This window comes from Dufourea novaeangliae, unplaced genomic scaffold (genome assembly GCF_001272555.1).
Source record: "Dufourea novaeangliae isolate 0120121106 unplaced genomic scaffold, ASM127255v1 scaffold170, whole genome shotgun sequence".
NCBI classification, from domain to species: domain Eukaryota; kingdom Metazoa; phylum Arthropoda; class Insecta; order Hymenoptera; family Halictidae; genus Dufourea; species Dufourea novaeangliae.
This window is the reverse complement of record NW_015374081.1, coordinates 1031078-1102346: the sequence shown is the minus strand read 5'-3', so window position 1 is coordinate 1102346 and position 71269 is coordinate 1031078. Positions and strand designations below refer to the sequence as shown.

Genomic DNA, 71269 nt, shown 5'->3' with positions numbered 1-71269 from the left:
AATAAAATTAAAAACAAACAGACAGAACCAAATATCACGTTCCCCGTTCAGCGTGAACAATTTTAGGTCAGAGGCGATGAATTTTTCGTACAAATCATCGGGCAAACGAGATGCACGTTTATACAGAGTTCGATAAGACCGGCGTGTATTTGCTTTCCTCGACGGCAACCGCCTCGTCATCGTGGCAACCGACGATCTCGGGCTCTCGGGGGATCGGGACGACGGATCGGTCCGAAGGATCGAGGGCGTTTTGATCGTTCCGTACGGTGTTCCCTCTGCTCGTTTTTATTTCTCCCCCCCCCTTTCTCCCCCATCTTCCCCAACGTTCGATCGGCTCCCTGCCATCGCGCGTTCCTGCGTGTCGTACGTGCGTACGAATTCGATTTCACGCGATTTCTTTCGATCGGGTGCCACGTATAAACTATTCCAGACCGATCCCCGCCCCTTTCCTCGAAGTTCGCTTTTTTTTTGCCTCTCCTCGACCGCCTCCTACGTCGCCGTTCACAAAAAACGAAGACAATTAACGCTTCCGAGCTGCGCGAGTTTCGGCCCGACGACGACGCACGATGGTAACCATCGATTTCGAACGTTTCGTTTCGAACGCCGTGGCGGCGACAACGTTCGTCTCGACTCAGTACGACGAAGGGAATTCCACGACGTGGATTTCTCGAGGAAACGAACACACAGCCGGACCCTGGAGATCTTCGAGGCACGGTTCAGTTTCAATTCGTCGCGCCTAATTCGAAACTTAAATTGTAGTGCCCGAACAGAGCGGAGGAAGGGTTGTTCGACTAACGGCGAAGGGAAACGAGGGAGAAAGTTTCGAACGGATTGCGCGATTCAGGACAAAAAAATGTGAAGAAGCGACGGAGACGGGGAGGAAAGTTTCTCGGGAATGGCTTGGAACTACGCACGACACCTTGAATAACACGAATGGTCGATGAGTGAGAAGGAAAAGCAAGAATTTAAAGAATGAAGATCGCAGGTGAAGATTCTAATAGCGAAATATTCGTTAGTCGAGACAGTTCTGTGTAACTTTGCTTTAATTATTCTCACTTCTAAGTTTACTATGCTAAAAAGGAACTACAGGGAACTGTACAGTAAGAACTGTTTTTTTTATTTTATCTCTGTTTATAGTTAGATTTTACCTACTTGACATTAGAAACTATTTTTATATTTTTTTTACACTCACACATTCTTAGTCACAGTAATAACAGTAAAAAATGAAGTATTCGTTCATGGACGATTCTAATGAAGAAACATCCTTTGGTACTGGTTCTAGATTACAAAGTGTAGGATACTGGTTCCAAAACTATGTATGTAACATAACAGACACAAAAGGAATTCTATTCTTATGGCGAGTGTTACATTTATTCGAAACCTTAAATGTTAATACCAGCGGATCAGTATTTCACGACGACTCAAAGAAAAGAAATAATATACATGTTTACTAAATTCATTTTGAAGTCGTTATCACGTGTCTGACTCGATGTTGCAAGGCAAGGGGTTAAAACATACTACACCATATCGAATCATCAGTAATTCTTAATTCTTAAGTTCATTGTACACGATGGATCAATAAAGGTGTTTAACTAAAAATTGCTTCCTCAATTACAGTAAACAACTTTTCTTCAAACGCCCTTCTTTCACTCCCATAACTTCAAACCTCTGCAAAGTGCTAACTGTTAACGATCTACTTTCCACCACGTCCTTCCGTACTCCTTCATTACTCCCGTATCATACAACATCAAAAAAACTCCACAACAATATCAGATATAAAAAAAGTCGAACTTCTCAATCGCAATCTGAGAACCCAGAGGCAAAATCGTTCAAGACGACGCCCGACGGTGGTAGAATAAGAAAGAAAAGGACGTCGGCAGCCGCGAGGGTATGACCGCGCGAGCGAAGTAGAAGCGGAATGTCGGACAGCGGGCAGAATTCCAAAGCCAGGTGCAAGTAGAATCAACCGCAGCGCGGGCAGCCCAAAAAAGAAGGCCGTAATAAAGTCCCCCGGGCGCGCGCTCGCGTCTTGATCGCGTTGTCCCCGATATCGTAACGGAGCAGATTAGAGTATCGATAAAAAACGACGCTTGGCACCGGCCGAGCATACGAATGAAGCCGTGTATACTTGAAACGAAACCGTGGTGAGGGGAATGACTGAGGAAAAACACGGTCGGGCGCGGACAGAAAATCGTTCGCCGGTCCTCTCTGGGCATTATTTTCGCCGCGGCCGAGGCGGTCGCGCCCAATTTTTCCCTCCCCCGGTGTTATTTCCAGGTGAAATTTTCCACCGTGGCGAAAAAACGGGGTGTATCGCGGCGGAACGAGATTTTCAAAGGGCCTGGGGGATAGCTGTGCACACGAGGAAGCGAGCAAAAGCGACGGTTGCCGCGCAAAGCCGGCTAAAAACGGTGAAGGAAACCGGGAGGAAGAGCCCGGTGAACGCGGATTCAATCTCGAAAGAACGGATATCCTGGTTCCACGGGCGGAATTTAAAAGCTTTGAAGCCCGGGCCAGAAGAGTGAAAGGGGGTGGGGGGTGTGCACGTAGATAGGAAGCGGGGGCGAAAGAGGGAGGCGCGGTGCAGCAGCCGCGAAACTTGCGGAAGAATCTCCTAGCCCGCGAGGTGAATACAATTTTCGGTTTGTGGGACGGATATTCGAATTTCAACCCGGGGAATTTGAAAAGTTCTCTCGGTCCTTGAAGAAAGGGGAACAAAGAAGGGACAAAGGGGAGAAGAACGTCAAGGGGATAAAGACCCTTGTGGTGTAAAGAAACAGGGAGAAGGAAAACGGTGAACCCCCCCGAACAGGAAGAAAAGGAGGAATACCCCCGAGTAGAGACGGTTCCGCGGGGCGCAAAGAAGGAAGAAACCCGCGCGTCAGGAAGGAAGGAAGGAAGGGATCCTGGAAGGCGGATTCACCGCGGGATCGCAGGTAGTAGCTGGGTACGGTAGGACGATTTCTACGTGGCCCATCCCTCCGTTCGTTTTCTTCTCTTTCCTCCAGCGCCCGCGTGTACACCACCCGCCTCATCCCTCTCACCACCTCCTCCTCCTCCTCCTCCACCACCCTTCGGTTGGGTTTCGTGCCGCGGCGAACGAAAGCCGAGGCAAAGCCGGAGCCGAACGAAACGAAACACGGTTCTCTCTTATTCGCTCCACCTCCTTCCTGGGCCTCTCTTGCATATACACATGCTCTCCTCTCCTGGCTGCCGCTCTTTCTCGCGGCCTCTCTCCCTCGCGAGAGACTACTCACGCCGGTCCTCCACCCCTTCCCTTACCGACTCCTCTTTCGTTCTCCTCACTCCCTCCTTTTTCCCTCACCGACACCCTCTCTTTTCAACCCTCGAATCAGCGGCAAGGCAAAGGTGACTCCGTCTTCTTCTAATTCTATCTCGTCGATCGACCGTCCCTCTCTGTCCATCAGACGCATTCGAACACGCTCGCTCCTCCACTCGGTTTGTCTCGCTCCCGCCCATCGTCACCACCGTCGTCGTTCTCCTTCGCACGCCCGTCAACCACCCCTCTCGCTCCCTCCTCCTCTAGCTTGTCCTCTCTCTCTCGCTCGAACAACCTATCAACTCGGTGGGTAGACGCGAGGTCCGGACGACGATTCTCTCTCTCTCATCCCATCGACCGACCGTTCTTACACCGATATAGTCCGCGGCCTGGCGCGGCTGTGTTCGTGGACGGGAACACGGGTCGGTCTATAACGGGTGGTCGATACAGAATCGCATCGACTCGCCAATCAAGTGGTTATCGATGAATATAGAAAAACCTGTCTACGGTGTCTTCTGTGATTTCCCGAAGTCTTTGTCGATTAAGATTCGTGGGACACTTTGGGGATGTATGGAAGAGGATCGGTGAAAATAGAAGATCGATGGGTTCCTTGCCGTTAACGGAATCCTTGGGACAATCGTTCACGTGGCCCAATAATGCGTTCAGGCGAATTTTTATTTCGAACATTCTTTAATTTTTATTTCGATCATCCTTTACTTTTTGTTTGGAACCACCTATAATTTTTATTTCGAACAACCTGTTAATCCCAGGGAATCGCGAATTACGTAGCTTGGTAGTCCTGTTTGTAGGATGCGATTTTCTTCCCCCTCTACAAGGTTTCCGCGGATCCGTTTGACCTGCACGTGGAACACGCGAATACGGTACATACGACGGTTAGAGGACGATAAGCGGCTTTTCGGTGTAATATCTTCAGACGGACAGCCCGGTCGGGTTCGTCATCGCTCGAGACACGAATTACGCGGTCGGGCGTATTTCTATTTCGGATTTAAAACACCGACCCCGGCTCGCCCGCACGCCACCGTTCACACGAGCGCCTGGTTTGATAGCGCGAGCCCGTGTAATGTCGAGCAGTGCGGAACCACTGATAACAGGTGTTTAGCTGGTAGCCTTCGGCGGAAACGCGAACCCGCGATCCATGGAATGTTAGATTTCGCATAAATCACGTATCATAATAATGGGCGAGTGGCAAGGGGGGACAGAACGTGCGCCACGGGACGGCTATAAATTTTTAACGTATTTTCTAATTTACGCGGCTGGATTGTTCGTTACCCGTGATCGCCAATAAATTGGAGTGATATGCTTGAAAATAGGTAATAAGAATTTGTGCCCGCGTTAGTTTTACCCACGAAGTCACTGTAGTAAATGTATGACAAATGATAATATGAAAATCTATGTCCCTGGTGTCTAGAATTTTATGCAACATTCGTTGTTTGGACAGACAGTAGCTGTCTGTATATCTAGTTTTTTGGGAAATTAGTGGCATTATGTTGCGATGATTTAAGGTACGTGGAATGTATGGTGCTAATGTTCGGCATAGAATTACGAACAAGTAAAGGAGTTCACGAAGGTGGAATGTATACTTATTGGAAAGAGTTATCGCTTTAACTGATCAGGTGGATATCTTATTACTTATTACCAGACTTGGGTATTTAATTGGACAGAAGCGATTGGGGAATTTTATTCGAGTAATACATAGTGAAATACAGCAGTGTTTAAGATCGTTATCCTGACCTTTCACCAGTTAATCAGATGAAATAATTGTTTGCCAGTGGTCTACTCATTCAACAAGAAACTTCATTCTGACAATAAATTTACCCATTTCTACTTATTATTTATTACACAATATTTCTGCACACATCCTCAGGTACGAAAGCATCGAAATAAACAAGTATCTCTTTTAATAGCCAATTGAATAAAGACAAGAAATTCTAAACAATATTCATGGTGCTCTTCTGCCCCAGTTAACGATTAAGAAACAAAGCAGTTAACCACGGAATATGTAATATATTTTCCCTTATCGCCTTTACACCAGTATCTTTTCCTTATATTTTCTATTAACCTAGCATAATAAAGAGGAAATTATTATTATAATTTATTCTTTCTTCCCCCAGGCATGGCTCGATAAACTAAAATACGCAATATGATGACATCGAAAGAAACAAAGTCTAAGTATTTGCAGTCAGGAATGAGGCTTCGATGCCGCAGCTTCACCTGCGATTACAATCACATTATCGTGTAAATGAATCACGGAGCCACGTTTCTTTTCTCAGCGGCGGCGAACTCGCGGTTCGTCGCTCGCGATGATTGTCTCGAATTCTAGAACGGCGAGGGATGAAGTCAGCAATCGCGGGAAACAACCGAGAACGTGAAATCTAGGTGGCACGCGTGGGCACGTCGCCGATGAGTTTTCCTGGCTAATAAGTTCTTGGGAGAGAGAAAAGGATCCTCGACGGTTCCAGAAGTTGTTGGTAAGATCAGAAGCGAAGGACTCGAGTCATCACGCTCCTCGGAATGTCGTTACCAAGATACGCACGCGTCTGACTCACGATAAAAGGAAAAGGATCCGATTGGTGTTGTGCAAGCGGTTAATTGTTTCTCGATGCGGCGACTGCAGAAGAAGAGATTCTGCTCGTTGCGCGTTGATCGAAACGCTCCTAATCTACTAGCTGTGATTCCGAACTCTTTGTGTTTGCTGTTGTAAGCAAAATAATATGAATATTTAAACATTTTTTTTTTTGTAAACGTGTGTTATATTAGGTCAGTGCAAAAGTTTTTATTGTGATCGCCACGGTTTCGTGGAAACAAGCAAGAATTATGTTAATATATTATGTATCGATGTTAATGTAACACAGGAAATTGTTGTTTAAACGAAAATTGACGCGATTGTGTGTGTTTTATTATTTCTGTAAAAAAATCCCTAGAAGAATATTCGTAATGATATCGAAGTGCATAAAATCATTAGCCTAAAGAACAATTAACAATAAGAGCGGAGGCGAAAGGGAGTTTCAATCAATTCGAATCACTGAAGTGATCCTACTGCAGGAAGATCGGTCGGCCAGATTACATCTTCCAACTTCGACTTCAGCTTCGTTCGCGGCGGGAGAGGTCCCTGCGTGACTGGCACGTGCGTGAAGAATGGCGACAACGCGCCAGGGCTCTTCCAGAGATTTTTGCCGGGGCTTCGTGTAAAATGTACGACTTCGCAAATATCGCGAACGAATTATCGACGTTCGACGCGGCTCGTGAATCGGTTGGGTGAACTCGGAACGTTTGATACGTCAGTCTGTGAAATCGTCGATATGAAACTACTGCGATTTTTTTGTTTCCGTTCACTACGATACTAACAGACGGCAATTACTTATTGCGAACACACATCTTAGGGAATAATTCGGAGAAATTGGATTGGAAGAGAAATTTGTTTACTTCGTTAATGGTTTCATCAGGTTTAAAGTAAAATGGAAACCTGATTATATTTTTCTAAGGGTTGTGTTGTAGGACGTGTAACTTTAGGATACAAGTAGATAAAAGTTTTATTCTCTCGTATGAATTCTGTGGTATTATAAGATTGTTTGAAAATTGTAATAATACTGTGGTATAAATATTTATGGAATAGATTAAAAAGAATTAATCATATGTATCTAAAGAACATGTATATTCAGACGAAAGATGTTTGAGTTATTATTGATTAAAATAAAAAAATGTGCAGAATTGTGTGAGCAATATCACAAAATTTCTAATTTTCCGAACCAAAGAGATGATAAAAGCTGTTAGAAACTTTCTGCAACACCTGTATACGATTGATCACTATTTTCCATTTGTTCATTACGTATTCCGTAAACGAACAAAGATATTTAATTCTATTTCATTCCACTGCATTCGCTGTTAACGAAAACAATTTTACCATCGAATACGTGAATTAATTAAGATTAAACGAACCATGCAATACAATCTAAAGAGTATGAATTGAATACAGACATTCTGTATTCAATTATTATACATATTGCAAATACTGCTGCCTACTAATTTATATGATCAGTTTTTGTACCTATAAATAATGAATAGAAAACACATTATTACTAAAGAACTTACTTTCATTTAACCGAATATCTTTCTCCAGGGGTAACACTTCAATATCCATTTTCGATAGCAGAAAAACATTCGACATTCTCACAGATTAAACTTATGACCAGACTACGGATGCACTTATGGCATATAGGGCTCTGTGAAATACAATAAAAGACGAAACTTTCATCGAATCCAATCAGTTTTCCGTTTAACTTTGAACTCGATAAAATCCTTAATAGGACAAATAAATTTCTACATTTGCCCCAGTCTTTATAAATTACTTTAGACAATGTCATTTGGCATAAAAATCCGCAGTCTACTTACGACTATAGAAAGGTTTACAAACAAAACCGTCGCGATACTATTTTTTAACTATACACTCTAATCTCGTGGCAATACCCGTCCACCCAGTAGATGACTTTTTCAAAAATACGCTTTCTACTCCATTTTCGTCGAGTTATCGCGTACACGTTATCACGCGATGCGCCTCTCAGTCTGCTCCTGAATTATCGTCCATCGTACGGCGGGAAAATATGAAATTTCGTGCAACCGTAGCAATTTTTCCGTCCAACCCCCCTTGACCTCCTCCGACCCCCCTCCACCCTTTCGCTGCCCCGCCCCTCGATTCCGATTTGCGAACAAAACGCACTCAACAGCCGGCGGCGCGATTGAAAAAGCGCGGCGAGTGAATACAGTTAAAGCAACGATAATAGTCCCGTGATATAGAAAATTTTTCATCTGTGACCGCGATGTACATCGAAACGACATTACAACATTTTCCAACGGTCGACCATCTCTTTCACTGTCTGTTCCTCTCTCTGCTCTGGCGTTTTTTGCACCCCTTTAAAAATGTTTCAGCGTCCGGCGATAAACTGTCAATTTGAACGGGTCTACGAATTCCACCCTCGGAAATGTTTTTCGGACCGTCCATTAAAGCATCTAAAACGACTTTGAACGGGGAAACTGCCACGCTGTTCCGCGGGAAAATTACATTTCGACCGTGCACGGACGAGCGAAATTTCATTCGGACACTCGTCCGAAGGAAACGTAACGCCTCCGGTCATCCTGTCCCGTGGAACTTCGAGCTTCCGTTCGACGTCTTAAAAGGCCGCCCAACACTTCGATCTCCGTATTTCATTGCAATATTTAACTTCATTTCCCCTGATTCCCTGTTTCATCCTCGACATCGTGAAACGATCGTTCGATCCTTCAAACTTCGATTCTTCGTTGCAAATAGAAGACCGTAACAATTTCCCCGCCGTACAATTCGCAACAATTCCTTTCCTCTACTGCATTTCAGCGTGAAATTCGGAGGCAAAAATCGCACCCGGAAATTCTCTAAACCGCAAGAAACATATCACGCAATCCGGTGTTTCCCGTCGTCCCTTTTCGTTCCCATCGCCGACAGAACATTTCATTTCCTCTAGCCGTTTTCATAGTGGAATCATCTCGATTCCTTTCGTCGATCCCTGGATCGAGATCAATGAGGCACTTGAGCACGGTCGATTGAAGAAAAAAATGTTCCGTTTTTCGCGATCACCCGGTACATGGCGGTGGCACATACAGCCCCGCGGTAGACGAAGCTTTGGGTCGCCGCTAGCTGCGGGCGTCCGGACCTCGCGTCTACCCTCTCATTTACCATTTGGTACCTATAGATAGGTACCTATATATACGCGCGTCAGGTACCTAATGTACGTGCACGCAGACAGAGGCGCGAGCCGGGCGACGAAGACGAGCGTACGGGGCCACTAACATGAAACACGTAGGGGTACACGCGAGCTCTCTCTCTCTCTCTTTCTCTTTCTCTCGCATAGGCGCGTACTTACGGGGACCAGGGGCGCGCAGAGAGGACGAACGACGACACACACGGAAAATAAGAGAGCGTAAGAGTGAGAGAAAGAGAGGGCCTATCGAAAATGGTAGGAGGATCGAGAAGGACAGATAGGTGGTGAACGGGCCGAGAGTGCAGGACTTGGTGCTCCGTTCTTTCGCGTCCCCATCGCATCGGCCCCCGTGTGTGTCCCTTTTTCTCTGTCTTTTTTTCTCTCTTTGGTCCTTCGCGCCGGGTGCCTAGGTGGCTCGGTGTACACTTATTTCTCTACGTATAACTGGCTTCAGAGCCAGAGAAGAAAACCTCCCCTTCCCCTGTGTATATAGATGTATGTCTCTCTCTCTCTCTCTCTCTCTCTCTCTCTCTCTCTCTCTCCGTGGCATCCGTATTTACGAGTACACACCGTGCCGAACGTGGAACAGAGCGAAAGAGGTAAAGGACATGGAGGGAGGGAGAACTTTCTCGCGTAGCTTCCATCGTCTTCGTTTTACCAGCTACGTGTATGCGTAATACACGTGAGCCGATATTGCTAGAGAGGTGTAACCTAGTGGTTTTGCACATATGCACACGGCGGACAGACTGGCTTCGCGTGTCTCTTCGACAGAAAAGGCCGAGGCGGAAAGAGAAAAGGCGGAGGTGGCGGCATTGACGCCGGGGATCGAGGCCGTGGGGCGGAGGCGGGAACGCAGCGGAGGGCATCCTCGGGAACGACGGAAGCTACCGGAGGAGTAGTCCTGCCCGAAGGGGCATTTGGGAGGGACACAGAGGCGGTGATGAAGAGGGTGAACGAGTGGGAAAGGGAGGCTTCGGAGGGCGCATCGTCCTATCCCTTTCTCTAGGCGAAATTGATCAACGTCCTCGGGAAACCGATTAACCGTGGGGGCAGACGTCCGCCATGAATTTTATAAATATATTTTCTTTTGAGCCGGGGCGCGCCCGGCCGGTCGCGCTACCGACTTTTTCGACGATTTTCTGCTGATGAGATTGCATCGCGGCCGCGGTTTTCGCTGGGCATCCAGGGAGGGATACGTACGGGGATTTGACCGCACTGGGAGAGAGATAGTTACGCGGGGCTGTTTGTGTGTATCTTGCGCCGGGGTTTTCTCTACCGCCGTCGATGTATATGCAGATGAAATATAGGCAGAAATTTTCGGGGTTGATGGAACTCGCCCAGGGAAATAGAGGAGTTCGAATGTAGACGCCACAGCCGCCGTCCGGGATCTAATAATTTTAGAACTCTTCGGTGATGGAACAATTGTGCGCGTATGATTACTACCTAGTCTGCTGGTATTCGCGTGGATTTGCCGTTTTATAGACGAATTTGCGGGAACTGAAATTGAAGGGAATTTCGTCTCGGTTTTTTTTTCGGTGGGTACGGTGAGTTAAGAACGAAATATCAATTGTATTAAATGCTGTTACAATTCGTATTTCGTGGGTAGTGTACGACACTTCTAAAACGAAGCACTAAAAGTTCTAGCTTTTAATGCTTGATAATGACTACATTACACTATTTAATAATAAGAATAACTACTAACAGACTTCCATACAAAATGTACTGCAAGAACATCCAACACATACCCACCCACGTACAAAAAGCAGTTATACTTAACACAATAGTAAGACAATTTCTGCAATAGTCATACTAGTACAAACTTGGCATATCCCGTCCGTACTAGCTCATACCAGAGCGAAATCCTCTGCTGAAACATTACATAATTGAACAGATACAGACATTACATCTGTTACATCAGAACTTCTGTACACATTTGGTACACGCAAATACGTGAAAATATTTTTGTTACTCTTATCTTACTAAACCTATTTATTTATAAAGCACATCTTCCTTTCATTTCAGTCTTGTAAAATACAATAACAGCCTAAATAAACTAATCTAATGTAAAATCTGACACTAATACATTAACTCGTGTAAAACGTGTTAAAACTACGATTTTTCCATATCACAAAACCAATATCAAAAATACTCGCGCCATAAAATTATTAACACGTAGTTTCTCCCCATGCTTATGATAGCGAGCATCAAAATTACGACACCGGTACCGAACAAAGTAACATCGGGATCATCGGGCACCCACGCGCTTCTCCAGCGTTCCGTCTATTTTAATTAATCTCCCGGCTACCTTCGGTGATTCCCGTTCGAATCTACGATCTCGCGCGTTACCCGATACGGCCCGCCGTGGCGGCCGATTTATGTTATTAGAAAATTATGTAACCGGCACGCGCGGTTTAATCGAATACGCGCCTTTCTCGGCCAACAGGGGTGGATAACTCAGCTCCCGCGCGGACCAACTGTCGTGGCCCTTTTATCTGAATAATTGAAAACAAAAAGAGACGAAGAGTCGCGAAAACCGTGGGTGACCGGCCTTCACCCGTAATTACACAGGTCCCGCGCACACCGCCGTAGCCGAGGAAGATGTTACCGGTGAGGTATCGTTAGACGTGACAATGAATCATTATCGACGCGGTAATTAATCATAATACGTGGCCTGCAATTAATGTCCCCTACGCTCGTAACTTGTAATTACGATACCAGATTCGAAAATCCCCAGCTTTTCTTTCGTCCATTAGCCAAGAGTGTCTTTTCCATAGGCCACAAGACGACGGACGAATGAATGAAAAATAAAAAAAAAAGGGAATCGACGAAACAGTCTGTCGTCGCGGATGCGCACGGTTTTAGGGATGTGACGAAATAATAATCACCCGAAATTCGTTCGCTGAAAAATAATAATCGGCATCCACGCGGCCTGACAGCGATGGCCGACCAACAATTTTCTAAAGAATAACGAAAGGGGGGAGGGGGACAGAGAGAAGAAAGAGTACCCCCACCCAAGTCGTTTGAGTTTAAAAGAGCGCCACAGACCGTGCCACCGACCGCAAAACTGTTTCGCGAAAATCACGTTGCGTGCATTTCCATTCCGTTCCGTCCTCAAAGACACGCTTTAATTATCTCGGCATGAACACCGTGAGAAAATCGTTCCGTGGTAACAGAGAAAGAAGATCGTGGCCTTTCTTTCTTTTTTTCCTTCCGTGCCTTTCTCTCTATTTTTCTATTTCTCTATTCTTCTATTCCTCTATTCCTCTATTCCTCTATTCCTCTATTCCTCTATTTCTCTATTTCTTTCTTTCTCTCTGAGTCGTTTAGACAACGTACAGGGACAGAGATCGAAACGCTAAGGTGCTTTAATCGTTCTGCGCCGCTGAATTTTTTTTTTTTTGGATTAGATTCTAATTTCCTGAGTACTCACGTGCTTATAAACGTCGGAATTAATTACCGCCGTTGGGAAAGGTGGAAGGAACTGTATGAAGCAATCAAGCGTTCTTTATACCGTTCACGATGAAAGTAAAAAAGAACAATTAACCGATTTCTTTACAGTAAGAACGACTTTAGGGAAAGGTATTGAAGTTTTGGAAAGATTTGAATACTATAAACATGGTATAAGGATCTAGACATCTTAAAATATCATTTAGGGTCATCGATGATTGCTGCTGATGCGATTTTACAAAAATAATAGGAAGACTTTTTATACGAAGTTATTGGTTAATCGATAATAATAACTCAAGAGATGATAAATATATTTAGTGTTAAGAGAACACGTTAACTGGCGGCCCACAACCCATAAAAATTTCACACCAGCAAAGCTGTTTTTTTTTTAGTGAAATGAGAACTGATAAGACAAGATTTCTCACAAAGTCAATTTTTCAACACGTTGACTACTACCGGAGTAACCAATTACGTCAGAAGTAATTAAAATATAATACATCAGGTAAACGATAATACCTTTAAATTTTTAAATAATATCAATACTCTAACATAAACCGATAAGAAATGTATAAAGTACGACAACACATTTAAATTCAACAATTTACCAAAATATTCCAAAAATTACGTAAGTAACATACAGTACATTATAAAAAGGTATAAATATTAAAAAATCTAACTTTCATATGTCAAATATTTATTAATATTATCATCATTTAAAATTCGACTTTAATAGTTACGAAATCTCTTAAATATTCATTCATTGCTCCGTTCACCACACATCTGTGAGCAAGACACAGAAAATTAGTCTGACAGTCAACGTGTTAACCCCCTTAAGTCTCATAAACCATAAACCCCAATTAAATACGTTTTATTAAACATCTCACAATAAAAATTAATGATTTCAGAATGCACAGTATGTTATCAACACACGCGTGACGTAGCAATCATAGTTTCAAAAAACCTTCTAAGTACATATTACGCCACCCATCCATACGAAACATGGGAAAACGAAAAAATTTTCCAACGTGTTTTTCCTGTTCTTGTTTTTGCTTATGTCTCGTGGCAAAGGGAAACGCGCGATCAACGCTCAAGGCCGTCGCGAAACTTCGCGATAACGAAGGGGAATAAATTTTCAGCGGAACTCGGTGCCACGCGCGAACTTACCCTCTCGAAGATTTATCGTCTTTTGCTTTCGTTCCTGGACAAAACGTATTCGCGAGCTTTCGAACTCCCGTTTCAGGGTAGAGTTCCGCGTGAAAAGAAAAACGAAAAGAAAGAAAAAGAGTCCGTCGTATCGCGTTCCTTCCGGAATCAACGATCGGTTTCGTGGCTGCACAACCGGCGAATTCTCCACCCCCCCCCCCCATTAACCTCCGGGGCTCGTTTTGTTTTCTATTAATTTCGTCGGATTCGTTTCGGGCGCATTCAATTATCGGGCGGACCGATAACGCGATTAAAATTTTCCCGCCCACTATGACACCGTTAAAGTACTAATTATAATACGTTATTTTATTTAACGGTTGTTTAATGCCGCGCGGCCAATAATCGCGATTCACCGGGCCGCCGCGTCCCGCCAGGAGAGAGAGAAGCTTCATAGAGCATATAATGAACCCTCTCCGGCTGGTCGGAGACGCGAAAACGGAACGAAAATTTACATAATATCGGTGTGTTTACCCCGTTTTCATCGCGAATAATCGAATCAATTTACCCTCGAACGGTGGAGGAATGGGGCGTGCGTATGAGAAAAAGAAAATTAATGTATCAATGATGGCCGCGGCGCGACGATTTTGTACCGGGACTCGTTACCACTTCTTCGAAGTCGTTCCTTCTCGCGGACTGGACGCATAAATTGAGCCCTAAGAGTCGACGAAATTGCGGGTGAATTTTCTTTCGTATATTCCCAGGATGATGGAAACAATTTACATTTTAAGTTCGTTTTTTTTCTCGAAAATTCTTAGTTGATTGCGAACCACGTAGGAGGTACGGATTTCTTGGAAGCGTTCAGAAATTAGCGGAACTTTAACCTTGCGAGAAACGAGCGGCGTGGATGGGACATACGATGGTCGGATAATGGAAAAAATTTCGTTTACGCCCACTGAAGATTGTGTATAGGCCCAGAAATTATTAATTACTAGTGATCAACATTACAGTCACACGAACAGTAAGAAATATTTATGAAATGTATGGAGCAGGTATCAGTAAGGTTTCAATGTATAGAATATGGTTTCAGAGATTTTGATCAGGAGATTTTAGTATAGGTGTTGTATTACGGTTAGCTAAAGGCAAAGGGGTGCGGATGATTTAAGGTGATAATTGTCGTAACTCGTTGCATCGTTACTAGAGCACTCGTGATGAACTTTAATGCGCTCTAATCGTATATTATTGAAATACTCCATAGTAACTAGTAACAAAACGAAAAAATTTTCCGTTCAAATTATATATGGTGTTAGGGTACTGGCGTTAGAAACATTAAGGGGTGATTCTACATGTTAAAGTAATAAGGAAATCAAGAGTAACGAAACTGTCTTAAAAGTTTCCTTTTCAAGTTATTAGAAGTTAAAGATTGGGGGATAAAACGCCTGAAATCAGGCAATCTGTGTACAAATAGGAACTTTTACCTCGTAGTCAGAAATATGATGCGTAACATCTGCATTTCAGAATCTTCTTGCAGCACTTCATCGAAAAGCACTCACGAATTGTTGCACATTAAACCCGATTATTTGTTTAAATCCATAAGGGAAAGTACAGAACACACGCACTGAATAAACGTTAAATAAACTAACGTAAACTAAACTAAAACTTACTATAGTAAATAAATTGAATTTATACTATAACAAAATGAAGGGCTATTTTTCGGTGACTAGATGTTTTCGCGTTAACGACTACCATCGAACTAAGGGAACGTTACTCGAATCCTACGCAAAAGACAGAAAGGTTATACAAACATGTAAAGAGCTAATGAAGATAATACTACATATCTGGTTTTCAGGGTCGTCGCCAACGGTCGTAAATGACCTACAGATTTCGGGATTGTATCAAAGGAAAGGTACAAATCACATGTTTGGTCACGAAGTAAGGACGTAAATATTTTATTTTTCAAGGAATGCCAGGTACGTCGACTGCCTAGTTTCAGGCGTTTCTGACCTCAACTATTGATTGTTAATAACTTGAAAACAATGTCTCAAACACGATTTCGTCGTTCTTGATTTTCATTTCGTTTTGACATGTAGAATTATTACCTTTGTGCAATGGTCAATAGACGAATGCATTAACATTCTTTGAATTAAAATTGAATTAAGGGAATGTATTTCCCTATCAGTGGATTCTAACCTGTGTAAGCTATTAGTGTCAAATTAATTCACAAATTTCTGTAACAAAACATATAATTAAGAAGAGGGTTAAACTTTCTTGACTCCATTAACTAGACACAAGAGATCGACAAATACATTATCTGGATAACAAGTTTCAGACAACCAATAAAAGATAAAAATACTTCCACTTTCCAAAACAATACTACTTAAATTCGTAGACACAATTAGCAAACAATGACTTTGGAAATAACATTTAATCTCATTAAGTATTTAAAGGTCAGTATGACGCTCTTAGATACCACCGTTTTTCACTACATATTACGCAAATAAAATTTTGCCCAACTCTGCCGAATACCCTGTATTCGAACATCGTCATCTAACTCTTTCGAGTGACCACTTTGCACGGTCTAATGAAACCCACTATGACGGTTGTAGCAGTTCGGTTAAAGTGACCCAGCATCCGGCGGATGAGGGTTAAGAAAAGCAAACTATGGGATCAGGAATGAATGGTATCGCGCACGGAAGTGTGAAAATGGGGGGTGTGTGAACCATGGTGACGTTAGATTCGAGCTGCGGCTAATCTGTTGGACGACAGGAAAATTTTCCCCGATGATTAAGCGGTTGTCAGACATATGCCGTCTCCATTGGCTCCCTTGATAGGGTGGCCACGTGGTGCGGCCCGCGTTTCCGTGAAACGCGGCCAACCCCTCGGACGCGACGCGCACCCGTCGTGCCCTGGCTAATTTGTCGGCGGTGTAACTTTAGCCGGCCTTTTAAAGCTTTTTTTTTGCTGCTTCTCCGTGTTCCTCCTCTTTTTCTTTCCGGGGCCACGTTTTTTGTGGAAGCGTCAGGCCGGAACGCGCGTAATTTCCGTGCAAAGTGGTCTCCATAATCACGGACAGAACAGAAGTCTCCGCCACGGTTTCCCATCGCTGTATACGAGGGCGAAATTTCTGTCGGGGGGGTCAACGCACCGACGATTTTAGTTTTATTTTTTTAAAATGCTTTCACCGCGAGAAAGTTTAGATTGCAGAGGTAATTGGAACGGAGATAAACTCATTGAAATTGAGCATTATTATTGATGCAGGGGTAATTGAAAAATGGTGCGGACGGTTCGACGCTGTGGTACTGCAGCTCTGCATAGAACATCTAGAACTGGCGTTACCAGAATATATATTTGAATTGTTTCATGTATAATTGTGTGTGAACATTTATGTAATTTGGTGAATGCGCAGTTCTGTTTGGAAATGGTAGAACATCTGTGGCGGTTTGCGAAAAACGTATTTCATGTACGTGTGTTATACATTCTGCGTCAATTTTATGATGTTCTACAAGCGTAAACAGTACCTACTGAGCTTTAATGTTTCTTAAGAAAGTGTATAATTAATACTTTATCTCGCAAAAAATTCTCTAACAATTTGCCAGATTTATTTCACGTATGAATTGTATCTTGATACTGAACGAAAGGAGTGTAATCTCTCTTTCCAAAACGTGTTTCCAGCTTTGCCCCAACTACCAAGAAACATAAACTGAGCTAATGAACCTCCCTGTATCTTCAAAATCTTAGTATCGGTTTCATAGTTGGTCCATAAAAAATCAATAATACTGAATCGACTGTAGAGAACGCACTAAAGTCCTTTACAGAAAGAATAAAATATTCATCGTCTATTTTCATATATTATCCTGTAAATGAGTGAATCTCCATAAACATCTACAATTCAATGATAACGATACACAAACTGTCCTTATAAATCTCTCTAATCATTTACCCGCTATATTTCAAATTCCAAAAGTTCCACAGATGTTAGGGTCCCAAAAAAAGGTGTTCGACGTTTCATCCAGGAATCCAGAAGACTTGGCCCGAACTCTTACGACATTCTTCTAGCGTCGAGAAGACAACCGAGGTCCGTGGACAAAAAAGAATTGCGGAGAGAGACGAAGAAACGGAGCAAGGAGGGGAGATGGTGGAGGACGAGGAGGAGGAAGAAGAAGAAGAAGAAGACGGGCGTGTGGCGTGCGTTCGTCGTACGGGACGTGTTATTAGCCGGCACCCTCTTTCACGTTGCCCCGTTCCTCCTCGAGCACCGCTCGTCTCATCTCCTTTTTTCTCTGATTTCCTATGCGGGGGCTAGAAGCGCGTTTAATTAACATAGCTGGCGTGGCTGCATCCCTCTTCTCCTGGGTGTCGAGCAGCCAGTCAGCTTTCACGGGCCATTGCACGCACGATACACGTATTACAAACTATATTTCTTTCTCGCCCCAACCCCTGCTCGCCTCTGTCCCTCTCGCTCGGCCCGGATGTGCGGTGTGGGTGTGATTTAAATGTTAACAGGAAATTTTCGAGATCGACGCCGGCCCACCGAAATATATGGCTACGGGCGCTTCTTGAACGATCGTTAACCTATTTCATTTATGATCGTGAAATTTTGACGTTTAGAACAGTGTTGGGACCTTGTTTCGAGTAGAACAGATCAGCTCGATCGTGTGCAACGAGTGATTCAGAGTTTACGTTGATGTAGAACACATTTTTGGGTAACCGTAATTTAATCGATCTTGAAGATTATTCTTTCATGTTAGACACACTTTTATTCGCATTTCATTTTATTACCTGTGGATACAGGTTCCAGAATCTTAGACTGCAATCTGACTTGCAACAAACGGTGTTGGAGATAAAGGGCTTTGAAGTGGGTTTTAAGGTAAAGCATTCATTTTTGGAAAGAAACGAATCATCAGCAGAAGAATAGTATAGAAATAAATGCTTAAATATTGGAGACAACAGCTGATTGGTATACGTAAAAAATGGCTATCTTTTAAGGAACGACGAGAAAGGAATAATTCCCTTTCTAATGTATAACTCAAAGTAATGTACAAACTATGAATTAATATACGATAACAGCTACTGTTTTATTATAATTTCTTGACATTTCTATAAACAAACTTGCAAATTATATTCTACAACTGGAAAGAATACACACTGCCTGTTATTTACTGTTCCATTACTTACAGACCATCCTGTGCAGTGTACCATAAAATTTACAGAAAAAGCGAAGTTTATTTGGAATTTATCGGGTTTATTTACCAATAAATGTATCTGTTAAATATTTGTGTAACTAATAAAAAAGATGTGATTTGTATGTGTCGACTTTCGACGCTTAAAATCACACCATGCACCGTGACTGAAAAAGATTTTAACATTTTTTGTTAGAATGTAATTTCATACATTCTTGGTTCTCCACCGTCAATTGTAGTAATCAATCAGTGTATTTTTTTTAACGTTGTAGAGTGCAAAGTAGAAAATGATTCTTTCTAAAGAAGATTCGGAATTTTAAAATCAAATTCCTGCAAATAGGGCATAGTTCTCGAAAAAAATGACTTAAGAAAATTTGTTAACCACGCATCTACTGTTGAACAAGACTCCGATGATGTGTCTGGTCATTACTCGCCATTTCTACTTATTCCAAGACCAAATGCATGCGTAACAGAACAATGTTCAAAATCTATTTTCCAGGCTACAAAACCTTGAGTAGAAATTTTTTTTGCAGTTTTTTCTTATATATTCACAAACAATCATTCTACGTTTAATTATAACTCGAGCCTCTCCTCACGATGTATATTGTTCAGTCGAATGTATTTAATAGTTATAGCAAATAGTTTTTTCATTCAGCGTATATGTACAGTACCGGACGAAAGTATTCATACACCGTTTAAAACGGAACAACTTTTTTAAAATTGGTCCAAATGACTTCAGTTTACTAAATGATGTGTAAAAAAGATTAAAAAGTTGTAGAAAACGACCTTTACTATTTTCTTCGCGATTCCGACCAATTGCAACTTTGAAATTTTTTTACACATCATTTAATAAATTAATGTCCCTAACTTCACAAAAAAACTCAAGTCATTTGGACCAATTTTAAAAAAATTGTTCCGTTTTAAAGGGTGTACGAATACTTTTGTTCTGTACTGTATATACGTACATACACGTTGAAGGTGACTGCGCAAGCGTGCTGCGCGCGGAGTAGCATGTGGTAGATATAATGCACGCCTACCCACGGAAATGCTCTTTTTGACGGATCGCCCGACTAATTTGGTCGTTGTCACCCGGTAGGCCTGAGAGATTAATGGCGACCACCTAGCCTACTCCATCGCGTGTTCCTTGGAAATTCTTTCGCGACTCGAGACAGACAAAACGGTGGCCCCTTAATTAAGAGTTCCGAATAGGAACAATAATGCAGTGCCAACGCTCGCTACCCTCGATTTATTCGCCCCGACTCGTGACTATTCGCTCGAGCAAAGGCAAATCTATTCGAATCTATTCTCTAGCAACTTTGACTTAACGCAGTCTTTGTAAATTTCGGACAATTTCAAACTGTCTCGAACGAGAAGATACTCTTGAAACAGCGAAGTAATTACTTGAAACTTTTAAGATTACGATTTGTAGATTTGTCGATCGTCAGTAATTGCGCCTAGTTAACTTGTGACCATACTGCAGACGATTATAGTAATTAATATTTTTCTAGACTAATTTTTTACAGAGAAAGTGTTTAATTTCTAAAAATACATAAAGTAATCTCAAAACTAGACTTGCGATCAGTGGGATAGATAGGTTATGTGTATTTGCAAAATAAACGGTGATCTGAAATTTAGTCTAGTAAAAAGTTTGAAACAGTTTATGAATGTTCTTATCTAATTTGAAATTAGATAGGAGCCTACAGTAAAGGAATTTCTCTTCGATTCCAATTTCTGTAAATTACTCTATACAAATTTATATTTTCATAAACATCCACAACTTGTTAACAATGCATTCAAAAAGTGGACAATTACTCGTAGTTCAAGATGGATACGTTTGGTTCAAAAACTCACCGATCAGAAGACACCTGAAACTTCACCTTCTTCGTCAAGAACGATCGTTTTTTGTCAGCATTTTCTTCTCCGCAAGTCACCAACAACTGCTTACACGACGAGGAGCGCAGTGTCTACGCGCCATTTACCGCTGCTCTATTGTCGGACACGTTGCGCCATCTTGCGGGCTACAAGAAAAATATCAAAAATTATTATCGGCATAGAACAGTTTTAAGCGGCAAATTTAACACGCATGAATCAATAACTTATATTTACATTATAACAGTATCACGTTGGCAGCATTATTAACACTAGAACTACCGAAGCAGCCAAAATGACTGATTAGTTCAGTCTTATAACAATAATTAAAATGTTACAATACATTTTCTCAAATCTTTTACATGTATTACAATATAAAAATGAAGATACTGGTTAATTTTTAAATTTGTATATTATCAAAAGTTTTTCACGTTTATCCACCGATCGGAGCAAATATACGTTTATCGTCGGTAGTTCTAGTGTTAAAGAAAGAAGAAAAGTTGTGTGAAAGTAAAGGATAATCCAAATGCGCTAACCTATAAGGGGTGAAAATCTGGTATTAAAACAGAAAACACTTATCTAGGATCCATGAACGGTAGTAATTGAAACTATACATTCAATGCGAATACTTTATTTTTAAATCAATAATACAACGTAGAGTAGTCGTCTCATGGGTAAAATGTCCTTACAAGGAAAAGTATTTGTGACGTAGTTAAAGTTTTGCAAACACGAGAGTGAAAGGAACAGCGTTAAAAAAGAAATAAACAATAATGTAGCGGTATTGCCAGTATAAAAACGACTAGAATGACGTAGTACAAACGAATGCAGTGTTCGCATGCAAACTGGCCAAGCATTAAATACACCGGCTCTTGGTATTCAATTCTACGATCGCACAAGAAACACATTAAATGCCATTTATAAATTCTTACGTATTTATCTGGAACGGTTTCGGTATCACATTCGACAAGTAGTTTAGGACGTAGTACCGATTCAATTGGAACGTATTCAGTCTTTGAGAACGTTTAATAATTCCTAAGAACACAACAAGCACCCATATTAATGTGTTCTCTTTTCTACAATTCGTTACTATCAAAATGTTTTCATTAAATTTTTCCTGGAATGCACGGTACAGCAGGAGCTATCTACTGTCGGCCAAAAAATAATGCACTACAAACATCGGAACGTAAATTGCTGTTTAGCTTGGCACAATGTGAACAAGGCTCCAGAAATTTCTCGAAGTTAATCTGCGGTTTATTTCAAGGAAGTCGGGAAGGATTTCATTTTAGACTGGTAGATGCCCGCGGCCAGTTTGTGCTCGTCTTGCAGAGTCGAGTCTTTCATCACGTGTTGATACGTATGAGTGATCCTCTCTTTGTCACGGATCGCTAAATCCTTCCACTCCTTTTCCAGATTGTTCATCAGTGCCTCCCTTTGATGTCGCGCGTCCTTGATCCCGGATCTGTCGTCTTCGTGCAACCACTTCTGCCATATTTCCTTCGCTTCCTCGCTACAAATATTGTAAACAGACAATGTGCGAGACATTTTTAGCGACTGACGTATAAAATCACGTTTAAACTATCCCAGGATAACGATGTATAAGAGACAGATGAATGACTTGAGAGAAGAAGGACAAAGGATATCACAGTTTGGTAAGTATGTCTTAACACTTAATAGTTAATTAAAACGACATTCTCGCTGCCCAATGTACCATTCCGATCGAGGTTCGTCATTAATCTAGATATTGAGTGTTTTTTTGAAAGAAAAAGTTTTGAAGAAGTACTTTATCACTGAAACTTTAGTAAACATCATAAGTACTGCCTAACGTAACTACGTTCGAGATCCAAGTGCGAGCTGAAGTCAAACTCAATTTTTACAAATACATCGAAAGGTGATCCAATTGCAGATTGCCACTCTACTTGCGAACTATCGACGAACGAATGTAGGGCGTACAGGATGACGAACGTTTTGGCACGCATTTACAAAATGCTCGATACGCGCGGTAGCGTGTATATACCGTGAGACGTGAATGACTCACGGTTTTCGGTTGCAACATCAGACGGAGTTCGACTAATTCGAGAAGCAGGAGGTGCCATTCGTCGTCCTAGACCCTTAGCATCGCTCACGGTCACGTGCCGGGATTGCAACAAATCAAATCTTCAGATGAATATTAAAAGGAACCAATAACATGTGCACTCGATGACTGACATCTATTTGTACGATTAACTCATACCGAATATTATATCATGATCTAAATATTTCTGTAGAGTAGATCTTGATGTTGATGCGATCGGACCTGACAGAATGTTCTCCAAGAGGAAGTAAGACTATTTTTAATTAGTGAGCATTGGTAAGTGTTAAGAAATGTATTTTCCAGTGCAAACGTAGTAAGTAGACTGTGGATATTTATGCAAGTACAGATTTTTCAATCGCATTCCAAATTAAAGATAAAAATATCATTAAACCATTTTAAACGTTTTTAATACGATTAGTCCCAGTGTTCTATAAACACATAAAATCCACCGTCTACTAGGGCATTATAAATATGCATGTTAAATTCCTTAAAAAAATCGGAATGTTCGGAGTAACGAAGTTCCCTTGTTAGTTCAAGTTAAGTTTACCTGTACATCGTCGAGTCCATGCAGACACTCTCGCGTGCAGTCAGTTCCGCTTCTCTCTTGCCGATGTTGAGCAACCCCATCTTTCTCACCTCTTCGTCCATCTGAAGATTCTCGATGTTGTACACCTGTTTCTCTCGAATCAATTCCAGCCTGTTCCTCATGTCCCTCAGTCGCAGGGCCTCGTCCCAGCTCTGCTTGTTGCACGCGTGTTGCTCCCTCTTCGCGAGGTCCTCGATGTTGTTCTTCAGCTCGTTGTGGGTCAAGTAGAGAAACATCTGCTTCGAGAGATTCTTGTCGCCGGGAACCATTCGTAGCCAGGGCATGGTCTTTTCGACTTCGAATTGCCGATTGTCCTTCCTGTTCACGCCGATCCTTGCTTCATCCTCTTGCACGGTATATCTGTCCCACTTGTCTTTCTCATGGCGGGCCGAGGATTCCGCGAATGTCTCCGCGTGAGGAGTATCAGCCTCATCGCCGGATATCTCCGGATGATCGATTTCTATGTCCTGCTGATGGTTGTTTTCCTGAGAGTCTATCCGATCATGCATCGAACACGAACCCAACTTTACAGTCACTTCGTCCAGACAGCTACTGGGGTTCGAGTCCTCTTTTGTATTTTCTTTATTATTTGCATGAACAACATTTTCATGTCGCCCAGTGGGAGCACTAAAGGTCGGAGAAGTCCTATGCTCTCTATATGAATCATATTCCTCGCGACCCTCGTGTCTTACATTCGTGTTTTGCAAACTCCGACGTGCAAAATAGGCCGATGTATTACGAGAATGAATTTCAGGAGACTGAAAATCATCGTCGTTGGTATGCTTGGTGTCGTTCTCGCTCATTTCGAAATTCCTAGGATAAGAATTCGGTCGGTTTTGATGAATTAAGTTCGTCGAGTCTCTACAGACACGAGGAGACTGAAGATTAGTGCCTTTGAGGGTATTCCAACGCGGACTAGTTGAATCCGTGGGACAAACGAAATAGGATTGGAATCTTCGGCAGGTTTTAGGCAAATAAAGACTTTGTTCTGCCCTTCGTTCCTTCAATTTTTGCTTGAGAACCTCCAATGATTTCTCCTCGGGACGAGATCGCGGTTTATTTCGTTCCTCCAATTCACGTCTGTAGGTCTTTTCTTCCTCTTTCAGCAAGTTTCTCAATTTGTTGCGTCTAACTAAAAGTCTTTCCCTTTTCCTAGCCTTTTCCAGCTCGCCTTTCGGATCTATGTTCTTGTAATTCCACGAATCATAGTGCTTCGCGATTCTACACTCTCGCTCGAAGTATCTCGCAGCTTGCTGGTAATAGTCGTACTTGCGGAACGCCTCGTTGTTTTTCTGTGCGGCCAACTGGTACTGCTTCTCCCGGAATCGACTAACCCTTGAACAACACAAGTCTCATTGATTTCATGAAAATATGTGGAATCTGATGGAAAGAACAAGAATTAATAATTTTTTGGACATCGAACGGATTCACCGTACTTTATTACCGTCCCAGTAAAACGCTAACAAATAGCTTTCGATTTTACGTTCGAAAACATAGAAACTTTTTTTACCTTCACTGCGTAAAGTAAAAGATGAGAAAACAACAAATCGATAGATTTATTAAAAATTATTTAACGTGTGCAAAGGCAAAGGTTCACTCGTTGGTCTGTTTTTTAATACATTGACTGCTACGTCACCCAAATATGGGTCACACATTCCAAAGAAGCTGGATTATTTATATACCGTTGCAAAGTTAAGCGTAAAATTAATAATCACAGTATGTATAACTTAAAACAACATAAACAGTGTCTACGCATATATTTTCGACGATCTATGACTTAAAAAACCAAATAATATACGTCTGGCTGCGTACAACCTTTTTCACTGTGACAGTCAACGTGTTAAATCCTAATATTATCTTTCTTCTTCCCATAAATATTTCCATAATCTTAAAGAAAGTTCTGTTCTCTATCGCTCATTTCGTAAATATCGTCTAAAGTTTCTTCCGTTTAGACGATTGAAAAACGAATCGTCGACAGATCCAAAAAAAAAAACGGGATACGCAGAACCGATCGTCAGCCGATGACCCTGAGGATCGATCGACCTTCGTGTCGATCGGCACCCATGTGCATCGTAAACAGAAGTGCGGTATACGGCGGCATGAACCCCAAGAGAAGGGGCGTTTCACATCGAGAGAGCATCCTAGAAGAAGAGGACCGTCTTCTATTTCGAGCATGCGTCTCTCTGTGACGTCACGCGGCCGAAAATATCGCGCGGTTAGGGAGGTGCAGTCGTGGCCCTGATGTGTGGTCCAGGTCTCAATCTTTCCCAGACTCCCAAAAATTCTCAACCACTACGCTCATCGAGAATACCCCGCTAACTACCCGTGGATCCGTTACGCGAACCGAGAAGTACGTTTAGTCACCAAAAAAAAAAAAAAAAGGGTTTCTTCTCTGGACCTCCGGCGGGATCAGTGAACCGCGTGTAGGATCCGGACAATATCCCCGAGTGCGAAACGTCTCGAGGAAAAGTGGGTCGTAAACTCTATCTCTGTTCCACGTAAAACCGATCCCCACCTAATCCCGTCGTCCAGGAGTCCGTTCAGTGGCGCATCGTACACGTCCTACAGAGGATCCTCGACGTCCGACCCGCGCCGTGGTACTCGTGGTCTTCGAGAACATTAAAACCACCCCCGTGTGTGTCCGTCAGGTGGAACGATCGAGAAACGAAAGTCGAACCGGATCGTAGAGGCACTGTGACAGACAGAACGAAGAAAGAATGCCAGGCCCCGGTGGTCAACCACCGCAGAGGACCACCTTCCGACCACCCTGGGTCAAGGATGGTCCGAACCCTCTGCCGATGCCAACCGCACCATGGACCCTGAATTCCCGGAGGGACTCCAAAACGAAAGCCGACGAACCACCGCCGTTCACCCAAGTGACCCTCAAAGTGAGTTTTCTTTCTTCATTTTTCTTTCGATACGTCAATTTGCCTGCGTATAATGGTTTAACTATAAGTTTTCGAATGTTGTATTGTTCTTTTACTGTATTTCTTGGGATCGTATAATGGAAGATTAATGATACGTATTTGTTGAGTCAAGGAGATCGAGTTTTAGTCATTTCAGGTAAACCGTCATGTTTGTTTGTAATGTCCAATGTGTAATAGAGATACGACAGCATTGACTGGTCCTACACGCGGTCGTTCTACTAGAAATACGAACGGCCGCATTTCTGCAGCCTTTTTCCATTCAGATATTGGGTTTCAAAGTCACCGGACCCGGCTATTAATAGGTCGCGTGGGTGTCGAGTAGCAAGTTTGCGTTATAAACATTTCGACAAACACCAAATTTACAAGGACATTGCATTCGTACTGTTTCTGACTAATCGATCGGGACCGTGACGTGTTTCTCGTCGAAACCGATGGCGAACATTACCGTTCCCCAGGCATAACTATCCGTTCCGTTTATAATCACGATTTATTTATTTTACAAGTAAGAATCGTTATGAACGTGTATACACAAGACTCGCGTGGAATTCTGGTTCGTCTGTTTATTTGTATTTTTTTCTTTTCCACAGTCGCGTACCGATCCCAAAAAACGCGTACACTTCTGATATTCTGGCGTCGAGCCACGTGAAAATCCATCGAATGACGAAACGGATCCGCCATGATCAGAACCCGAGGGAAAACCCCGAAAAACGTGAGATGCTCGATATTTTCGATGACACGTGGCCGCACCGTGTCCGTTAACGTCACGTGTATTGTTTACAATTGTAGCTGCCAGTTAGATCATCGACGAGTTCGATTGTGATTTACGTAGGTGTACGCGACCAACCCTCACGATCATCGTACCGTGAAAATTATGGTTGAAAGTTGTCCAACAGATGCGCGATCCACGAAAGTTCCAAAAATATCGATTTATTCATTTCCCTCGTTTCACCCAATTATAAATTGCAGTGAAATTTCTAGATCAGCAAAAATGTTGAGCATTTATTCGCAGAGTTATCATATCCTTTAGTTTTCAAATGAATGAAAGCATAGATCTCGAACAATGGCATTGAAATCAGATGTACTGGAATTAGATCGTACGGTCGGATAGAAATTGGAAAAATTTTGTTAAATGTTATGATATGCAAATAGAGGTTGATTTATAACGTGTACTCACGGTATCAAAGAGTCAGATCAATTTCCCTTTCACGATACGAGAGAGATCGTACTAGCCTCACGGGTCCTCGCATATAAGCCTCTGGGTCACGATTATTTAAAGAACACGCATTTCTATTTCAAATGTCTTGCCAGCTACGTCTTCCGCCAGTTTCTTAACGAGTTTATATCAACGCTTCTCGCGTGAATGTACACCGATAGATCGAATAAATCTTGCGGATTCCGCTACCGCGTTCGATTTTTCCAACCATTCACCGAACTGAGAACAATTTTCATTCATAGGACAGTCTAGCGAAGAATTCGATGTAGGAACATTTTTTCCTTTGTAAAGGAAAAAAAAACACGATTGGAGTTTTAATCGAAGCTTCTAGCATAGAATCGATCGAGAAGGAAAGTACCATTCGAATTATTTAAAGACGACCGAACGAACTTCGATACTTGCCAAGAGAATTCTCGAGACTTTCTTTCTTTAGGATAGAAGAGCTAGCTGGTGGAGGTGTACGGGCCGTTGTTTTTTTCTTCTACTTTTTTCAACACAACTACCTTTCCACGTTACAGCTGGAGGTGTCGTTCTTTTGTTGTAATACGTCGTGTCTTACAAGTGGTCGTAACGGGTTGATCCGAGATACAAGACGGAAGCAAGTGTTCGGTCGGAGAACAATGGGCTGGTTGTGCTCGAAGAATTAAGTACGCGTTGACTAACAAGCTGGCGCGCAAACATTGCTGGTACAAATAAACAGAATATCTAGGTTCCTTCGGTACTTGAACGAAACAGATAACGGATATTAACATTCATAAAACAGATCAAACTACACATCCAACACTATACATTGTTTAGTGATTTAATGGAAACTGTTAAATTTTTTTAACACGTTGGACGTTACAATTTTTACTCTTGGGACGGTATCACTGATATTAACAATATAAGTATTTACGCGTTGACTACTCCACTACTAATTATATTCATAAAACGTTAAACTTTCCTGCTCAGAAATTCAATGTTCTTTCATGACCAATATAGCAGTCAACGTGTAAAAAAAATTGTAAAAAGTGTCATTGATAAACTAATAGAATAAAATTTGAAAACGAAATAGATCAATTATACATACTGTGATTAGTAAATTTCCGTCAGTTATTCAGTGATGTATTGTAAAACAGAGAAAACCCTTCAATCATGGTTGAATTTTTTCGAAGAGAAGAAAAAGTTACGAAACGTTATATTGAAAATTGTCTAACAATTGTCTAAACGATTGGTGTTACGGTAAAAACATTGATATTAATTGTGATTCTTTCGACTTGTAGAGTGTACCGAAATCGGAAACGAAGCCCGCGGCGGAACCCCAACCCCGTAAACAGAGCAAGATCACAATAATTCCGGCGCAGCCGAAAAGCGAGAAGAAAACGAGCAGTCAACCGGCGTCGACGAAGCCCCGCGAGAATGGACGACAAGAGCCAAATTCGAGGCCACAGCTCGAACGACAGGTTCGAATCGAGAGGTCTCGATCTCGAGGTGACACTGTACCTCTCTCCAAGAGTGAGAGCACCACAGGTAACAGAGCATGAACCCTCTCTCCGCTAGAAAAGTCTTCCCCGTTTCACAAGTGCCCCATTCGTGTTCACCAGATTCACCGAAAAGAAACAGTAGAATCGTTACCCATATAACAGAGACACTGGAAAATATCACAAATACATGGCAATTACTATATTTAAAGAAGATCAATCGTTACCAGAGAACACCAAACTATCGGTCCCAAATACAATAGAAGCTTCTCGAGTAATTTACTTACCTCCTATTCAGTCATAGACACGTACAAACCACGCGTAATGTTCACGGCACACTTTGCCTACGATAAAAATACGATTTCCTTATAAATAGGCGCACCGACGCTATCGAAGAGCTCGTCGAGGGCAGCGATCCCGCCACCGCCGCCGCCTAGACCACCGCCACCTCCACCAGCGAGAACGATCCTGAAGGACCTTCCGCCGCTGAACGAGTCGCAACAAGAGAAACTGGAGATGCTGAAGTCGAGGCCACGGAAACGTCCCGACTGGGCGAGCATGATGAAGGAGGTGGAGAGCGGAAGGAGGCTGAAGCACGTCAAGTGCAACGACAGAAGCGCGCCCCTGATCGAGAGGGTGAACAAGGTCACAGCTGATCCAGCAGGTGATCCTCGATCGAACTTCGATCCTACTCAGATCCCCCACTACCGATTCTCTTAGAAGGAACCGGTTCCAGCTGTGTTCGTCGATTAGCCCGTTGCTAGACCCTTTGTGCCGTTACCCCGACAAACACCCTTATACACCATCCCATACGCACCTCTGTGAATGTCGATCCAACGTGATATAATTAATTGAATCGTTAATGAAACGGTTCAATCAGCTTTTGTTCCCGGACTGTGATACGAGCTGTTTGTACATAGTAGAACCTAGCTGTTATTGTTCTGATCCCGTTCCCCTGCACGGGAACACTTTCATTTTGTTGAATAATATTATTATTGTTGAATTAACTGATGTTTTCGTGTTCAGTGGGTTTTTGTCGAATCTCCTCTCTCCCCATGCCCTGTCCCCTTTTATCCTAGTATAAATGAATATTGGAATGCGTTGTGGTCGTCCCTCGAACATGAATGTTCTCTTTTACAGAGTAATATCGATTGTAATTCTTGTGAAATTGTGGAATGAATCGGAAGAACTCGTTCAAGAGTCGTTCTCCACTGATCTGTGTATTTTATTGTATTACGCGTGGACGATGTCTGTTGTACTGATTCGGTGTTTCTGATTAGGGAAGGCACACTTTGTGTTCGAATCTGAAAAGTCGAACATGCATAACCAATTGCTGAAGCAAATTCAGCAGGGTGTACAGCTGAAGAGGGTGCAGACGAATGATCGATCGAGACCGATGCTAGCGGGTCTGAGACAGTTCAGGAGGCAGCTGACGATAGAAGAACAAATGCAGAAAGCTGACGAGCCCACGGATGATTCCGTCTCGGACGAGATGGATGATATCGATGCGGTCAGAGACGATTTGCAGAGCACCAAACAGATGCTTGCTATAGAGCTCAGAAACAAGGAGGCTTTGGAAAGGGAGAACAAGAGATTACAAGTTAGATAGTCAATGAAATATCGTCTAAGTTACTTGAAAGTTTCACGGATGAATTTACTAAAGGGTTTTGTTAACGTCATTTACAGGCAAGGATTCTGAATCTTGAAGCTGAGGTCGGCAGAGAAAAGTCGATAAAAAACGTACAAGAACACAGAAGACACGACGAGAAACTCACGGAATCTTTGAAAAAGGAAGCTCAGCAAGCTAGACACGATGCTGAGAGGTTTGAGAAAGAATATATTACTGTTGCAGAAGAAAGGGACAAATTGAAGAATGAGATGGAGGAGATGAGGAGAATGTATGCTACTTTGGAAAGGCGCATGAAAGCTGGTAAAAATGATTCAATTTTGTTACTACCTGATAGACGTTCTAATTATAAAGTCTTATTTAACATACACTTTTAACCGACTCATTTATTATAATATAAGCTTAGGCAACTGCTACTAATTTATGCAAATGCAATTAACAAACATATGGAAAACTTTTAATAATAAAAATCACCATCACCTCTGTCACCTTCATTAATGATACAATGAAGTGCTTACGCTGATACTAATATTGCTGCTTCTTTTGCGCTTTTATGATCAGAGCAAGAGTATGATGATGAGCCGATAATAGAACTAGCAGACGATATCGACGAGGCGGTGTGGTACACTGTTTCAGGAATGGCACTGGCTGGATGTCCAAGTGCAAAAGATGTAGCAAAAGTTGCTTCTCAGAAGAGTATAGATAAGAAAGAGCCAAGTGAGAGCGAAGAAGAGGAAGAAGAAAGCACAGAAGAAGAAGAAGAAGAGGATGAAGATCCAAAGGCTGTAGCAGAGAAACGACTGCAAAGAGAGGTCAAACTTTTATCAACAAAAATCAGGAATTCCCAGTTAGTACCGATACTCCAATATTCTCAATATAATCGTGTACACATAAGCACAATAAAAAATAATCCTTTATTTAAACAGGGACAAAGCTAGCAATGCTAAAAAAGAACGGCATGCATTGAAAGATCAGATCAAGCAGCAACAAAAGTTATTAAAAGAGGAGAAAAAGAAATTTAAACACCTTCAAAAGGAAGTTGACAAAATGGCAAAGTTAATGTCAGAAACTGATGAGGAGAAAGATGAAGAAGAAGAAGAGGAGGAGGAAGAAACAGAGTCTGAAGAAGAGTCTGAGTCTGAGGAATCTGAGGAAGATGAATCTGAGTCGGAAGACGAAGATGACTCATTGGAAGGCCAAAGAGATTCTTTACAGGTAATTGTGTTACATGTATTTAAAATGTCATATACTAATAGGAGATGACATGATTAAGGATAAAAGTATCGTGTGGTAGTAACAACACTCACTTTTATCAGCTCCCATCAGAAAATAATTATTAATACACATGTGACCGCATTAATATTTTCACAGAAACAAGCTAAAAAGCACGAAGGGCGTTTAGCTGCCTTAAAGAAGGGTAACTATTTACTGAAAGCACAAGTTGACAGACTGAAAGATGACTTAGCGAAGCAACGAGAAGAAAGTCTCTCCCTACAAGAAGATCTAGACTCTGTCTTAGCAGAATTAGGTTAAGTTAATATAAGGAACAGTGAAAACTTACTATGGACAATTGTATACATACACATATAAGTATTACATATGAAAATATAGAAAATTTTCTGCCTGAAAAACAGACACGTAATAGACTAATACACGCACACTCACCTAAATACTTTTCGCAGGAAATATTATACTCCGATCAAATATGTTGTTTAATTTATCCGCAAGGGTACGAAACTACTTCTTTCTGATATCGATTGGCGAACACGATAATTTGTTTTCTCTAGTAACTATGGAAAATATTCTAAACGCGTAGTGAGCCGAAAGAGAAACCATTGAAATGTGTTTATCGACCAAAACAAAAGACGCATTTAAATTTTCTATATACGTATCAACTTAACGTTACTCATGGTACTACGCAAACAAAACAAGTATTTATATAAAATTATAGATACCACTAATTCTCCTTTTTTGCTATCACGTTGTAAAATATTTTTTAATAAAGACGATTGTTAGTCGACGACAAAGTTTTTTGATAGGTTATTGCAAACAAAAAATTATTAACACAACACTCACATGCTTATACAACTGAAATACAATCGACGAGCAGGTTTTCCACAATTTACAAACTTTATTTTTTTTTAACGACGACTTTTCTTTTATTTCGAATACACAAGGACATAAATATATTTATTATGACTACAAAAAGAAAAACCACTGCCACCCGTTAACGTTAAAGTAGTTTGAAAAGGAATGTACAGATGACGCGAGACAAAATCCCTAGCATGCACTTCGAATGCATTGGCGTCGCAAAGTAAATGTTTCGTTGGACTTATAAATTTATTTACACGTAAAAGTATTTACCACTTAACAGATGTGCAGACATATTTTTTCGTAATCATGTGGTTATTGAACAATTCTTATTTTTTTTTACATTTGTTCCAGAGACGTAACTATTATTAAAATGACGAAAAGAAAGTTGTAGATTAGTTATTAACAAGACGCACGGGTAAAGAGGACGCTGATATTTTTAAAATTCAAAATTATATTTGAAAATCAGAATATCACTATTGTTCTCTGTGGGTTACATATTCTATACAATGGTGTCGTAGTTTTAGAACATTAGTCCTATCTTAAGTATTTTTAAGCATGCTCGAATTATAAAAATGTACTTATATTTGAACAGTTCCATATCAACAAGTGTAATGATAACATTGCACCGCGCGTTAAGTCGAAAAAATCAGCTGAATTTTTCGTGCGAATAATTGATGCACTTTTAGAAACGTGTATTCGATAAACGTATGGCAATTTGTTTATGCGACGATGTTCATGAAACAATGGTGGCGTTAAAGTGCAGGTAATTAAATCCTTATTGCTCTCTACTATTATTATTATTATCACTCTCAAATTACGCACATACTATGCACAACAAAAATAAAACTGAAAAGTAAATTTATAAAAAAAAAATGGATCGTATATACATTCGTTTACATAAAATCATAAGTTTAACATAGCATCTAGGTCGAAAATTAAAACGTCCATGTAATGTACATATTTTCTTTTAGCGTAATATTAGTCACCTATCTAATATTATGAAATGGTATAGACGTGTATGTTTCATTGCGCGCATTCGTTTCTATCATTAAAGTACGAGTACGTGGTCAACAGGCTGCATTAGATTAACGACTTTCAAGTCAGTTAGTGACCTTTGCGTTCGAAATATATCCAAACACACATACAAATAAATATACCTCTTTTTCTTTTTTTATGTATATATCGGCGATTAAAAGCGTCGATATGCTAATCCGCCGGGTCTTCATCTAAAGATTACAGACATAAATGTTTATTTTCGTGTTACCCGCATTCGTATCTTTCTGCATCTGTATAGAATTATGAACAAATACTGTCCGCTCGTATTTTTAAAAACGTAACAGTAAAAATTTCTATACCGATGCAAACGTCTCGTTTCGATCTAATAGAATACTGAATATTAAGCGAGTAATGGCCTTCGTTACACATTCAGTGTAATTCAACACCTGTCTTTGTTAGTTTGTTCTTAATTTTAGCGCTAGGAAGGCTAGAAATTGTCAGGCTTCGACACATTCCAAATTTAATGAATACACTTCTATGTATATTACTGAGACGTAAGTATCTTTTAGAATCTGCATTACTTATTTAATATCCTGTATTCATAAAAATATTTGAGTATATGCACAGAGCTATCCAGGCATAACGGAAGACAGCATTATGTTAATGAAAGCAAAGAAAATAAAACATTCCTTTATCATTTCTATCCTGATCGCATAGTAGCATCAATGAAACTGAACATTATATGTAGAAATCCTATACTAGTCAGGTCCATTTTCTTACATTATGAAAATGCAATATAGTCTAGATGCATTCTGTTACTTATAAATAATTGCCAGTCGGCATTCTATCTTTCGTTTACCAGTGTATCAGTAACCGAATCGCGCTTGCCGAAAATCTTTATAACAATCAGATACTGTTTTTCATGTAATTTTAATTTCTGCTTTTATCTTCTTTTCTTCCACCAACTTAACGTCTGTCACATGCAGATTATGAATACTTTTCGCAGCGAACTTGATTACAGATTGTGTCGAAACTTGAGTGGTGTGTCTGAGATCCAAACGTTTAAGCACTTTACATCTCGTCAAGTGATCTAATGTTGTCTCCGTGAGTAATTTACAGTTCGACAAGTTCAGTGACGCTAAGTTCGTTACCAAATGCGCCGGTGGAGTCGCTAATTGAGCTACGCCAGCATCAGTAACTCTGCCACAGGACGATAGATCTAATGTTTCAAGAAAAGGTAAGTGTTGAGCTATATACCTCAAAGCTACGTCAGTGATATTACATCCAGCCAAGGACAAGTTTTTAAGATGTTTCAATCTTGACGTTTTGTCAATTAAACCAGGTCTCGAATCTGTAGGTGGGCTGAGCACCTCTCTCAAACTCGAGTCGTTCAGTCCAGATACATGACTCAGATCTAAGGTAACGAGTGGCGGACAAGTACATGTTCTCAAAGCACAGACTCCAGCCCACGTACAACCTTGTACAGATAACGTTCTGAGCTGTGGTAATCTACTAAGCAACCAGGCTAATTGTCTTTTAGTGACATTCGTCCAGTCAAGGGACAGATGTTCCGGTTGGCGACGTATAATACCATTCAAATGTAAAGCTGTTAGATGAGAATGAGACATATTCAGCTTTCTCCATAAACTAGGATCAATGCTATATCTGGCCCATGTATGGCAAACCAAGGCACAATTCGCCAGATCCTTTGCATTTAAAAATCTAAAAATAGCAAGTACTGCTGTCTTGTCATACACTAAAGATTGTCCATTAAAATCGGGCCCTGGTCTTTGAACAGGCGGAAGCGGAACAGGTCTAACTACCACGTGGGGCCTCTTCAATGACTTACTACTTGAACCAGTTAATTGTACAGCTAATTGTGTACGTAAAGCTGTTCGCTGTTCACCCTCAGCCGGTTCTCTGTCATTCCATGCCTGGAATTTTTTGTATAGTAACCATGAATATATCGCATTCTTAGACCGTTTCAGATTCCATGTGGGGACTTACATCGCTGGGATCGGGTCTTGAACGTTTACTTGGTGTAGTAGCCCGTTCAGAATCTGTTGTCGGTGCTGACGAAGCAGCACTAGATACAGAAAGTTTTCGTGCACGAGCCTTAGGTTGACGTGGCCTGCAGTCTAGATTTCGACCGCTTTCACAACACGACGGACACTCCCAACTATTCGGTAAATCATCGCTAACCGTTATACTTTGATGATCCAATCCTATGCATTCCGGATGGACAATATCAAAGCATATCGAACATTCTACTAAACTTGATGGCGCTGTTGGTGTTGGCTTTCCTGGATTAAATATTGAGAATTATAGTACATCTGTTTATTATTTTAATAACAAATTAATGACAAACTAAGAAAGTATGTACCCATTAATGGTGCAGGTGGCTGTCCCCAGCCATCTAATCGACAAACTTTACAAGCTGCTGTAACTGGGAGCATAGGCCTTAGACATTGTCTCATTAAGCAAGTTTGTTTGGCACGGCCACTTCCACCAAATTTCACCATATCTTGACAATACATGCACTCCCCACAATCTGTCCTTGTACATGCTTCACATTTTTTACACCTAGTGCGTCTTCGACGAGGGAAAGCCCTCTCAGACTTTTCCTGCGAGTGATGCCTCTGTATCTTTGCAAAACTTTTCTTAGTTACTCTCAAGCGCTCCTGTTACGTAATGCAACAAGATATTTGTGAATATTGAAGAAGCAATAGACACTTTTAATGAATATTTGACTTTTACTCACCCTTTCTGCAATTGTTAATGGTGGTGGAGGTGGTAACACAGGATTTCCCGTCACGGCTGCTTCTGGATTATCATGCCTGTGTTGCTCTACCAAACATCGAACATCATGAATTAAGGCAACAGGATCACGGATCAGATCAGGCACATTCTTCTTAGTAGAAGGCAGCGAATGTAAATACATAACTATTGCTTTTAAACCATGTAATTCAAACGGTGTTAAGTGCAGATGTTGATGATGTTGTGGAATTGAATGTTGACGCTGTGATTCAGAAATATCCAAATGACTTCTGCCTAGGAGTACATGTACGTATCTCTCCAAAACATACCTACAATAAACCAACAGAAATTCACACACACGTGTTTCAAATTTTTTTATAGTGATTTAAACAGTTACAATCATACCATAACATTTCAGTGAAAAATGGATATCTGAATTTTTGTGGAACTTTTGTATGTTCTTCGACTTGTGCAACTTTCAATTGCTTCTCAATACCAAAACTGTGTAAGAAGTTTCCACCAAAAACTAAAGAATCTTGAGGTGTATATACAGCATGAATCCAACCAGTTGGGATGAATAATGTCATACCAGATGTTAAACTTATCCTGCCACACCTGTCCACCATATCCCCAAAGAATACATCTGATTGTTTACCACTCAATACCCATTCCTGGTAAAGAGCTAAATTCTTTTCAGTAGGAGGGATTAACCAAAATATTTTTCCACCTCGTAAAATATGGTACCAAACACTAGTTCCGCCGAAATCAACATGAAAGTCAGTGTAACATCCTTTTACAGACATCAAACAATATTTTTGTACTTTTGGATACATCATGTCTTCCAAAAGATTTGTAGACTCCACTTGTGCTTCCTTCAAATGCCTTGGCCAAACAACATCTACCCAATCAACCTGCCGTACTAATGCAGGTGATTGCACATAATTTTCTAATTTAGTATGGCTGAATTCTAAGGAAATGACATTTAATAAGCGGTCTTTGTTGGGGTCTTCATAATACTTCTGCCATTCTTTCATTGTCATATCTTCATTTTTTTGTGTGTTGACATCCATTACATCTAATATTCTTTTGGAACCTAAGGAATATATGTATAGTACACTTAGGGTACATGTGTACATTAATGATAAATTGATTACAAAATTATATCCAATACATACCAACACATGTTCTGACATCATTAACAGAAAAGTTTGAACTGGGTACTCGTAATCCCAGTCCAGATTTCTCTCTAAAGAGTAATGGTATACTAAGACCATGTTTCTGTAGGTATGCCAGAGTCAGTTCCGAACCAGCCATTTCACGGAACAATCCTGTGAAATTATTAAGATTGTATCTTTCACATTCAATCTTTTCATCGAGCTGGAAGGTCCTGCGACCCTCGATTTCTTCATCGCCTATGGTCCAGTCGTCTGTGTATAACTTCTTAGTTCGTTCTCGCTGAAACAAAATTTACAACAATCGTCGAAGTTGTATTAAAATTTTGCGAATACTTCATAAAAAAACAAGCGAAATTAGTGTGAAATTGTAAAGTTATGTTTGGTTTGTTTACCAATTGACGCCTTTTAGGCAGAGAAGTAGAGTCATCGGCCATTGCGGACACGCTGTCAGAAACGTATCACCGAAAACTCATCGAATATTCAAGGTATGTTTTTTAACGAAGATCAAAATGCTTCCTTTGATATTCAATGAACGGAATCTCGTTTATTATTTACATGTCACGTGCGATAGCCTGATATTAACATCGAACTTTTCTCTGATTTTACTTTCCCAGCAAAACGAGGTCGCCATTTTGCTGCCGGCCAATGCTACCAATAAGTACTATAAAAACTTGAAACCTTTCTAAGTAGTGTGCATTGTGTTACACGTATAAAGTACATTTTAATTGTTCAGTTTAGATCGTTTCACTATATTGTAACAGAAGAGCGTAAACATTCCTAAGTTATTATAAGTATATAATTGTTAAATATATAACGAAAAGATTAATAGTGATAATCTAGAGATTTTACGTCATCTTGGACAACTATTGATGTGGCCTTATTGCGAATATGACGTTGGTTAATGTCTCATGCTGCGTGGGTATGGTGGGTACCTTTTGACAATTCACATTTAAGAGTTGAATGTTGACACATTTACGTGGGTTATGGTGTTTTCCCTGCTACATCTCTTTATGCAGCCTTCGAATTATACATACTGACTTACTAATAAATTTTTTATTATACCAATAAACACCAGAACATTTGCTAAAGTAAAAAGTATTGTAGAAGCAAAGTTTAAATAAACGGGTCAGCTATGATGAGTTTACGTGACAGGCAAATAAATGCCTTAAAACAAATGTTAAATTTAAATCAACCTGAGCAAAAATTGGAAGAAGCTGTACCAACATGGAAAGTTTTAATTTACGACCGACTTGGACAGGACATTATTTCACCACTAATATCTGTGAAAGAGCTCAGGGAGCTTGGTATCACGCTCCATATGCAGTTGCATTCTGACAGAGATTCCATTCCTGAAGTACCAGCAATTTATTTCTGTGCACCAACGGATGAAAATCTTGGTAGGATTGGCCAAGATCTACAAAATGATTTATATGACATGTATCATTTAAATTTTATATCACCAATATCTCGGCAGAAAATGGAGGATTTAGCAGCTGCTGCATTATTTGGTGGTGTGGTATCCAATATCCACAAAGTATTTGATCAATATTTAAATTTTATATCATTAGAGGATGATTTCTTCATTCTTAGGCATCAAAATAGTGATGTGATATCATATCATGCAATTAATCGGGGAGAAGTAAAAGACACTGAAATGGAATCTGTCATGGAAATTATAGTTGATTGTTTATTCTCTGTGTTTGTCACATTGGGAACTGTTCCAATTATAAGGTGTCCAAGGGGAAATGCTGCTGAAATGGTTGCTAAAATGATAGATAAGAAGTTAAGAGAGAATGTCTGGGATACAAGAAATAATCTGTTCGAAGGAGAGGCAACTGGTCATTACAGTTTTCAAAGACCACTTCTTATTCTATTAGATCGTAATGTAGATATGGCTACACCATTGCATCATACATGGACATATCAAGCATTGGCACATGATGTATTGGAGATGGCATTAAACAGACTTGTAGTTGAGGAGAATGTGGGAAAGTCTCCTGCAGGTGGAACACGTTCAAAGACTAGAGCTTATGAACTAGACAATAAAGACAGATTTTGGTGTCAACATAAAGGCAGTCCATTCCCTAGAGTAGCTGAAGCTATACAGGAAGAATTGGAACAATATCGTACTTTTGATGAGGATGTAAAAAAACTGAAATCTTCTATGGGTATTGAAAATGATAGCGATGCAGCTGTATCAATGGTTTCCAGTAATACAGCACGTCTGACAACTGCTGTAAATTCTCTACCGCAACTTTTAGAAATGAAACGATTGATAGATATGCATACATCAATTGCTACTGGTATTTTAAATTCTATAAAGTCGCGAAGATTGGATACATTCTTTGAATTAGAAGAGAAAATTATGAGCAAACAAACATTGGATAGAAGTGTATATGAGACAATAAGTGATCCAGATTGTGGTACACCTGAGGATAAATTGCGTCTCGCTATTATATACTATATTTGTACAAATGTGTCTGATGCTGATTACAGCAAACTGGAGGCAGCATTGTCTGCTGCTGGATGTGATCTAAGTCCCTTAATTTATATAAAAAGATTGAGAAGTTACACCAGAATAGCAGAAATCCAAAATTCTTATGAAGGTGGTGGAACTAAAACAGTTAGTATGTTTTCAAAGCTCATGAATCAGGGATCATCTTTTGTAATGGAGGGAGTAAAGAATTTAGTTGTTAAAAAACATAATTTACCAGTTACAAAAATAGTGGATGAATTAATGGAATCTAGGCAATCTTCTCAAACAGACGATTACTGTTACCTAGATCCAAAGCAATTGAAACATACAGAACAAATGCCAAAGAATAGACCAACATTCCAAGATGTCATTGTTTTTATTGTTGGCGGGGGCAATTATATAGAATATCAAAACTTAGTGGATTACGTGAAACAGAAAAGTGGAACAGGTGTTAATAAACGAATCACATATGGTTCAACAACATTTATTAATGCAAAACAACTGCTTAAACAGCTTTCACTTCTGGGACAAGAAGTACATCCATAATTCTTGCGAATTAAACAATTGACACTCAATAAATTGTACATTTATCTCCTTCTTTCTTATGGCATGTACTAATTTTTCATATTATTGTTACTACCTTCTTGTAAAAATGTAAAATAAATAAAATACAATTAATTATTTTAGATACAATCTTTCTAGGTATGTTTACCTGTCCCCTCACCTGTCCCGATCGCGCGTGTAGGATCTAGTTACGAAATTCGAATAAAGTCCCTAGTATGTCGTAAAGATTTGGGGAATTTTCTACGGTAAGAAATCAAACCTGTACTTTGAATAGTTTGATCAATGGATCATCCTTGGCAAACAGTAATCCTCCCGTATTCCATTAGAAATTTGTTGCACACCATCTCGAGAATACATTTTCATTCAACATTAATTTATAGAAATAAAAAATGGCGATGGTACAAGAAGAAACAAAAAACTTTGTACGCAGAGCTGTTCTACCAACGGACCCACAAAAAGCTGTCGCAGAATTCTTCTTATCTAAGCAAGAGGACCGTAAAATTAAGTAATGCCAAGAATAAAAATTATTTTTACAGTCGATAAATAATAAATGACAAGTATACTTTGTGTATTCATTTATTTTCGGTAGCATAACAAGTAATAGCCGAAAATGAATTTAGAATTTCATGCATAAGATTGTTATAGTTTTTCCATTCTTATATCAACTTTCGAGATTCGTTGAAGAACATTGATATTTCGAAAATAATGTGACAAATCGATTGGTATGCATTGAACACTAGAAAGTATCCGGAGTGGGATAAACCAAGGGATTTCCCTGCGTCGGAAGTGGTGAGAGCACGTTGTGACTTAGCAAATGTAGAGAAGAAATTGCGGGCGAAATGGCTGGAACAAGAGAAAAGGCGAGAAATAATGAACAAACAGTGGCAAGACATGGAACACGACGAATTAATTCTCCGCGAGTCGTTTATAAAGTTCAACAGATTTGTCCGAGAGAATCAGGAGAAACGTGAACGCGCGGAGATTAAAATTAAAGAGGAAAAAGAGCGTCAAGCGAAACGGCGAGACGAAGTACATTATTATTGAGAAACGTCACTTAATTTTCAATGAACTTGAGATTAAGAGGCGAGAAAAATATAAATATTCTCATTTAACAAAAGAAACACGTTTTCCAGATAGAAGATTTAAGGGAAAAGCTAAAACACATGATAAACGTTCGCGAGAAGATGAAGAAATACGTGGACGAGTACAAAAAGTATCAAACTTATTTAGAGAAAGTGATCAACGAGACAGGAGAGTTCCATTCGATCTCCGAGATTTTTAATCGTTATGAAACTCTAATCGAGGCGAGGTCGATTTTATCCGTGCATCAGGATAAAAATCTTCAAGCATTAGAGACAACAGGAACGGAAATAGTAAACATTTCTTTCCTTTTAATGTAAAATTTTCATAAAGCTCATTAATTTTCCATCATTCAATAAAGGACACGTTTCGTTACAGTATCATATGACGGAAACGAAGATCCAAAAATTTATGGGACTGAACAATTTGTTGGCGCAACTACAAGCAAGACGTGACAAGGTGGACTCTAAAGCCCTGAAATGGGAGACGATTGTGTCGAAGATAAAAGCAAGCGCCGCAGAGAAGAATTTGAAGCACACGCAGGTAAAAACGTGTTGCTGGAATCTGTATCAGCAGACTTGTAAGAGAAAGGATGTTCCCGTGACCGTGAGCAAAGACGACACGGAGCAACAGCTCGAACACATTAAACGCACTATTCTTGAACTGAAGCGAATCATCAAAGTCGCGAAGAAACGAGCGGCGAAGGTCGACGATCATTCTTGAAACGCTTTTTCAAATTGTTTATAAATTAAATATATTTCTTCGCAAATAAAATATATACTAATAAATACACGAATAATAGCTCGAAGATAAACTAAAAGGATAGGTCGTAGACAAATTACACCTTAATATATCATAATAAGGGAAAATAGTAATTATTAAAGTCCTACTATCGTCTAAGGGAATTCACATGAAATCGGTTTTATTGGTTGCATCATAGTTCGTAGGCTTTACGTCGAAGATGGAACCACTTGTTTCGCAAAATTCGAATGATTCTGTAACCGATCAACGGGCATACTTTCACTATTTCATTGATATCTTCTTTGTATAATTTTTCTGGCTGCCGGTAAGTGACAACCAGATATGTTATGCAGGAGGTCGGAGTAATCTTCTTCGAGTCTTTGCTTCAACTTTGTAGTGGCTTCGTTGCGTGTTAATGGCTGCTCTAAGCCTTCGGACACAATTTGTAATTCTTCCTTTTCGACGCACCTAAACGATTTAAATATTTCCTTCGTCACTTTATATTCAGTAGAAAATCAAACCGTTCAAAAACGAAGTAAAATTACGCTTAAAAACATCCCCCAAATAATGCTATGTGATTTGTCGTTAACACTCGAGTGTATTAAAATATTCTGAATGTTCAAGAAAAGTAGAGGAAATGGAAGAAATGGACAAGGAGTCAAGGACTTACAGGGCACAAGGTTGGGTGGGAGCAATGTATTTTATAGGAGGAATTTTCAGTCTAGGTCGTTTGTCTTCATCGAGACGTAATTGTTGCGATTTGGTGGCTCTGTCCACCCAGTACACTTTGTGGAACATCTGAGTGATACGTTTCTCAACGATTCCCAGATACAGCATCACATTACTCCTTGTTATCTGCTCATTGTCGCCCAGCAATTCTAAAATCGGCGAATTGTCGCAACGTATTGCTTTGAACAGGGAATCTATTCCTTTCAATAGTTTCTCCAGTATATCGTCACACTGAAACAAACATTATCGAAGCGTTTATATAAAAAGAGAAGGAATGTTTCTTAAGCGCGCCGATCCGATTTAATCGCGAATTTCGACGTTCTAGGTTTTCAATGTTCGATAGGATTACTGGAAGCTTCACCTGCGTCACCCTTTCCTCAGCCGCGTCGGCGAGCGCCGTCTGTTCTTCAAGCTCTCTCTTAAGCTTCTCCAATGTCTCGGCCTGCTCTTTGCTTTGGTGTTCCTTCTGATGATTCGCCTCTTGTATTGCCGCTGTTAGCTGTATCATCCTCGTCTGTAGACTCTCTAGCTCGTCGTTCAGTTCGTTCACGTAACTGAACAGAGCGAAGTTTTCCTCCTCTTGCTTAATGAAGTGCGCCGTGAGCTTGTCAATTTCCTGCTCCCCTGAAAGAAAAAATAATTGAACACAAAACCCGTTCATCCTTGCGTCAACAAAACAAAGGTATCTAATTACCGGTAAATTCTTTGATCATATGTAAAACTTGTTTGTAACTCGCAATCATGTTTTGTTTCTCTTCCATCCTCGTCTTCTGTTCAGCCGCACGTTTTTCATTTAAATCGACCATTTCGCGATGCTGTCCTTTTACACCGAGAAAATCTTGAAGCTTCATTTCGTTATCCAACGTTCGCTGAAGTTCGCACATCTCCGACACGTGAGTCTTCAGGTCCCTCATTCCCCTTTAAGCAAACGAGGTTGCGCATGCATTCTTGTTTATACTATATTTCGATACCGGAAGCAATGAAAGTGCAAGCGGCTCAACGACCACCGTCTAATAAAACGTAAAGATAATCGATCGAAAGGCAAGATCACCGGATACGATCACGCGTCATTGATTCTTGAGAGTTGCTCGCGGTTCCGAGTTTCTAATTCGACGACAGATAATAATTCATTCGTACTCGAAGTACAAGGAACATTCCGGTCGTTAATTCGACTCTCAGCACGACGGGGGACAACGATCTTTTCCAGCTTTCGCGATAATTTTTTCGCAAAAGAATACCGCGAAACTTGTCTCGACGACATCAAAATATAAAATATCCATTCCAGTTTTCCGTGTACCTTTCGCGAAGAGCTTGAATCGTGTTCAACACATCGTCCCTCTGATTAAACGCGATAGTGGATTGCTCTATTAGGTCATTGATAATTTGCTTCCCGGTATTCAATTGGCCGATCAACTTCTTCCAAAGCGTTGTAAATTGTGCCCTTTCCTTGAGCAACGCCTCGATCTCGTTCCGTACTGCCGCGTTTTTCGCGATTATGATGTTGAACCTCTTCACTGCTACGTCCAGTCGATTCTCCAGCATCCTAACGGTCTTCTGCTGCTTCTCAGCTATATCTCTCAGCTGCGCGTCCGTTCGGACTTTCATCTTCAAGCTGGTAACTTCGTTCGTCAGCTAAAAAGAAGTTGTTTCAACGGTGTTTCTGTTAAATCAAGACCGACGATACGTAGATGCGATTAGCAAACCTTGAGAATATGTTTATCGAGCTCCGTTATCTCTTCTCTCTCTGATTTTACCATATCGTCGTAACTGGAATACACCTTCAATAGGCATTTCAACTTCTCCTCCATCTCCTGATCTTGGCGCGCAAACGTTTTCGAGTTTGAGCTTTTAATACGAAGCACAAGCTCCGCCTTTTCGTACTCCAAATGGTTCAGGATGTTCATCTGATTTTGAAGCTGCAATCTCGCGTCCTCCGCGCAAGCTACCCGGTCATTTTCCATTATCCTGTACTGCCTCTTCAACCTTGCAAGCTCAGCTTCCGCCAGCGTCTCGAGCTCATGCTCGTCTGGCGTATGGTGTGTTCTGTGCGCCATTGTTCGACTCTACTTTTGATAACTGTAATCTTGAACAAAATTTAACGTTATATATATAGATGTTATCGTGCAACGGAACGATTTAAATAACTATTTTGTAGAATTTTACTTCTTTGGAGATACACAAAAGATACATTACTAGCGACAGAGGAATATTCGATATCATATTTATCGAACGTTCAGTGGTTATAAAGCATCGAAAGTTGCATACTACTTGTTGCGTAAGATTGTTTTTATTGATTGATTCTATGTCCAAAGGTTATAGCGGCTCACTATTTATTTAAATTAACACCCGTAGAAAGTTGCACACGCAGCATCGGAGGTTACTGCACAAATCGCAGACGTTTTTCTCTGTAACTTCCTCGTCTTCCACGTTGATGATCGCGAGGATCCACGGTGGAGAGTAAAACACTTTCCAGACGTGATCCTCAATGACGTTCAGCGACGACATTTGAGCACATCTGCCACCCTGTATAGCTCTGCCAGCTGTACCCATGCGCTACGGTTGTTCTTGTTGGTGCTTCCGGTTGCCAAGCACCCTCTCAGGACTGTATTGTAACAGGGACCCTCGATTTCGCGAGCTATTCTCACTGATTTCTTTCAAAGAATCGATCGTGAGATTGAAAAAAAACTTGTGGAAATTGTAGTAAACGAATGGTACTTATATTTATAAATGTTAATACAAATTGTTTAAGAAGAGCCAGAATTCCTGTATCTTCTGAAAACACCAGTTACTCGGAGAACCACTAGATGGTGCATGTAGCTTAATGATAACTGATGTTATTGCGCGTATACAATTACACTGCTAAGTAGAGCGCTCAATGACCAATACCTACTAGTATTACTTACATTAATAATCAGGGAATGGTGTCATGATCAGCGTTCTGTCGAAAAACAATATTTCTTTTTTATAAGGTGCTTCTTCATCGCACAGTTTATTGTCACATCATTTGTAAAATACATTATGATTGAGCAAATGTTTCTCTTTCATGAGAACGCTTTGTTTTATACATTCGTTCAGCTTCACGACGGAATCGTAGTGAAATTGCCTGAGTCACTTCGCACGAGGCGCATTTTCTAACACCTGGAAACATCCAGACTCTAGAATCTAGATAGTTCGAAGAAATGTTATATGGGGTGTCTAACAAATTTTTTAGACTCTGACCTGTTATCATCATAACGAGAAAGAATTATATATTACACAAATACGCTTGAAAAAATGTTCCACGACGGGAAGTCGTTAGCGATAAATTGTGAAGGAATCGTAACGAAATTGATCCCGTAGTAAATTCAAATTTACAAAGGCATCTTTCACCGATAAAAGTCACATTTGTATCGACAACGGTGGTAATTTTTAAATGCCAATTCAAATTTAAGTAGATATATAATTTCAAAAGTTTTACGCGTACCTTGATGACGTTTCACGATGACTACTCTGATTAATCGAATTTACTCCAAAATTATATAATATAGTTATCGACTGTATTTTTCCAATTACAACAAACCTTTCACATGAACTCAATACAATTTGCATAGATATTTATTAAATTTTTTCTCAAATTGATGCACGTTGACTCACTAGTAAGTTGCTAGTACACAATATTTTTTTCTATCAATTTTTCTTGTACTTATGCTCCGCATTTTCGTTAAATTATTAAACACCTATGAAGCATACGAAAAAATTCAAAATTTATTTCAAATTGATACAACAAAGGCAGAGGTAAGCGTAGGAGGATCGTGCATTAAACACGATCCATAGATTTCGTGAGATCGAGTCAGGTGGCGGTTCGACCAGGTGGGTCAAGTGGTGGGGGGAACGGTTGGCGGTGGGTACGGACGAGGGAGAGGTTAGTATGCCTTCAGAGGGGAAGGTCGACAGGTCGATTGTCTCGTACGCGGATACTGCAAGCCGTTCAAGGCATCTTTTTCACAATTTTCCCGCATGTCCTCTCTGGGAGAGTACTCTAATTACAATCAGTGACAAGAAAAAAACAGTGTTGCGCGTACGTACGATGCGAGATGGACGGAAGTTATTCGGTAGATATTCGTATTCGATGAACTTCCGTGCGCGACAATGGGAGCACTCGAAGGAATTTCGACAACCGCACTCGATCGAATTCAGCGGCGCGAGTGAACGTTTTTCGTGGCGGAACCGAACGCTGAGTTGCTTTCAAGCCGGAGGTGGGAGAATCCTCTACCTAGGCGGCCGGAGCACCGCGCACACGATTCCGTAATATTTATTTTCCACTGGCGGCTAGTGAGTCACTACCTGGCCGGCCACGGTACGGCGAGCTGGTCGCCTCTCGTGTCCGCGTCCCTCTGCGCGTGTTTCCTTGCGAGCAGTCGAGTTCACGGTGACGCTCCGAACCAGTCTCTACGAACCAACGCGTAACTGAAAAATACTGGAGAATTTTCGTCGATAATAAGAACGGAACACAACGGAATTCACGTTGAGTTTGGTGCATCTCAAGTGTCAACAGAAACTGACCATTGACGTCATGCTTGTCACCTGAGGATACTCCGAACGGTACTACCTGTATCGCGAAGGTTACAACGATATCCGTAGAAACGGAACGCACAACAACGGAATGCCACGGGTGCCTTCACATGTCAGTTTGATGTTACGGCGTCGAGGGGAGACTTGACTGACGTTTGAATAAAATTCGTGCACATCAACTGTTTACGTGTTATCTCTGAAGTGAACTGTGCGCGGCGCATCTATCTGTGTGCACCTGGAAACGTTGAGACAGTGGAAGTGACCGTTGGTCGTTGTGTTTCGTAGCACGGTAACATTGTTGACTTTCTATCGAAGAAACAGGAATATAGTTGTACGAGGCTCGCGTGTAGTAACTGAGAAACGGAGCAGAACAGCGGAATGAGTCCCGTAACAGTGCACACCGTTTCCCGTGCGTAAACCCGTTGTATTGACAATCAACCGACTACGATCTCCGTGATTCAACATCGATCGATCCTGAACTTACAACGTTCTCGAGTAATTTTCGTGCGTTCGACCGTACTGTGTGAAACAAGAATATGTGAAATAAGATTGGTGTGCCAGCTACGAAAGCGTTCGAAAGCAACGAAGGTCTATGTCCGGTGAGTACAATCACAGCTGATCGTTTCCGGTAGTAGGAGAGACTAACGATCGGGCCAGAAAACCTGTTTGTGTCCCGACGTTACGTGATGGTCCTGGCGGGGGAAAAAGTGAACTTCAACTTAGCGTCGTGAGTCACGCGCGTCGATTATCGATCGCTCGGTCGTATCCGTAACATTCTCGTAACAACTTTTCGAGCCGTACTACTTTTGTGTATAAAACAACGCGCAGGTCGGAACTATCCCCGGCGGAGTGCAAGTGGAGTCGCCAGGCAGCGTTATCGTGTTTTCAGGTGTATATACACAAAACGAGTCAAGTGTCGCTTGCTCGGCTCGGGACATCTCCGTCACGCGTGTAATCGATACGTTTTTCGAGAGTTCGCGTCATTTCTCGATCTCTATCGATTTCGATCGTTCTTGAGTCGAACTGCTTGCGAGAGAACAGTTCGACGGTTTCTATCCGTCGTACAGGATTACGGATATGTATTTATTTTTTAACGTCGATCGATTACGATACGAGTATCGATCCCCGCGTGGCACCGAAACGACCAGTCACGAGCTAGAGCGGTCGCGTTGACTGGGCTTTCGATTGTTCAGTTTTCCGAACGTGGTAACAAATGTTTCTGACGTACGAACGACCGACCACCTGGTCCCGCGTGTGTCGTTATTACCAACGACAATAAAGGTCACGGCTTGGCCTGGCACGCAACACATTCGAGCGACGATCGCGGGTGCGCGTGGACGTGCGCGCGAGGCAACGATGCTGCCCAAAAAGGAAGGTCAACCGGAGCCCTACGCTCTCGAGGACATGATCTCCGACATACAGGCGCGACGAAATTCCCTAGACCACGAGGACCTCGAGGACCCCGCGGAGCTGCTGAAGAAACGCGACAGGGATCTGGTTTTGGCAGCGGAGCTTGGTAAAGCTCTTCTCGAGAGGAATCAGGAATTGACCAAACAGAGCGAGAGCCTTGTCGAGGAGTACTCGTCAAAGTTGGAGGTGAGTGTTTTTCTTGTTTTATTTAGAATTTATTGCACCGTAGGCTAGGGACGTTTGGATCGATTCGGGCGCTTCTGTACCCGGGAATTTCTAGACTGCCTAGACCATGAAAGTTATACGGGTGCCTACCTTCTGTACGAGTACTGCGAACTTTAGTCTTATCGAAAGCTCAGGGTTTTCGATAACCAAATACGTTTAGTGTAGATTTTTGTTCTGCGGTGCAGAACTTATTTGATATATTTACGATTATACTGAATATTTACTCTTAATGAAATTAGAGTGGAAACCGTTGTATACATTTGCAGGGTTATTTAACATGTACCACACCTGTAAATGTATAAAAACGGTAGCTAGGAATGAGTTAACGATGTTTATACTCCAATCTATCGGGTACCATTGTGACCGGAAATACCTGGAACGGTGCACGTTCTCCAGGCTTTTTCACTTTAACCCTTAGATACTACTTTACGACAAATTGATTGTGTCTGGACGGAATAAATTACGTTTAAAATTCGGCAACCTTTTGAGTCAAATAAACGTCCACAATCTTTTCATTCATAAAAATGATTTGCCAGTTGTTTGTATCAATGGCCCCTACGTTTTAACTTCCATTTCGCTCGGGAAGCGGGTCGTATGGGTGACGACCACTCTTGTCTAAAAGTAAGGGTAATAGATAATTAGTAATTAGTTGCACATACGATCATACTTATCTTCCTCGACCCACTCATTGTCAGATCATGTAAAAAAATCACGAGACTGCATTGAATACTCACGTGATTGAATACAATTGTTACTAATTGTAAGAATGATGATCTTATGGAAACTGTATCATCAATTGATTTTTCATGAATTCATTTATGAAAGTGAATAACAACATTGCACGCATCTATGTAGAATCATAGTTTTGCAAGCTGTAAAATTTAAAATAGTAGAAATTAAAGCAGAATGTTTTTTATTTGAATATTCTGTTAGATTAAAAATTAAATAACAATACTATCATATTTTGTTACAATCTATATTTTACGCAGTTATAAATGTTATAAATGCATAAAATCAATATTCTAGTAACAATATGAACCTCGTTGAACATGTATACAGCTACTGAAGCACTGTTTATACAGATCATTCGAATTTCTGTGCCACCATCAAGTTGACTCTCAATTCATTAGTAATCACTTTCATCATCTTATTCTCAATCCAATACCATTACTTGGTCTGTGTTTCGCCGTGAATAGCATCATCATCTGTTTCCTCGTTCCTTTCGTTTCGCAAACGTAACGTAAATCGTGAAGCACTCTCACGTTGATCCATCAATCTGCGTCGGTATCGCTAAAGATAAAGAAAATGCCTGATAATAGAGATACGTCGAAGGTAGCCTGTTTAATGGCGACGAGGTGGGGGAGAAAAGTAAATTTATACAGCCCGATAAGAACAACGTTTCTGTCTTGCACTAATCGTCCCGTATCTCGAACGAAATTAAACCAGATTCACACTAGCGGTCACGGTACGGTCAAATCACGTCAAATCCGGTAGCGGTTTTTACCCCTCACACGTAATCCAATTAGAGGGACATAGGTTAAATCATAGACGTATAATACCTAGACCGTGCGTTTTGAATATCTCCCATAGTCAGACCGAGTAAAAAATTAGAAAGAGTTAGCTGCTGTACGGTCACCAACATACAGATTCCTCTCGATTATCGTCTGGCTCGATCTACTCGATTATTGTCCAGGCGTTATTCCCAACACTGGGGGAAGGGAGGGGGCGTGGAACCTGTCAAGTGCATATTTCGTTGCCCCTACCCTTTTGTTGCCGAGGCTTGGGCTTCCTGTAGAACAAGCCAGCCAATAATCGAGAGGATTCTGTAGAGAGAATGAAGAGAAATAAATATTCACACTAATGGCCAAAGGCACGGTCATATCATGATCAATACGAATTCACAGCTGAATTTGTATTGATCATGATATGACCGTGCCTTTGGCCATTAGTGTGAATCTAGCGTTAGTAGTATACAAAAGAGATGCGCGGGAACAATCGATGGCGGACCTACAGACAGGCGAGTGGGCATTGCGTAAAGAAAGGTTTTTATTAGATTAATCACGAAGGCGCGGCTTGCGTATGCAGTTCCCACGCGGAACTGTACGTACTGTTTCATTTCACTGAACGGTCTGCATTAAAGGGGCTCGTATTAGCCGTATTAATAGCGCCCGAAGTCTTTTGACCGATCCGTGAATAGCGTCAGGCTACGTGGCTGACGCAACTGACGTACAAATGCGTAGAAAAACCCTGCTCTTTCGTTTTTGTCGGCTTATAGTTTCCAACACTTTCGATGATAGTGGACAGTTTGTTTTAGATTCACAGCTATGCACCCTGTAAATATTATAATATTGGATGACTCAGTGCTTTATACTTTCCTAGGGACTGGGGTTCTTGGAATTGTAAATAAGGTATTGGAAACGTATTTTCTCTGGACTGACGTATTTCTTTAGGCCGTTTAGAAGTCTACAGAAATGTGAACAAAGCGAAGGTGGTGAAGGCAAACATAAATTAAAATAACATTATCGTTATCGAGTGTCCTAAATATCAGTAAGAGGTAGATGGACGTTAGACAAAGACAACATTGATGAATATTTGCAAATACATGATTACACAATACAGTGTATAGTTTTTAACTTTAAGTGTCATCTCTGTGGTTATTGAAGTATTTTTTCGTCGTTTGTTATGCTATAATGATTGTTGGCTACTTTAGATTCATTGTTATCTATAGGCGGTTTATAATGCGAATCATTGGAACAGTTTGTATATGGCTGGACACAATTCAAAATTGCAAAAAAAGTGTTAGACTCGCACATTACATTTTTCAAGAGCTACAGAAACATGCACAATAGCGTGGGCGCCGTTATTTTTTTTTCTTTTTTTTGGACAGACTCGCGAGTATAGACTTTCAAAGTGAAACAGAGTTACTCGCGCGTCCGCTCCGAATGGCAGACTAATCATTATCGTCAGGAACGAGTGATTCCCGTTGCGTGTGCGCATCCTTCCTGTCGGTGTTTTCGTGGCGCGCCCGACGAATAAATACGAAAATACAAAAAAATGAAAGTCGCCCCGTAGACAGCGAGCATAAACACATTCCTCCGCGGATTTCGCCGGAATCGGGCCACGGGGCATCGCTCTGAATTGCCAACGAGCTTTTTACGAGCCGTTCCGGCGGAATCGCGATCGCGACACCGATACGCTGTTTATCTGGGAAATTTAATGGGAACGCGGCGACATTGAAAGTCTCGCGTCGAGGAACCACGATCTCCCCCCTCTGGCGTCATCGCTGATAAAGTTATTGGCGACGTGGTCGTCTTTTCACTTCCGCGACTTGTCGCTGGCGGTTGACAGATTGTACCCGCTCTGGAAGCCTTTGTTCATTTGCAAACACGTCGACGCTCGGTTTCGTATGGTTATTCAGTCTGGTCAGGTTTCAATTTGCGTAGTTCTTGACATAAGAATATAACGGTGTTGAACGAAATTCTTGGAAATTTGATTTTCAGATTGAATTTAGAGAGTGGAAGGAACGTGTAAACATGAGTAGAAGCTGTAAAGAGCTTGGGCTTAATCCTTTGTAGGTAAATATATTTTTTCTCACTTCGTAGGCAACCTCGGTCGTCTATGTGCAGGGCCGATTTTTTTTTATTGTTAGAGGGTTTTGAACAATCTGAAAAACCCTCAATTTTGTGAGTCCAACTTTTTTCAATAACAATAAGCATTTAGAGGAAAATCATGGGAGAATAGAACTTTGCTTGGGTCAACGATCATATTGCCTACGAAAGATTAATAAATGAAAATTTTGCATTACACGTTGCATAGTTCCCAGTTCATATAGAATAGTTATAGTAGTTAGATGAACGCCTTCCTGCAACAGCCCACATGGGCCATTAACATGCTATCTCACGATTGTTAAGTCCTGGGTGTATCAGTACCTACCATCGGAGATTACAAAAGAACCTGCATTTAATGAGAAATCTGTAGGAAATTATTGACTCAAGATTGAAATCAGTTATCAGGTACTTATTGCTCAATTCTGTGAGTGAAATCATTTTCCTCTGAGTAACTAACAACTAACATCAGCTGAACATTCCAATCAGCTGGTTTCAATACCTAAAACTAACGGAAATAGAGGATTAGGGAATTAGAAAAGAAAGATTTCTATATTCTGGGACTTTATTTATGCGGGCGTGAGAAACCAAATTTATTTCACTCGGAGCTTACCCTCTTCACGGGGCACGTAGCGTCTCTAATATTTTCTTGTGAAGAGGCTAAGCGGAACGAATCATCGATTCGCGCGTAGGTCACGTCCACTTAAGCGTTTCCTTAAATTTCTTCGGACAGATGTCCTGGGATAAGTGAACTTAAAATGTAGGATTCCGTGAGAGACACTAGACCAGTCTGCTCCAGAATATTGTAACGAGAACATCTCTATAATATGGCCTTGTAATCCAAGAGTTTGATCATTTTTTTTTTACACTTACAATTGGCAATACCAAGTGGTACAAGCATGGTAGAAGGTCCCTTCCGCTAGGAGAAAATGTAAGATTGGCGAAAAGCCTCCTACCATTTAGTTTTGGGAGTTACTGAAATTTACGCCAAATTAATATTCGGTTTAACATCTATTTCTGTACTTGAAATAAATTTAGTAAGTGCTGGGAGACTTTTCTTCTACGCCATGTTTTCCCCTAGCGGAAGCCGAGTTTACACACGAGAGGGTACAAGATGAAGGATTTTCCCTACGATCAGTGCATCCTCCTTTAGTTTCTTCTGCTATCTGGTCCCTCCCAAAAATGTCCTTTCCATCTCACCCCTACGCAGATCTGATTCGCCGAGATTGGGTCTGCCATCGTGAACCGGATCCAGGTCGAATAAGAGTTGTAATCGAAGACAAAGGTAGAACGGAGGCGCGCGCGCGGCTGGTTCGCCTCGTCGAGGTCAAAAATGAGGCGACAGGCAAAACGCGGAAAGATAGGAGACGAAGAAGCGGGTACGCGGGTTAGGCAGAGCGTGGTACCGGGCATTGTCTTTGACGTTACGTTTCTTAAGTGACTTGCTTCCACGCTTTCGTGGCTTTCTGTTCGTCGTCGTCCGGGATTCGAGAACCCGTTGCTGTTTCGTGACGACATTCGTCCCCGTCTTTCTTCTGGGGAAATGGTCCCTTGGAACCAATACGCTGGAAAAAATGCTGTCGTTACGTAGTCCATTTGCATTTACGCTTTGCTGATGCATCGGCCGTGTGACGATTCCACGTAGAACGGAGCTATCGTGTGTGCTTCTTTTGCGGAAAGTATGCGTTGAAAGTTACCTAAACTGAGACAGATCCTTTGGAGAACTGTAGTTTGCGATCGTAATACGGTGATACTGTGATCATGAAGATGGTAGATTTTTTTCTTTATTTCCTTCGTGTTCCGAAAGAGCGACAAGATGTAGGCTAATGTTAAGGATACATTATTCTGTTGTTTTATTCAGTATGAGACTAATGAGAGAAGGTCTCGAGGTGTGACACTGACTTTTCGATGAGCCACTTTAGTTTTGCTTTAGGCTTACTTTAGTCTATCGGCCAAATGGTCTAGGTATTATATGTCTATGCTTCCGTCTCGTTTCCAGCTACGATTGTCGCTCACTTCAGAAAGGAATTTCGATTACGATTGGAACTTTCGTACGTAACAGAACAGTTGCAAATTGCGCGATAATTCGCGAGCCATTTTTCACGGTCGATTACGCAAATCGAGGTGTCGCGTTGACATAGTGTCGTCATTACATTGTATATACGATCGATTGTCTTTCGATAACCGTCGACGTTTCGCGTGGGCTAGTTCGTTTTGCGACACGTGCGATTCACGTAAAGGCGTGTGTGTTTGTTCATGTGAACTGGGCGACGTCAGAAGCACAAAACTCTACATATATTATACACTAATTAAGTTCGCAAATTTTGCTTTTATAAAATGACCCCAAAAAGCATGAACTAAAGTATCTCAAGCTGCACATACACAGAAGTAATAATGAATAATAATTTATTTTAATGGATTTTTGTATACACTAAATTCTCGATGAGTGTTCGAAGGCTCCTCGGCACTGCAAATGAAATATTTGATAAACTAATGGCCATATGTGGCTCAAACAAATCTCATTGGCTCCAAATGCTCATCGAGGATTTACTGTATACATTTCTATGAATACTTTAGTAAATATATTTTGAGGATATTGTATACAAGTTAACAGTAAGAAAGATTAGTATTATGAGTTAGAATAATCTAATTATTATAAGACCTGGTCTTATACATATAAGCATCGAATTTTTAACAAAACTTTATTGGCAAACGATCACCTTACAACCCCTATCTGGTGCCTTCAGACTTCTTCCTCTTTCCTGAGCTGAAAGAAAAAAATCAAGGGTAATTCATTGGGAATCACCGAAAGCTGTGAAACAGGCTACTCTAAACAGATTCAGTTCAAAAGCTGTTTCCTTCTACTGGCTTTGTGTAGATTACCTAAAGGGTTTACAGAGATGGAAATACAAAATGCAAAAATGCATTGATAACGAAAGATATGTAGAAACATATATCTCCCATGATTCATAATTCGTCAGTTATTAAAATTTTTCCCCAACTTTTCGATATTCCCACGTACGTTCTCATCCGGGATCGCGAGGCGAAAATACGTTCTCGTCCGGTCTGCTAATTTGTTTTTCGCTCATACTTTCCTGTTTCGTGTGTTTCGTTTTTGTTCATTCTTTCCCCAACGATTTCACTTTCACGATCGCCTTCCATCTGCCCGTGATCGATCCACGATTATGCATTAACTCGTGTGAACACGCGTCGATACAAGGCGCGTGCACGAGTTGCCAAGGAGGATGCGCCCAGCGTTAATATAGGTACCACGTGCCTTTGATTGTACATGTACATATGTACACTTATATACGTACGGGGGACGCCGCGTTTCCGGATGTTTTAATTAGAACCGTTGCTTTTACGGGTATACCGTATTCGGCGTTATCGCACGTGCTGTGTATCGTTAAAATTGGTTACGTAAAGGTCTGTAGAAAGCATTTCTAAGCGAGGGATCGGTCGTTTACCCGCCCTGATCGATGGACATTTATTCGTACGAAATTATAGATTTTTCATGCGATTCCGGTTCGTCGATTTCTTATTATACAGGGTGTCTCACCCGATTTTGACATCTTGATTTTCTCGCTATTGTTATTCGTAGCAAAAAATGTTTCAGCGGAGGCTTGAATGATATCGAGTGGAGAATATTCTGATGTTATTAGTTTTTTCGTGAGTAGACGCGTAAAGGTTATATAAAGGTCAACTTTGTTTTTTTAAATGGAAAAAAACTAATCTCAATCGATGAAACATTTTTTGCTACGAGTAACAATAGCGAGAAAATCAAGATGTCAAAATTGGGTGAGACACCCTGTATACATATATGCAGTTGATCGTCTTGATCGACCGTGATCGTTCGGTAGTCGATTACGTTGGACTCGTGGTTTTCTTTTGACGATCAGTCGACGGCATCGATGCGTTGCGAAGTATGCCCATAAGTTGAATAATAACGTTGGAAGAAAAGAATTTTAATCGCTCGGAACGGTAACCTGTGCTTGTATGATGAAATTGTACCGCTTAGTCACGGAAGTATTTCAGTGGGAAAAGTGAGTTAGACCTTTTAATGGTTCGTGTAAACTTCACTGCTTCTATTCACGTGTTTGATTTTGGTATATTTTCTGCTTGAAGTATACTACAACTTCTATTATATAACCAGAATAGTTTCAATAATATCTGGATGGCTTCAAGAGTTCGTAATTTTTAATTTGGTAAGTTAACTACAAGATATTAAACTACAAGAAGAAGGAACGTTGGTTATCAAAATGTGTTTCATCTTTATTTTGTTGTAACAATGAGAAAGATGGTGATAAAGATGCACAATATTTTCTAGGACACATTAGTGGTACACGGGAACTCCATTTGTTTAAAAACTTTTCCGAATACTCGATTAACTATACTCATGTCTATGCTTTTACTATCGAAGCTATTGCGAGCCGGTATTCCTGTTAAGTGACCACGTAAATCTAATCGTTGCGACGTTATAACCGGGAAAAAACCATCGGGGAACGGTGAATTAAGTTTGGATAAATGCAGTTCTGTTGTAGTATGATCCGTACAAAATCGAAAAGATAAACAAGAAAAGGCTTAATGGCATTATACGAGCATTTAGTAACCGTCATAAAATGTTTCCAAGAGAAACATGCTCGTAAAACCAAGCATACTGCGACAGAAACGCAAAGTTACAATCAGAGTCAACGTATCAAGACGCAATCCTTAGATACTGCTGCTTTTCACTGTGTATTATTCGAATAAAATTCTACTGAACTCTGCCATACACTCACAGAATCCTCAGATGAACCTTTCGACGCGCGATCGCGAAGGGGTTGAAAGAAAGGAAGCGGGTCAGAGCAACGATGAAATCGAGCCGTCAAGTTTGCTTCTCGTTATTGTATAATTGGCCGTGCTGAAAGTCGCGGCAGAATAATCGTGGTACCGTGTCGGCAATAAAAAGCGGCACTTACACGACGAAGATCTAGAAAGCCGAGATTCCACGGTCTCCTCATAGCCACGCCGATCTGGGAATCTCGAGCGCGCGAATTACGCGGTCCCCGCGCCTATACGCTTCTCCAGCGTTAACCTATTCAGCCTATTAAAAATTAAGATCATCCATTAACCCCGTGATAATGCAGCGTACGCGCGATAATTAGCAACGAGTCGAGTAGAAACGTCCCTCAGCATTGGCGTACGCTTCGAGACTTTCCTCTCGAGGCGATCGTGTCCTGAAATCGATCACTTACACTGGCAAATGTTTTGTAACGCATTGTCGATTGGACGATGTATAGAGTAACTGTAAATAATTACATTCGTTTGTGAACGTTACGAATTAAGAAAGTGCCAATAATTAAGAAATTAGGGTTTCCAGAAATATTATCATCGGTTTTGAAGAGAATTTGTGACACGATATGATTTTTTTTACAATTAGAATTTGCAAGTGGTTTTGAACTCTTGGCTGGGAGTTTATGTTACCCACGATAGAATAAAAATTTTTGATAGTATCTTTTTATGATTTGAGAAAAGAAACAAGGCAGAGGTGTCAGCCAAGGAGATAGTCACAAAATCGTATCCTCTATTCTTCTATACATATACAGTCCGGTTGTCAGACTTGAACTACGTGATTATAGAAAGGGAATACTGTATTTTGAAGACTATTAAAGTAGTATTGTGCAACTGGTTGCTTCTGGATCAGAAAAGAACGTATCTGTTCCCTGGAACTTTTTCATTTCAGTCACGAAAATTACTCCTTTCGTTGGTTTTTGAGATCAGTTGGTGATATAATGTTGCATGCTTTTTTATAATACACTCATTTCAAGATTCTTGGATCTGAATTTTTTATGTTTAGTCTGTAATAGATTGAATTTATAATTCTAAGCTTTCTTTCTTCGCTACTCGCTTCCCGAGTTCCAGAGCAAAATTAATGCTTTCCTTGCCCTGAGTGCAATTGGAGCAGGCGATCTTGATACTTGCCCTAAATCATATCAAGAATAATTACAGATCCGCCGCTGGTAAAACTAGTCTTAAATATACCTTATTTACTTTTTCCACTACCAACGAACAGAAATGCTCTATTATTAGCGAGGTTTTAGCGACCGTTAATGAACACATTATGCATCTGATTTCTTCTTTGCAATTGCTCACTAGAACCGAGGAAACGTTCACTTTCACAATTAATATCGATGTTTGCATGGAACACGGTGTTCTCATTAAATAAGTAATCATCGGTATCGTAACTCGCCAGTTTGCTGCGTGTAAATCTTCTTACGTAAGGATCCTTTCTTCACAAATATCCTTATGAAATAATTGTTCCTACTATAATATTAAATAATTAATGAACACTTGTGAGCACTTGTGACCTATCATCAATGTACAGGAAGACAGGCTATCCTCTCTCATTTATGGAAAACGAGTATAATACACACCGTGACACGTGTAATTCCAATAATGTCGAAACACTAAATAATCAAGGAACTCGTAACGAGAAAGTAAGTATGCTTGACGGACAAGCTACAGCGGACATCATAAAATTAACCACCTGGGGAGCGACAGCTATTGATGCGACGAGGCATTTGTTGATGCAGGTCTTACGTTGGACCCGAGGAGAGATCATTTTCGCATCCGATTTCATGGATTCTAATGTTTACAGTGAGACTAATGGGAAACGATTTTCAGTTGAGACACCTTCTACCGTCCTGAACGAACTCCCAGATCGTACCGTATCAAATTGCTGTAAAATGGATGATCATGAGGTGTACAGAACACTTCTGCGAACACCTAAATTGATTTTCCGAGTTCATTATGTTTCGTCTACGATCTACACAGTATGTCTAAAAAATAACTGATCATATTTCTAAAAATCCTTTATTTTTTTAATGCTAGAACTAATGACGATAAACGTATAGGTATCTATTTCTATTGGATCGATAAACATGAGAAACTTTTGAAAATATACAAGTTTATAGATTAACTCGTTTCTTCATTTACGTAATGCAAGAAAAATTGTAAAAAGGACCTGAATTTTTCACTAGTCCATCCATTTTATTCGCCTGATTGGCCTTCGTGTAATTACGTCCTATATCTAAGTCTCAAAATTCCAATGAAAGGGACTCGCCACAATGATATTTCAACCATAGGAGCATTCATGACAAGAATACATACTCAAGGTGATTCCGAAAGCGGATCTCCACAAAATCATCCATCCATTGTTTGATCGTGTCCCAGTGTCGTATCGATACCCATGGGCGTAGCCAAGGAGGACAGGGGGAACATTTGCCCCCCTGGACGGAAAGAAGTGGTTTTTGCCCCACCCTACAAGAAAAAAATTGGTTTGCCCCCTCCTCCCTTCCCAGAGTTATAAAATTTTTGTGTAATATTTAATATTGCAGTATAATTTGAAATACGACCAACAGCCTCTACTAACAAAACGCATACATTTTCAACGATTTATGACTTTAACAACAAAATAAAGTGTGTCGGCTACGTACAGCCTTTTTCACTGTGGCAGTCGATGTGTTGATATTTTTGTTCCCCCCTGGCTACGCCTATGTCGATACCATAGGTATATTGTACTTCGAATTAAAAATGAGCGATTTTTAGGAATATGATTAGTTGCTCAAATGAATATATTGTCAGATCCGTTATTTTTCAGACTACTGTGTATATAAAAGAAAATCGGTGAAGGCGATTCCAGTGACGGTAATCCAGGGTAAAACTGTTGCTCTAATGCGTTCTGTACTGTGTCAGGTTCAATTTGTTCCATTCGATGGGAAGTTTCACGCGCAAGAGAGTACGTTATATCCACCGACCGTGTGATTCCGTGAGAAAGTGTGGAACGAGAAGTCATGGATGGAGTCGAACCTCCAGAAACAGGAGGTTCTGCACCCATGACGACGATGCTTTCCGCGGAGTCACTATTATGTGGCCGGTGTTCGTAAGGAAAGTGCCTCCGTGAGATCGCGGTTAGGCGATTATAGGAGGGGGATCCGGTGCATTACGCCTTTCCCTTTAAATATTTATCGCATTTCCTACGAGAGCTTGACTGGTTTTTCTTTTGTCGAGCGGACCGAGCTCGTAACAGCTCGGTGCTTTTCACAGTCGTAATTCTCAGGTAGATTAACACGGTTGGTTGACCCCCCGGCTCTGTTTGGATTCCCCCAAGGGCCTTTCTTCGGCCAAATGCCCCCCAGGAAATTCACCTCTACAAAAGGGGACCCCCTTCTTGGTCAAATACTGGCCGTGTGAGGGGTGTTTCAAGAAGGAGTGTAGTTCTCGACCCTTTTCGTGACTTTGAAAAAATTATCCCTTTGTGTTACACCCGGTCAAGATGATTAGCGATAATGGATACACGGTCGCGCACTAATTTCAAGCACTTTTTGTTTGTTAGGCGAATCGGACCTTTCATAAACGGTGGGTACAATGTGTATTTTCATGTTTAGTTCTGTTCTGCTGATTGTAGTGGGAAGAATAAAGAACATTAATGTATATTGTTTAGGAATTTATTACATTAAAAACTGTATGACGGTATAGTAATTTTAATAATGTTCTAGGGAAATTTCTTAGCTAAATATAGCGTGTGCAAATAATTTTTGCTGACGAAAAGCGTGAATATCGTATGAAAAATGACTGTTTTAATTTTTACTCGAAAACCTTTGGTATAAACCGTGTAGGTTGTAACTAGACTGAGGATGTTTATGCAAATTTTCATGTTAAGAAACACAGTAAATTAAAAATAATGTAAAATTAACAATTATGCATTAACATAACAACTTTAGTAGTGCATTCGTGTGATTAAAAATATTAAATTATGAAGACAGTTTATTCTCATGAATTAGTTTCATACGACTCTAGAGAAAAATTCTGATTATCTTAAGAATATTCCTCAGAACAATACAAAAATCAAGAAAGTACAGTTATGTTCTTTCACAGAAATTTCCGTTCGTTGAAGACCCTGGGTAGCACTAACAATGATATCTTATGACACTAATGTATCTACCAAGTATTTAACTTAACGCATCCGATTAATTAACCAGCGAAGGTATCCTTGTTACAATAAAAAAGTTGTTTACCTGGAGGAAATACCAGGAAAGCTACGGTATACGCCATTCAACCGACTCAAGAACCTCATCAGTGGAACAGTCCCAATTTTCGCGAAGAGGGAAATTAAGACAATAATCATTTCCAGACGCAGCAGGACTAATTACGATAGAACAAGGAGTCGGTTACGATGTAGCGATGTAAAGTCTAGACAGCCACGACGCAGACCGGAAGTCGTCGAAAAAGTGGACCGTTAGTTCGGAATCTCGGAGGAACGTTCTACCCTCTTTCCTCGGCTTGTTTACTCACAACCGCAATCAGAAGAACGTTGGCTGTTCGCGAAGTGATGAATTTTTAAACTACAGAATTCTATTAATTTTATCATAGTGACCTGCAAATTATATTTTACAACAGTGATAAGCAGCCTTCTTTTTCAGTAAGCCAAAATTAAAAATCGAATAATTCGAACGGGTTGCTACAACCACAACTTTAAAAAACCTAACTTTGCCAGGCTCCAAGTAAACGATTGACGGCCATGGGTTGCTCATTACTGTTCTACGAGGCTGAATCTATCATTTATTCTATATACGGTATGAAAAAAAACGAAACGAGCAACGTTTTCTAACTCGCGTTTCCTTCGTTGTTACAAATGCAACGTATACAGCAAATAGCTTCAACAACATGAAGGAAACTCGAGCCAGAAGAGCACTTGTGTTCTCAACATCGCGTTTCGAAGAGTCTGTCGACTACTTTGAGAGGCCTAACTCAAGGAGCAATCTATGTGCTACGTCTGACAGCAAGAATTATTATTCTTGGACGTTTTTATTGCGTAATACATACATTTCTTACTCGTTTTTTATCATTGATAGTTAGGTAATTACAAAATGTTAGAAAGGATGTGAAAAGTTGGGATTCAATCTTTATTGCTGTAAAAGATAACTTTTGACTTTAAACTAATGTCCATGGTGTGTCAAAATTGATTCTACCGATCTTATAAGAAAAAATAAGTCGAAAGAAAAGAATAAATTTTTTTCGTGTGAGGTTTAGTTTTCGAGAAAATTGTGTTTGAAAATTCATCTAAATCACGTGTATTCGTGCTGGCAATAAGTAGAAACAGTCTGCAATGAACAGACGCGCTAGCCAAGTCCTATTCTACTGCTAGTATATTCAACAAAGATTCAAATTCGATTATCTCGAAAACGAAACATCACCTGAGAAAATGTTGTTCTTCTTTTTCGACTTATTTTTTCTTATAGAATTTACTTCCTGCCTGGTTGTCTTACTTGATTTGAGACATCCTGTGTAATTTTGATAAAACATCACATTTTCTTCATACAGACCAGGTGTCCTAATATTTATCCGCGGTACGGTATATGCAAAAGATTTGTAATAGTATACATTCTAGGAATGTATAAAATTATCCCAGAAAAATGGTTCTGTGCAATCACTTTCTCTGATCTACAATACAACACCAATATTCACAATATAGTATCAACATCACAGGTTTTCGATATCTTCAAACGTAATTATTTTATTCGACAAGAAATAAATTGCTTGTTGGTACATTCAATATTTTTTGCCAGAGAAGGAACAATATTTTTGTTGCACGATCGTGACCACAACATCAAGCCGCGCCGTTATTAAACATCACGATACTAAAATCTTCGTGAACCAGACAGAAACTTCGCTGAAGTAAAGGTAATCTCACGCGATCAGGTAGCGATTAAAATCTCTCGACAAGCTGGACACCGTTAGAGCCCGTCTATTCGATATATTTTTGCCCCGTTTTTTCGTCTCGGTGGTGAACCGAGACGAGATCGAGAGCGTGTTTATGCGTGCCGGATCATAAAATAAGCGGCGCATTGTACCCTGTCGGAGGCTGGCCGGGGTAGAAATCGAGCGGAATCGACGATAGCCATAAGAAGCGAAACCGTTTCGCCGAGACACCCTCGAGAAGTGGACGGAATTAAAAGAGCGGAAAGAACGACGCTCGAAGTTCATCGTGGTTTGTCACGAAACTGGCTAGTTAAGAGGGCCTCTGTACCGTTATACGGAAACGTCCGAGTGTTTGTTTTCAATCTTTGTTGCATCTGGCTCCTCGTTATCTCTGCCCATTGTTCCAACGGATCCTCGTTCGCGAACTGTCCGGAACGTACATATACGCGAGCGCACGAGTAATTTTCCGGCGAACGAATGGAGATCTAGCGAAATTGATTCGACGATGAACAAGTAGCCAGGGAATTTCCAAATGTACCGTGACGTTTTAACAAGGTCCACGAATTTAGGGATCGTTGCGGAGGAAGTTGGACACGGCGTGTTGCGCATTTACGAGTCCGACTGATATTAATATTTAACTTTTAGAGTAAATGTACAATTTCGATACGTACACGAATTCCTTTTGTTTCTGGGGAATTATTGATGATAAAGTAATTCTGGCGACTGCAGACGTTAAGACAATTATAGGGCAAGGGGTTAATGTTAGCATGTCAAAATGAAGGATTTTAAATTCCTTGTGTTACAATTACTGAAATCTTAATGATGCTTTTGTCGGAATTTATGTTAACTTTTAATTTATTATATATTTGAGATTATTCTATATTATGTTACATTATATTGTACAATGTAATTTACTATACATTCAACGCTGGTAGTTTTAGTGTTAATACGTTGACTACAGCTGTTACGATGTAATAGAAGTTACAGAATTAGTACATATATAAATTATTTCGAATCGGTTTTAGCACATTACGTTTATCAAATTATCGTAGAATAATATTTTCCTCTTTCCGCTGTCACTGGTGACCATCAAGGCAATCTACATGCTAAATTAGATTTCTAGCTTATTAAAATAAACGTAAACAGTGGATTACTTTATTGGTACAATTAATAGTTTCTCTAATTACTGCGTTTCTAGGTTGCATACTAAAGGTAAAATTGAACAGGTTTCATGAAAGTTCTTATTTCCTTGCGTTTTGTGCATTTGTTTGTGGCAAAACATGCACGAAGATTCGCAATCTAATAATTACACAGAATAATTCAACACTATTGTTTCGAAGTATAGGATACCATTCGGGTATTGTTCACATCGCTTGCATAATATCAAGAAAGACACTAATTAATGTATGCCTGTAAATTTTTTTCTTTCGCAACGTAATCTTCTCAATTTCAGTTCATTATTCCTAGCTGCGGAATTAGTTCGAAACTAATGTAGCGTGTTAACTGCACAATGGATAGTTGAGACCATGATTTGTAGGTAGGATAATACTTAAATCTAGAACGGTCTGATTAAACGAACAAAGAAACGGATTTGAATGGAATGCGCTTCTTTTTCTCTTTACAATGTCCACCGGTGAAATTCGTATTGTGTCCGCTTACTTTCACGGTATATTTTCACGTCATTTCGAAATCTGAATTCTATGCCTGATCGAGGACACCTGCATATATGTTCGTAATGCTGTTCGAACGACAGACATGTCGAATATCGAACTTAGGAAGAAGAAATCTGCTGATGACCTGAATAATTCAGAGACTAGAGGAATCTTCTATTGGAAACGGAAAATTTATATTGGTTAACTGTTTATTAATACGACGAGACACTGATTAGTGTAACGATTTCAAAGTGAAATCGTTGCGAATCATTCAGTGCATCACTTATTCCCCCTCAATGATTCAACCGATCTTACTTCTAGGAGGAACCAATTTCTTTCACAATAGAGTTATAAAGCAAGCAAAATCCATGACAATTTATTGCAAATTTTGCAAGTATAATGTAAAACGAAAAGAAGTGATATTTCTTCTGATGGGACTGTAAATACTTATTAGCGGTAATGTAGATTAATAAGCTGTAGGAAAATCCTTCCTTTTTCGTAAGTATTAGGTGTGCCAATAAGTAATCTGCTACTTCTTACCGAACTCAGTATTCATTTTTATACAAGTTAAGGACTTACACTGTTCAAACCACGTGCATCATTTCATAATTTTTTTTGTTACATTTCTATTCTTTCAATTATACTTGCTACAAGCTAAAATCAAATTAAAGAAACATATATCGTCTGATCGTTATATACATTAACTACTGGTGTTAAATCAATTTTCTGTTCAAAATCATGTTTCTGATAAAGAATGCAATTAAAAATAATATCCTCAGTTTGTTCTACTCCATTTTTACTCAAAGGAAGGTCAAGAAGGTATTTATATAATCTACAATATGTCGTTTCACAATTAAAAAGATAGTGGATAACTCATTGGTACACCTAGTACTAACCCCTTTTATTCAAGGAATGAGAATTTATCAGTGACCCAGATGGTGTTTAGCTCAACTGCTCATCTTCTGTTCCCATCTAGGATAACCGCTCGGTCCTCTTTACGTTCCCACCAGGGACACAAAAATTCCCTCGATAACGTCCCGGAAGCGTGTTTCGCGTGCAAGTCACGGTTAATTATCCCGTCGCGACTGTCTCGACCCGCATTTTCCTTCCCCCTCGACACGTCAATTCAATTGTGCTCGTGGATCCCTACAGGCAGGGAAGATTCCGTGGCTGGCGAGCCCGCGCCACGAGTTTTTCCTCCGCTCCCATAATACACTTCACGGTGAGTATATGTAAGGTGCGTGCACTCTCACCTGTCGGTGTCGAATGACGATATGAAACGGGAGATCGGGTACGCCTGTTCCTCGTGGCGCGGTTTACCGCTTAAGGGAGTATTGTAAAACAAGAACGGAGTTTTTTTCGACCTCTGGTTTTTTCGCCTACGTTTCCTTGTTTCCCACGATTCGATGCCGCGGAGCCAGCGGAACGGAGAATTAATCCTGTTTCGATGAATGTTTGGTCGCTGGTGAATCGAGGATATCCGTGGAAAAGGAAAAGTGAGAGGAGAAATGAAAAATGTTAAAGGAACTTTGGGGGAAACTTTATTTTATAGCAGTCGTAAGGACTTATTATAGCGAATTGAACAGTTTTTTCTTCTTAAAGGGTGATAAAGGAAGGGTGTAAGATCTTGGGGGTTTATAACGTTAATTGAGATGAGATTAAGAGGGATCAACGTAGGTGCTGAAGTCAGTTCTTTCGTGATTAACCCTTATCGGTCGTAATCATTTCTGACGCGACATTGCAGTCTTATCGTAGAAGTCGTATGTCTAACCTGAACAGGTAAAACTTCTACCTCCGAGCCAACGGGAATTTATAGAGAAAAAAGTAGCGTCTGATAAGGATTAAATGTAGTTTTTTGTTTAGGATCGCTCGAATCTAACATCTGTACTCTCAGTATTAACTGTATTGCGCTTGTATCCGCACTCGGTAGTAACGTACACCCGATTAATTAAGCAGTAACACTTTTCATCATTAAGATAAAAAAGTTGTTCACCCGGAGAAAATACCGAGAAAACTACGGTAAATCACTGAACCGTCTCGAGGATCTCCTGTTGAACAGACCCAATTTTCGCGAAGAGAGAAACGAACACAATAATCGTTCCCAGACACAACGGGTCTAATTGTGATACAACAAGCAGCCACTTAGTACTTTATTCACCTGCAATTGCCGTTCATACCTTCAGGTAGCGTCGAATTTCATCCTCTGTCCTCTTCCAGATGATATTACACACCGTCGACGATTTCCTTTCGTCCTGCAAATAGAAGTCGACTTACGATACGATGAATGAACTGATTCAATTAACGAAATCGATCTGTAAATCGCTATCGCAGACGAATCGATGGAAAATTTTGAACCACCTGAATCATCGTAGATCGTGTTGTCATCCCGCGATTGGTCGTCGTATCGATGAGATAAAAGAAGCGTTTGAAGGTGTAACTCACACAGACGCGCGCAGCCTTGATACATTTCGAAAGGTGCAAGGAGCTGCAAACTCGTTACGCAATCCCGTTTTAATTGCCGGGTGAGTCACATAAGTTTTGTAAACAATAATAGTAGCCGCGAAACGGCACGGCAGCCGGGGACTGTCGCTGTCGCGGTTGCGACACGCGCCTTTACTTTGCGGTAATCAACCTGTAATCTCATTAATCCTGTACTTGGTGGATACTTTCGCAGATTCTGCAGATAGTACGGCCGCCTTGTTCTGTGGCTGCAACCGCGATTTTACCGTGCCGACGCGCCTTGTTGTGTACTCGAGCGAGTTTCGACTCTTGGGCGAACGCCTACACACTTCTTAACTATCTGTTTCAGAAACAAAATCAATATCTTGATAGGCGGTTTAGTGTAATGAATTCTTTATCGTTGAAGATTAATTTGTCATTTGTACTTCCTGTTCGAATGCAATCGTGATTTTTAGTATAACGATGCAATTTATTGCTTATTTGAACGGGTTACGATCTGTCAACGATAACTAATTCGGTTTGAATATGTATAGTATTAGTATTTGTACTAATTTAATTATGTAAACGCAATGTTTCGAGAATTAATAGAAAGGAGAATCTCACTTTCGTTATGGAGGCTTTTATTAACCTCAGTAGGATTGCAATGTTTATTTTATTTTCTTTCGTTTATTCAGATATATCATAAATATATAATGGCAGATGTAGCAATAAATAGTCCTCTATTTTTTTAATAAGATGACAATATAGTTTAAATTGAATACATGTTCACGTCCCTATGTTTCGTAAAAATAACGAGGAATATTACAGAACAATGAAGAATGTTATCAAGAAATCACGGATTTTTAATTCCCTTGAACTTCAATAATGAACTCAAGAAAAAATACAGGATTACTAACTGGTACATCGGATAACAAACGCGATTTGTCGCTACAATTTTTTTATCATCAAAGATCAATTTATTTAAGATTCATCGCGTCTACTTTTTAATATCTTTGATTCGTTACCGTTTTCGAGCGGTCGATTTATCGGCGTAAAACGATTGCACTCCGGGTAAGTTTAACTCTCGGGCAAGTTTACCTTTCGGGCAAGTTCCGGTTGCGCTATTTCCACGCGAACGAGATTACGCAACACGGAGTCTGGAGCACGGGATTTTATACTACGGTTCGTCACAGCAGATTGAATATTCGATCGCGTAAATGACTCCGTTCGGCGGTACCTTTCGAGTCAGCTACCGCGAACTCGACAAGGAATCGAATTAACCTGTCGCTTACGTAAAACGATAACGCGATACCGAAGTCGGTGACTGTGTCACCCGGTACATTGCGCGGACAGTCAAGCTTGTCGCAGAGTAGCTTGGAACGGAACCAATTCGAAGTTGTTTCGGAAGCAATAAAAAATCGATGGTTAATCGAAATGGTTTTCTTCCTCTTCCGATGTGATAATTCTGTTCCGTTCCAATGCAGTGTGGAAATGTTCAAATTGAGAAAAACAAAACCTTATGCGTCGATTCCGTTCGATTCCGTTCGATTCCGTTCGATTCCGTTTGATTCCGTTAGGTTTCGTTTGGTTTCGTTACGGTTTCGTTACGGTTTCGTTCGGTTTCCTTCGGTTCCGTTCGGTTTCCTTCGGTTCCGTTCGGTTCCGTTCGGTTCCGTTCGGTTCCGTTCGGTTTAGTTCGGTTTCGTTACGGGTTTGTTCAGTTCCATTCGGTTTCGTTCGGTTCCGTTCGGTTTCATTCGGTTTCGTTCGATTTCGTTCGATTGTATTCCGTTGTGAGTTAGTCCGAGGCAAGCTTCAAGCGATTATTTTCAGCCTGATCACCCAATATCGATGGAATATAATCGTGACGCTCGGCGAACGTGTCGCATCTGTTCAAACTTCGTCTTCGATCGACGATGTGGATGAAATACACCGTTCACTTCGTTTATCATGCGATCTTTCGAACACGTTTCCTTTGCCTGCTCGAAGACCCGCGAGCAAAAAGCCTGCAACTGTTACTCTTACGAGAGGCAGACGCAATCGCAGAAGACTCGATTCTTTCCCCGATGAAGCGATATTTCGAGGCCGTAATAGGCCTGGAGAAATTGCACAACGCTTAACACCGATCGCCACGGGTTTCCTTTGCCTTCTCGTTCACGTTAATGCTCGCGGACGTATCCGGCTTAACCGTTGCTTGGTCGCTATTGTAAAGCAGAGGCAATAAAGATCTCAACGTCGAACCTCCGCGTTCTGAACTGCGCCAGTTCTAATATTATATTGTTCTTAACTCTCTACTGGCCCGGTGTAACTTTGTAACCAGTTTTACCGTTATAAGCAAATAAGAATGCTTTTTTCCACAGTCGATCAATGTAACTAGAAAACAAAATTTATTAGACACTTGCAAATGCATTATTGCTCATTGTTAGTGTGACCTTAAAGTCACAAACCTGTTTTAAAATAAACTTGAAACTTACAATATTAAAAATTTAAGTTCCTATGTGTTCACTGGTCAATGGTGAATAGTATGTATGGATTCTATCAAATTTGTTGGACATTTGTGCCTTGATTCTTGATAGGAACTCTAGTCTAAAGTGTCAAAAATTCAAAGTAAACTTCGTAATGTATTCACCTCTTTTTTAACGTACATAAGTGTTAAAATTCTGGGTGAAGGGCAGTAAATTTCAATTTGTTTCTTATTTTCTAAATTACTCTAAAAAATGTAAGTTTGCAGAAAAATCCGCTATCTACTGATTGTAGTTTCCTGTTAATTGCAACATGTAAATTAAGAGACCTGGGTTCGAATCGTAGACGAAAAGACTGTGAATAGATGTTTAAAAGAAACGTCGTTTTTGCTGTTTAATAATCGAGTGTAACCGGTCATACGAGCATGCAAGTGGCATACATTATGGCGACTGAGAATTTTTCTGCTCTGTGAATAATTTTAGTTCGAGCTCGTTGCATTTCTTACAAATCTGCGCACTGTGTTAAAGCATTTCCGTCTTGTTCGGTGAAGTAAAAGGATATTTTCTGGGTTTCTGACAAAGAAAGGATACATGTTCGTGACAATCCGAGGATTTTTCTTCTCTGTGAATGAAAGGTATGAAATAGAGTTTGTTGTATTTCCTGTACGTTGCATTTTACTTCACGGAACGGTAGCTCCTTTTAGTGAAGTCAACAGGCGGAAAAAGACATTTTCGGAACAATTACGGAATTTTTCTTTTTTGTGAATAACTGTGGTTGGAACTCGTTTTATCCTTTGTATGATACATTTTACTTCAAAAGACTAACCTTCTCTTTGGTAAGGCAGAGGAATATTTTTCAGGTATGTCACGCACGATTTCGTCGTTTGAAATGTTGAGAGAGTATTTTAGTTTGTTAACTATGTAGTATACCGATCATGAACCCCATGTAGATCTAACAGAATACTCTACTAAATCCGTCTGACACGATAACTTTAATTACAACAATGTAGTTTAATAATATTA

General features: G+C 40.6%; 7 protein-coding genes across 11 annotated transcripts in view; 4 read left to right on the top strand and 3 right to left on the bottom strand.

The window, feature by feature from the left end:
* Positions 1-21281: 21281 nt before the first annotated feature.
* Positions 21282-32715, bottom strand: LOC107190716 (trichoplein keratin filament-binding protein-like). The gene is made up of 3 exons (XM_015579576.1): positions 32627-32715; positions 23285-24658; positions 21282-22173 (listed from the first exon to the last, which is right to left on the bottom strand). Coding segments are annotated over exons 1-3 (1632 nt in total). The 5' UTR covers positions 32629-32715; the 3' UTR covers positions 21282-21917.
* Positions 22185-32545, top strand: LOC107190714 (trichohyalin-like). Of its 5 annotated transcripts, none has more exons than XM_015579574.1 (9): positions 22185-22315; positions 25972-26211; positions 28726-28972; positions 29300-29587; positions 30204-30523; positions 30610-30853; positions 31112-31397; positions 31477-31765; positions 31922-32545. In XM_015579574.1, exons 2-9 carry the CDS (start codon positions 26041-26043, stop codon positions 32081-32083), a joined length of 2007 nt encoding a protein of 668 aa, XP_015435060.1. In that variant the 5' UTR covers positions 22185-22315; positions 25972-26040; the 3' UTR covers positions 32084-32545. The 5 variants fall into 5 exon arrangements, with proteins under 5 accessions (XP_015435060.1, XP_015435057.1, XP_015435061.1 ...); XM_015579571.1 differs by lacking the exon at positions 22185-22315 and adding an exon at positions 22937-23013; XM_015579575.1 differs by lacking the exon at positions 22185-22315 and adding an exon at positions 22937-23013 and having other exon boundaries at positions 31187-31397; positions 31922-32543.
* Positions 32716-34560: 1845 nt separating the features above from the next.
* LOC107190676 (jmjC domain-containing histone demethylation protein 1-like) lies at positions 34561-38020 on the bottom strand. Its single transcript, XM_015579524.1, has 7 exons — positions 37965-38020; positions 37573-37852; positions 36803-37490; positions 36402-36726; positions 36024-36321; positions 35648-35943; positions 34561-35574 (listed from the first exon to the last, which is right to left on the bottom strand). The coding sequence occupies exons 1-7, from the start codon at positions 38004-38006 to the stop codon at positions 34561-34563; spliced, it is 2943 nt and encodes a 980-aa protein (XP_015435010.1). The 5' UTR covers positions 38007-38020.
* A 439-nt stretch (positions 38021-38459) lies between these two features.
* Positions 38460-40594, top strand: LOC107190641 (protein sly1 homolog). The gene has a single exon (XM_015579477.1). It carries the CDS (start codon positions 38705-38707, stop codon positions 40592-40594), a length of 1890 nt encoding a protein of 629 aa, XP_015434963.1. The 5' UTR covers positions 38460-38704.
* A 407-nt stretch (positions 40595-41001) lies between these two features.
* Positions 41002-42415, top strand: LOC107190640 (coiled-coil domain-containing protein 42 homolog). Its single transcript, XM_015579476.1, has 4 exons — positions 41002-41117; positions 41353-41641; positions 41746-41985; positions 42071-42415. The coding sequence occupies exons 1-4, from the start codon at positions 41002-41004 to the stop codon at positions 42413-42415; spliced, it is 990 nt and encodes a 329-aa protein (XP_015434962.1).
* Positions 42416-42720: 305 nt separating this feature from the next.
* Positions 42721-45524, bottom strand: LOC107190707 (coiled-coil domain-containing protein 63). The gene is made up of 7 exons (XM_015579559.1): positions 45490-45524; positions 44866-45245; positions 44460-44794; positions 43857-44080; positions 43524-43786; positions 43104-43393; positions 42721-42901 (listed from the first exon to the last, which is right to left on the bottom strand). Exons 2-7 carry the CDS (start codon positions 45214-45216, stop codon positions 42721-42723), a joined length of 1644 nt encoding a protein of 547 aa, XP_015435045.1. The 5' UTR covers positions 45217-45245; positions 45490-45524.
* Positions 45525-48572: 3048 nt separating this feature from the next.
* LOC107190652 (bicaudal D-related protein homolog) overlaps positions 48573-71269 on the top strand; it is a 37724-nt gene continuing 15027 nt past the window's right edge. Inside the window, exon 1 of the mRNA XM_015579494.1 lies at positions 48573-49309. Coding sequence (XP_015434980.1) covers positions 49070-49309 — 240 coding nt within the window. The 5' untranslated portion in view covers positions 48573-49069. The remainder of the gene's footprint in view (positions 49310-71269) is intronic.

Coding starts and splice junctions, on each gene's coding strand:
- LOC107190640 (XM_015579476.1), top strand. CDS start 41,002: ATGGCGATGGTACAAGAAGAAACAAAAAACTTTGTACGCAGAGCTGTT. Junction 41,642..41,745: donor AAGCGAAACGGCGAGACGAA/GTACATTATTAT, acceptor CACGTTTTCCAG/ATAGAAGATTTAAGGGAAAA. Junction 41,986..42,070: donor AGACAACAGGAACGGAAATA/GTAAACATTTCT, acceptor GTTTCGTTACAG/TATCATATGACGGAAACGAA.
- LOC107190641 (XM_015579477.1), top strand. CDS start 38,705: ATGATGAGTTTACGTGACAGGCAAATAAATGCCTTAAAACAAATGTTA.
- LOC107190716 (XM_015579576.1), bottom strand. Junction 22,174..23,284: donor ATGGACTCGACGATGTACAG/GTAAACTTAACT, acceptor CAATATTTGTAG/CGAGGAAGCGAAGGAAATAT.
- LOC107190707 (XM_015579559.1), bottom strand. CDS start 45,216: ATGGCGCACAGAACACACCATACGCCAGACGAGCATGAGCTCGAGACG. Junction 44,795..44,865: donor TCGATAAACATATTCTCAAG/GTTTGCTAATCG, acceptor ACTTCTTTTTAG/CTGACGAACGAAGTTACCAG. Junction 42,902..43,103: donor CCCACCCAACCTTGTGCCCT/GTAAGTCCTTGA, acceptor TAAATCGTTTAG/GTGCGTCGAAAAGGAAGAAT.
- LOC107190714 (XM_015579574.1), top strand. CDS start 26,041: ATGCCAGGCCCCGGTGGTCAACCACCGCAGAGGACCACCTTCCGACCA. Junction 28,973..29,299: donor CAAGAGTGAGAGCACCACAG/GTAACAGAGCAT, acceptor CCTTATAAATAG/GCGCACCGACGCTATCGAAG. Junction 30,854..31,111: donor GGAAAGGCGCATGAAAGCTG/GTAAAAATGATT, acceptor TTTTATGATCAG/AGCAAGAGTATGATGATGAG.
- LOC107190676 (XM_015579524.1), bottom strand. CDS start 38,006: ATGGCCGATGACTCTACTTCTCTGCCTAAAAGGCGTCAATTG. Junction 36,727..36,802: donor TTTTTCACTGAAATGTTATG/GTATGATTGTAA, acceptor GGTTTATTGTAG/GTATGTTTTGGAGAGATACG. Junction 36,322..36,401: donor CATTAACAATTGCAGAAAGG/GTGAGTAAAAGT, acceptor ATTACGTAACAG/GAGCGCTTGAGAGTAACTAA.